We start from the raw sequence: 64376 nt of genomic DNA on the forward strand, positions 1-64376 counted from the left end.
TTTTTTAAAGCCACTTGAAAAGATTCACAAGCCAAAAACCCCAGAGTAAAATGTTCTGAACATTCATCTTTACCAATGTAATAAAACACTGTTGTTGTAGGTTTTGAACTATTTAAAACAATACAAAAGCTATGAAGTTGGCTAAGCCAATGCTTATAACTTAATAAATACTTCAACATTATAATTCATTATAATGCTCACTGCCTGAGAATGGTCCATTGGGGGTCCAGGTCTTTGATCAGAGTCATCTCTATAATTAGAGCTCATTAAACAGGCAGAGAGAGGTTAAAGGAGAGCCTTTGTCTGCTGTTGGCTTGTCTGTGTCTAGATAATACTTTGGTTACATCGCTGTCAGTATGTGCTATTGTCTGCCACAGCTCAAATTGGGCAATTTTCTCATCTGTCAGCCAAATGCTGAAAGTCTTTGGACAGCTCAATTTGGTACATTAACTGCCTCAGACAGCTGATAACGTTTATTCGTAATATAACTTAACATTTAGTGTTGCCAGCAAAAACATTTACTCATTGATTCAATACAAAATTCTTTATTACAAAAAATAGTTGATTTAAATAAAACTTCTCTAATGCTTACATAATCAAGATATACACCACGTTGTGTCTCATAACAAATAAATAACAGTCAAAAAATACAGATACTTTACATATAAAAAGAGTAAAAAGCACACACACACATACAATTTTGCATAATGCACTAATGTCCTTCTGTAAACTTTGAAGCAAATATTTTAGCGATTCTTTTGGTCTCTTCACTCCTCTCTGATGGAGGGATGATCGGTCTCAATCGAGTCATCCTTCGAAATGCATTATCAGGATTTGCAGGCTCCTAAAATGATTGTGAATCACACAATAAGACAGCTTTTAAGATCACTTACACAAAACATAAATAAAGACAGAAATCATATAGTTTTGTAATAAATAAATAATTCTAGATGAGACAAGTAGAGAAGATGGCAAAGTTAAAGAACCCATATTATGCAAAATCCACTTTTAAAAGGTGTTTGGACATAAATGTGTGTTGGCAGTGTGTGAACACAACAACCCTACAATGAAAAAAATCCCCCAACTCCTTTTGTAATTCTCATTAAACCAAAGCAGTCTTATAAGACATGCAGTTTTGATTCTCTTGTTAATGTGCTGTCACGCAAACAAAGCCCCGCCCACAGCTACTGACTGACTGATTAACTTGACTCAAAAGCTTTTCTAAATGTGACCCGTGCTGGCAAATTGAGTCGAAATGGGCACAGTCTAATTTTGAGCTTGAGGCAAAGTATAAATATTGATTTTGTTCACAATTGAGGTTTTCATAAAAATAAACACATAAAGCCTTCATCTAGCCATCTCAATTCTCTAAATAGTCATTAAACATCTAAAATTATCTTTATTTGTATTATTTTGAGAGATGTACCGTCCTCAATGCTTAATCCAAAATAAATCCACATGTGTCTCTGAGATTTTGGTTTAAAATATGCAGGAATCAGAAAATAATGTTAAGCAATAAAACACTGTGCTGACTGACAGATCCGAATCTTCCACAAAAATATAGACATCTACACAGAATTAGTTTTAAAAATATCTGTTTTAAGAAGAATTCACGCAAATAGTACAGTAGATCTTACGCCGGTTTCACACCGCATGCGTGAGCAGCGCGTGAGGAGAGCGTTTGCTGCGCGTGGTCATTGTGCTTTCACACTGGCTGCGTTTGCAGTGCATACTGTGCAGTTTAAATAACAGTATAAAAATCTCAAGTTTAAATTACATTATTTTACATGCATTTATGAGCAAAACCTCTTCAAGACGCTTTTTGAAGGTCAGTGTAATTTATATAACTGTTATTTGTCTAATCCACATTGTTTTCGTGCTGTTCTGGTCCGTGTAATGAAAGATATAGACACAAAACACAATTATAGACATAAAAAGCCCATGGCACAGTATAAAATCTGTTTCTCTGAAGTTTTACGATAAAATAAAGAATTCACTCAGTGATTGACAGCATGAAGCAGTCGATCGTGTTTCCCTTCAACAGTTTAAGCATAAGATTTAAATTTATAGATGAATCTATTTCTCTGAAGATTATTAAGATAGATGAGGACTCATTTGATGGGCAGAAAGTGAATGAACGCAGTCTTCTGGCAACAGTGTGTTAATATTTCAATGCTTTCTTTTAAATTGCTCAAAGTCATGACTGTTTCAAACACACTTGGCGTCATATTCATGATTTTATTGTAAAATTACACTTTTTCACGTCAAATTCACGACCATTTAAACCATAAACAATTCACTATCACTTTAATTGAGCGTGAGCAGCGCAGCAAAAATAGAGCCGACGCCGAAACGATAGCAGCACTGCTGCTTCAGCAACGCTCCTGCCACGCGAGCACACGCTGCTCACGCGTGCAGTGTACATGCTTTAACTTGTTAACATGGGCGCCGAAAAAAACACCCGCCGCTTACGCGCTGCTCACGCATGCGGTGTGAAACCGGCGTTAAAGCTGTCTGTGTCGATGTCAATAAAACAATAAACAATAAATAAAGAGTGTGCTAAAAAATGTGTGCTAAATCTATGAGATTTACCAGTGATTTTAACCTCCTAAGACCTGGATGAACACATATGTGGACATCAAATTTGTTTATGTTTCCACCATAATACTTAATTCTGTGTAACTGGAACCTGTTGTACAAAAACATGGACAAATACACTGCTTCATGTTCTTAGAAAAATATTTGGTTATTATATTTATTGGTTCTTTCTAACCCCAAAATAGCTGGAAGAAATCTGAAACAAAAAGACAAACCAAAGCTCAGGTCTTAGGAGGATAAGGTATGGATGCAGTGATTTTGTTTTTGTACCCTAAAAAAACTTTAACTAAATTTTTCTCAAAATTGACTTTTCTGACTATGTCAACTTTAAACATGTGTAGCTCTGTCATTTATTTTGTCAGATTCCAACAAATCAAACATCGTAAAAAAGTTTTTTTAATGGAGAATGTCAAAATGTTTCTAAATCTTTTAATACATCTTGTAAAAATTGACATAAAATTGGCCCTTTAAGAAATGTCAAAGATACTGGATATAAAAAGACCAATCGCTCATATTATTATGAATACTAAACAATGGTATGCTCAATAAGTCTAGTTAAAAGGACCAATTACGAAGTCTCGTGAGGCGCTTGCCAACCTGTGCAGATACTTTGGTAGCTAAAACGGCTTCCAATAGTGTTTGTAGTGCAATTTGAGCTCAAGAAACAAAATTTCATTTTAAAAATAAAACTGATGATACTCACAGATGAAGGAAACACAGGTGCCATCCTCAAAACTCTCATGGACGCCTCCAGATGGTGGGTCGGCAGGAAAAAATTTGGAATCTCTGCAGGCTTTGAACTGCAAGCAAGTGGTTTAGATAAACACATTTAACCCAGATATCATGCAGTATAAACTTTATTTTTAAGCAGACGAAGCTTGTAAGGATACGGATTTGCTGACCTCTCATCGCTTTTATCATGTGTTTCTGCATCAGACTCTGTGACAGAAAGTACATTAGGTCTTTCATCATCACTTTCTTCAGTCCCACTTTTACTTTGGACATTATCCTCCACCTCACTTATGCTAGAGAGAGAACAGGCTCCATCCAGACCATCTGGAGATTGCTGCTTTTCCCTGTGGTCTGTGACAAGAGCCTCCTCGTTCCTAAATGTTTCAAGATCACTACCAGCTTCAGATCTTTCACACACATCTGAATCAGAGTCAATGTCCTGTAACTGTGCTGTCAGTGATTGTGGGTTAACTTTGTCTCCTTTAGCATGGTAGGCATTGTTTTGAGTGTGATGTTCCACTAACTCCAGACTTTCCAGGGATCCCATTTCTGGGTCAGACAGGAGGCTGGTCCAGGGACTGGTTCGGTCTGTGACTGAGGTGACCTCATTTAGTGTTCGTGGCTGTATTAAGGTTTCCTCAAAGTCTTCCTCCTCATCTTCATCAGATGGGTTATCGTTGGAGCTATGGTGGACCTTCTCATCTTCAGGAGGAACCGATGACTGATTGGTCTCTTTTGGTGTGAGATAGCTGATTGGCGAGATCTCGTTATCCTCCAACCTCACATCTGAGTCTTTATGAGCCTCACAGCTCTCAGACTCTGATAATATCATCTGATCATCTCTAGAGCTTAAATGTTCCTCAACTACAGCAGGTGAATCTGAGCTTATATGAAGATTTGATGTTTCTTCAGTCTGGTGTTCACTTAAACCTGATAAAAACCATAACAACCAATAAAATAGTATTGACACACTGTTCAGCCAGATTAAAACAAACAAGCTTACAACTCACCTTTAATGATGTTATTGACCTCTCCCACCAGCTGACTGGACTTCAGCAGCAGTTGTGTGTTGTCCATCTCTACATCCCTGAGGTCTTCCTGCCTGGAAGTTTCTCTGAGCTCACTCAGCTTCGGGAACGCTGGAGTGGACAACTTACTGCTAAAGTATCTTTGGATGTCATCCAGCTCACTCAGGTTTTTCCTTATAACACAACAAAAACCTCTTAATCTCCATGAATGCAAGTTAGCTATTTAATCTATTTATTTGATAAAATACTACCTTAGGGCAGAGAAAAGTGCTGAACTGGAGGTGTGGGAATTTCCAACAAATGATGAGTTAGGTGCTCGTTCGCTCTCATGCAAAGTTTGATGGAACAACCTCACGTTCTCCATGTGTTCATCATGGCGATCCGTCACACTCGACCTAAGATGGCCATTTTCCATAAGTTTAGTACATTTTTGTGTCCCATGTCTCACCCCCCCCCCAGTATATCAGATATTCAAATTATTACATATTTATTGCTATAAATACCTGTCAGAAATCAGTTTTTCAAGTTGGCCAGGAGGCGTGCTTATCCTCTGCTCCGAGAATCGACTGATGTGGCTTGGGAAACTGCTGTATGTGGCCGTGGTTTGAAAGGATAGAGCACCAAAAAGAGCCTGCAACAGATATTAAACATATTTATAACCTGTGGCAACAGTCGTAATCTTATAATTTAGGTAGAGTCAAAATGATGTACACTAGAGTCTGGGGCGCTGGGCTCCTGTGCCGGCTGTCTCTGTGCCCGGAGTCCATGTACCGCTCGCAGAGGAGAAACAGAGACTTTTAGCTGTCCCTGACACTGCCCGCTGAAATCATTGATGTTGTACCAGCCGCAAACTGATCGAAAACCCGACAGAAGAGGCGACAGGTCTACAGACACAAATCCAATAACCCTCTCCACATCTGAAAGGAAAATAACAGTTTTGAGCAAAGCTATAAAAACTAGATTACATAAAAAGCAGAATGCGGAAAAACTACTTTATTACCTCCTTTATGCCAAACTTTGAAAACCAAGCATTGCTGTGGATCCACAAGTAGTTCTTTTGACAGCCTAACAAAAGAAAATAGGGCAAAACTGACTACTGTATTTTCCGGACTATAAGCCAGACTTTTTTCATAGGCGGGTACTGGAACTAATAGTCAGGTGCGACTTATACGTCAAAATGATTTCATATGAACCAAGAGAAACCATTACCGTCTACAGCCGCTATAATCCGCACTATGCTGCTCCTGTACTCATGTAATTCATTGGATTCAGTGATGCGGAATGACTTCGAGACCTTTTTCAACTTGATTCAGTTTGTGTTGTTAATTTAGCCTATTCAGCCGTTTAGGTATGTTCTGTATGCTATTGTGTATCGTATAAATAACTGTTTATGTTACTTTAACATGTATGGACACCTATTCAGCCTGTTGTTCTGTGTGCTATTGTGTAGTTGAATAAATGCCTGTTCTTCAGCTTGGATTTTGTGAAATCATTTTCTAAATAAACGCGACGTAGTCCAGTAGATATGTTTTTTCTCTTCAAAACGCATTTTTGACTTATACTCCTAAACGACTTATAATCCGGAAAATACGGTACACATCCTTTACACATAAATATATCATATCTATTCTAGATATATACTTAAGTTACATCCCTTTGGATGAAAGGTACTTACAAATGAATAAATGTACAACTTTACATTGTATCTAACTTTACATCTGCCAATAGAGATGAAAGGATCTACCTGCATTCTTGCTGGTGGTCCCACACAGGACAGTCACTGTCTTTGACTAATGCTGTGGTCACTGTGCCAGGGGCATCAGCAGTGGCGTAAGACACACAGCAACTGGGTAACGCTCCACCTCGCTCAGCAAGAGGACAACCTAAAGATGAAAACTGTTTTAAAACTCTCGCATGTCACGTCCACTCAAAAATTTAGGTTATATCACCCAACTTGTACAACTTCAATGACTGCATATTAATTTCATTTAAATAAACTATTCTCTTAATCCCAAGTTGTCTGATAAAGCAAATGCAACGAGAATTATTTTGCATCATCAGAATGGTTATTTTTACCCTTTAGACTCAGGTGCATGGCTCTTTCTACAGCAATGTTGGCCGTGAAGGTCTCTTCACTGTTGACTTCTGTCGATGGTGGAGGCTCAGAGCTCACATCCGAGTTAATCGGCTGTCTGCTGGGTGACTGAGTTCGTCTAGGCAGCACTGTGGTGGGGAGGTCTCCACCCTCTTCATCCTCTCCTGAGCTACTGAGCTCCTCGCCGTGTGATATGGCTTGGGGATCAAGTGGTGCAGAAGCTGCTGTAGCAGTGATATGGACTCTCAATGCAGCCCCACTTAGATTCTCAGCAGAGCGTTTAAACAACGGATAGACGCCTACCACGAGAGAAAAAGATTTGTTAGGTAGAACTCATCAGAAAGAAATATTTTTGCAAAACAATAATGCTTAAAATGTCTACCACTGATTGTTTGTTGGTGCTCCATGGTCGTAGCAAGAGCGGAAAGGTCCACAAAGGCAGAGCCCACCAGACGGTCAGCGTTATGAGGTCGAACTCTCTTTTCCTTCCCAAAAGCCACCCATATCTGAACCTCGAGCTTCTCCTCCCTTAGGTACCAATGCAAAGGCTGAGTCTTTTTGAGAACCACACTCTTGCTCCCCTGAAACGCCGCAGTGGCTTGACCCTCCTCTCGCTCACCCTCCTCCAGAACAGGGTGTCTAAGTTCTGAGCAGAAGGTCTGCTGGTCGTACAGCTTGTATCTGTAGTAGCAGTACGTGGAACGCTGTAATTCGTCATGTCCAGGCAACAGAAGACAATGGATGGGCAACCACGCTCTAGGCATGGAGACAGATAAGTGCAGAGTCTTTGTGTGTTCTTCATCTTCGTTGTCTTCCTCAACTTCGCTGTCCCGGCCCACATCCCAGCCCAGTCCACGGGCCGAACTGATGACTCGCTCTCTGTCTGCATGATGGGCAAAGTTTAAGGAGATTTCAATCCCACCTGCTGAGTTCAGCCTGTGAGATGATGCGTTTTTTTGAGGTGGGGAGAGACTGTACCAGCCAGATATGCCTGTAAATTATATGTGGAGTAAGCAAGCAGCTACCAGTAAAAGTGTATCATAACAGAAATTATCAAATAATTTCCTACATACCGGTTCTTTTACGAATGAGATCTGAAAGCTTTACTTTCACAGTGCCCAGAACAATGTCCTTAGATCTTGTCTTGACCACTACAATAAGGAAAATTTAAAGTAAATTTCATATTCTGAAAACAGCCATCTGATAGCCACTTATGTTTGTACGACTGTACAAAAACTTACTTTTGCGAGTGTCCATGTTGTAAATGGTAAAGATGGCAACTGCATCCTGCATGAGTTCAGCCAGACTGATGGTCTCACCGCTGTCTCTCTGCACCAGCAGGTTACAGCAAAATTCTGCGTGGTGCTCAAACTCCGGGCAGAAACTTTTGGCAGCCACACGTGTGCTCCGCACCTCACTCTCCGGGAGGAAGGACAACTGCACGGTGACGAAGGAGTTGACCCCCACGTCTGAGTAATACTGCAGCGAGCTGTCTGTATCTGCAAGAACTCTGAGAAACAGTACAGAGAGTCTTTTACCGGGATAGTTTGCAAAAAACATCATGACATTTGGTCACATGACACACAAGAATCTATGAGGTTTAATGTTATTGATGTGTAAACATTTTTGGTTTGATTGACACGCTGAACTGAATGTGCTGAAGAAGTCTGAATAACTGTTGACTGTGGGCTAAAAAATATTCAAGGTAGCTTTACTCACATCGCGGCAGCTTGTAGGCCAGCTGCTCTGTGCACCTGCACAGCGAGAATCACGCTGCGAGATGGCACCACCCCACTCTTTAATCCGACACTCCTCATTGGCCGAGACTTGTACTGAATGCTCACTTCGAGCAGCCCTACAGGCAAGTACAGATACAACGAGTATTCATATGTTTAAACTTTAATTTTACCTGATATGCATGCAGTTTTTTAAAGAATTATGTATCCAATCACCAGAAGGCCGAGGCTCCACGTCAGATGATCTCTCGGTTCTGGGTACCAGAGGGAGGGAGAAGAGCTGTGTATCTGTTTGACCCTGTTTCTGCATAGTGACCATGGCACACAGTTTGGACATGGGCAGCAGTCCCCTGGCTACAAGCTGATCTCTAACATTCGGGTAATAATACCTGCAGATGCAAAACATTGTTTTCCCTTTTAAAAAGACTTTTAAAATCTTTCAACAAGATTTTTTTGAATATGTAATACATATAATATGTATGAAAGCTGTGATAAACATGACATTATGACATTAAACATTATCTAGTAACAGTGCATATAATGATCCATAGGGATCAAACCCATGACCTTTGCATTGCTCTGCACAATCCTCTATGCATTGAGCTACAGAAACAAAACAAAAAGCATGTGACGTTTACCTGCACCACACCTCAAACTGCACGCCGCCTCCATTTCTCAGCCCCTGATTGGCCAGTGAGCTAAGCAATATTCTCTGTACTGGAACATCTGGAGGTGCCAGCAGTACATGGGTCTCGATGTGTCCAAAAACAGGATCTGGCACACAGAGGGTGGTCTCGGTACGGTACGTCTTGAGATCCACATCTGTCAGAGACATTTGACAGAACTAAATGAAAAAAAGCCACTAAACCGAGTTATTTGATGTGGTCTGGAGGAAGGAATAGCTTACTGCTTTCAACAATGCTGAGATCTATGTCTTCTCCTGACTCATTTTGTGCAGGGAAAGAGTATTGGATGTAACAGTCGGCTTCTCCCCAAACTGTGGATTGCAGAGGGGTCAAACCTTTAACTCTCTCTACTCGGAGTAAGAAGACGTGCTCATGAAGAATGTCAGCGGTGGCCCTCGCCTGCGAGAATATCAAACACAGAGCATCATGACTAAAGCTGCATTTTTCTAGCATCCTTGTTGTTATATGCAAGGAATAATTGACGATGGGACGATTGAGTTATTTGAAAATAATGCACACCCAAGGTGGTAATTTGCGTCGTGCTTTTACACCACAGGTGTGCATTATTTTCAAATAATTTGAAGGACCGTAGTCAACCGCGTACCACGGTTATTACAGACATTGCTCTGGTGGTTATTTTAAGACATTTGACAGGTCAGGTGTGCTTTTATCATAAAATAATACATACCCGTGGAACATTACTCAACCAATTAGAATACAGCATTCAACAGCCCCATGATATAAAGGGTTTTAAAGGTAAAGGTAACTAGCCTTTGTTTCAGTGTGCGGCCGGTGGTCTAACATGTGAGGAGGGCGAGGCTGTGGTGACACGTGCTCATCATCTCTCATTCGCTGCAACGCTGCAATCTGCTGTGCCAAACCCATCGCTAGACACACCCGGAGGTTACCACGGGTGTTTCCAGTGAACACATCAACCACAGGCATGTAACTATCCACCGCAACCACTGGATACTGAGACTGCAAGAGCAACTCTGAAATCTTTGGGTCTCTAAAAACAAATTCAAATGATTATTTACGTACTGTACTTTTTAATGAGGTCATTTTAAAGGGGACATTTCACAAAACTTTTTTAAGATGTCAAATAAATCTTTGGTTTCCAAGAGTACATATGTGAAGTTCTAGCTTACAATAGATCATTTATTATACCATGTTAATTGCCACTTTGTAGCTGTGAGCAAAAATGTGCCGTTTTTGGTTGTCCTTTTAAGAGTTGATCTCTGCACTAAATGGCAGTAACTTAATTTGATAGTGCAGATTAAGGGCAGTATTATCCCCTTCTGACATCACAAGGGGAGACAAATTTCAATGAGCAATTTTTTCACAAGCTTGCAGAGAATGGTTTACCAAATGTAAGATACTGGGTTGATCTTTTTCACATTTTCTAGGTTGATAGATTCACTGGGGACCCAATTATAGCACTTAAACATGGAAAAAGTCAGATTTTCATGATATGTGCTCTTTATAAGAGATAAAGAGTAAATCTTAAAACTCTTAAATAAGTACATTATTTACATTTCAACAAAAACGGTGACCAATATACTGTGCACAATATACATACAAATATTTACCTCAAACATTTTATTGGACAGATCTGTTGCTGTAACATTTACCTGAATGACATGTAGAACTGGTGGAGAGGTAGCTTTACTAGGCCGAGAAGTTTATCATGATCTGAGCTGCTGGATCTTAACCACACCTCAATGACCATCATGTTGTTCTGCATCCTCTCCAATAGTTTGTTGGTAAGTGTGACTGGAGCCACCTAGAGAACATAAGTGAAACAACATAAAAAATACAGTTACATAAAATAAAACAGTTATGACATAACATTGATGCTATGTTGTCTATGATGTTACTTTCTTTAAAGAAAACATAGCATTAAAAGAATTCATAATTTTAACAGAAACATAACGTAGAAATAAAGAAATTCATTCGAAAAAGACTGGGGGTAAAACCAGCACTTAATTCCAAGGGCCCCAATGGGAGAGAGGGCCCTTGAAAAATCTGGAATATATTTTACCTGGATATTTTCATTTCCTAATTAAATTTCATAATGAATGTCAGATGAAATGTAAAGTTAGTGTATTGGCTGAATAACTGTTTGACTGACTACATTTTGTAAAAGTAAAATCTAAAGTCTCATGGTCCCACCCCTTACTAATGCAGCAAATGGTTTAGTCCATCTGCACGCGCATTTTGTTTATGTTAGTTGAGCGTCTGGTGGAGCGCAAACTTTTGCGGTGCGGTTGAAATGTTTCTCTCAAAGAAAGCTAAATCAAGCCACCAAAAAAGAAAGGAAAGACAGGAGAATGAAATAAGACAAAACGAGGAGAAACGATTTGTGACTGACTTCTTTTCAAAGAAAGGTGAGCACAAACTAGAACAAAAAGTTTATAGTGCTACACTGTTTGAATATCCTCGCAATTGTTATTGTTAAAAATGAACTGACATGATCATTTGAACTTTCAGATGATAATTCGGTTATAGGCTACATGCAATTTGAGGTGAAGGGCTAAATAAATAATAAACTGTATACTAACAATGCTGTTATAACACAGTTATAACAGCCTAATTTGAAACACGTTTAATTTTAAATGAATAAGCTATAATATCAAAAAAATTTATTATGAATGGAGCTTTTGTTAATGTACGAAACTAAAATGGTGTATTTAAGATTTAATTCATGCCTTGAAATAATAACGCATAATACAAATAAATGTTCTAAGTATTGTAAAAATGTTATATCTTGTTCATTCAGCAAAATAAAATATGACTGAATCAAGTCACCTTGTGCTACGACCCTGGAAAAAGTATAAAATTACATAAAGTCACAAGAGCCCACCCCCGACAATATAAAACTCTGGTGTCTAAATATGGTTCAGACATTTCCTGTTTATACCCACACTTATGCTGCGTTTACACCAACCGCGGTAGAGGCGGGAAGCGCCAGTGAAGTCAATGTGAAGACGCGTTGACGCGCGTCTGGAGGTCCAGCGGCGCGGAAGGGACGTTTGGCGGGACACGGAAGAGATGGTCCTCACTGCGGAACACAACATCCAGGGGGTGGGGTTGGATCTAGATCCAACTCCTCCCACTTTATATACTTTGTTCCGCCAAATGAACCAGTATATTTGCGTTGTTGCAGCCCGCAATTAGTTGCAACCTGTGGTCGCCAACGTTTGCTCTTATCAATTTAAGTGTACGTTTGATTAATTGATTAGTTGAGAAAGATTCATAATTTAGAAAGTATCACAGTTAGGTGTAAGGAGAGGTACGGACACGTTCCCGACAGTTTGATATCACTGAAGGGATTTATTTGTACATTATCCCACTTATTACACAGCTATTCCTATACGAGTAAATATAAAAACAAATTTATTTGATATCTTTTATTAGCAAATAAAAAAAGTAAACCATCTACGAGGGAAACCTGTTTCCTAATGGCTGTAGCAAAGACGCGTTAAAACAAGTTCAAAGTCCATACAAGATAAACATTCAATTTATTAATTTCTAAATAACATGCCATAGCCTATATATTTTAATAATTATGCATATTTATACTGTATCCATTAATAGGTCTTAAACTGCATGTGGTAAGATTACTCATAGTAGGCTTACCCGAAATGTTTTACTCCAAAACATTATAGCAAAAAACTTACATTTCACCCTAAAGGCACTACTTTTATTGTAGTCATAAGTAAAGTTAGTTTTTATGTCAAAATAATAACTTAATTTAGTTACGACTTAATGCGGAAATGGTAACGCAGCAACACGTGTATGAGGTGTCTTGTGGTAAAACTGCCGACCAATGGGATCTCTGGATCGGGATCCAGCTCCGCCCCTGATCTAAATCCAACCCCACCCCCTGGATGTCGCGTTCTGCAGTGAGGCGCTACTGACACGGAAGACGCGTTTCCGCCTCATTCGCACGTCTAGCGAAAGGCGCAAATTGAGTGTGTGCGCGGTACCCGCGAAAGGTGCTTTTTGTGCATTTTGCGGTTCATGCGAATTTGCAGCTGACGCCCAAGTTGAAAAATTTGAACTTTGGTGGAATTTCGCGCAGCGTTAACCAATCAGGAGCCTGCTTGCTGCTGTGGTGGCAGCCCCGCCCGGAGTCACTCATTCAACCTGAAGTAGGGATGCTTAACGATTAATCGCGATTAATCGTTAGCAGAATAAAAGTTATTGTTAACATCATATATGTGTGTGAACTGTGTATAATAACTTTGTATAAATAAATGTACACACATGCATGTATATGTTTTAGAAATGTTTACATGTGTATATACATTTGTATATTTATGTATAATTTATATTATATATAAATATAAATACTTAAAATATTCATTTTTTTTCTTAAAATTATACATGAATAGGTCATATTTATATATATATACACATATTTATTATACACAGTTTACACACATATGTGATGTAAACAAAAACTTTTATTCTGCTAACGATTAATCGCGATTAATTGTTAAGCATCCCTAACCTGAAGGAACGATATTGTCCGTAAGCAGTCACTCGGAGCTATACGACACAAGTTCTAATTTCTATAGAGGAGACAGGAATAAAAAGGACCTCGCTTGGAAGAGTGTCAGTGAGAACTTTGGGCAACCTGGTAAGTTGTAATACACACTTCACTTTTGAGTGAACGTGACGTGATGTTTATCGACCCGCGCCGTTTATTTTCCCCCTATAGTAAGGTTACCAAATACAAACTGGTAACTCTCTTGATAAATGCACAATCAACATAAAGTCATCTTGCAAAGACAACCGCATAGCACTTGCACCTCCCACAAGAAGCGGATTTTGCCTCTGACACGCGTCAAATGCTACGTGATTTTGCCGCCTGAAATGCGATTGGTGTAAACGCACAATTACAGGTTCACAAGTAAACCCTCAAACTTTTTCATGAGGCACTAACCTGAACAAAACTGAATGTTGGATGTTTCTGACCCCAGCTGACTGCCGATCGAGCTGCCTCAACAGATCCCAGAAGCTTGCAGTTCAGGTACATGTTAGGCTGAGCGGGTGCGCAGTTAAAATCCCTCCCATCAGGCACCATGAGCAAAGTATGAAGTAAAACGTCCTCTACTTCCTGCTGCAGAGTCCTATGAGGTGAGCTTTGGTATCGGGCATGCGGTGATGTGGAACGTGATCTGCTTTGAGGAATCAGGAGACTCTGGACCTGATTATTTCCTGTATTGGGAGATGGATCTCTCCTGTGGTCCCTTACACACAAACCATTCTGACCATTAGGCCCCTCTGCCAGGTGGGACGGGAAAGCTTTTTGTGGACTTAAAGCTCCCTTTGCAGGCCTTTTTTTGGTGGAAAAGTTCTTGTCTGCTGCCAATTCAAATGTGACCTTAAAAAACAAGCAAAATGGATTTAATAACTAACAGGCATGTGATGGATAACCCCTTTAGACCAATAAATGTCCTAGACTAAGTTTAGTACATGGATTAAGTGTGTGTGTAAATTACTTTCAGTGGGCCAACTTCATGTTTATCATTATTTCCCTCTGGTCTTTGTACAGGCAAGGCAGCAGAGATGCTGAGAGTCTCATTCTGCATAATGGAGCTCATAGGAAACATTGCTGTTCCAATGAGAACAGGCTAAAGAGTCAAACAAGACAAGATCAGTCTTCTAACAAACCAAACTCATGTTAAATCATTCATGATTAAAACCATTTATATATTACAAAAGTACTTACTGTCTTTTGGAAGTTATTCCTGGTGTAGATCTTGAACGAAACTTTCATTTTCCACCATTGTTTAATAGATGACCTACTAAACTGCACTGGAAACAAACTTTGGTGCTGAAACATCACCACTAAAAAAAACAACCAGATTATTTTACTAGTTACTGGTTGGGTTTCCAGCTTTCACTTTTAAGAAATACAAATTAATGTACTCACCACCCTCCACAACTTTACTAGAGACAGCTTTTGTAATCTCTGAAGGCACCAGCCGAGCATCATCACATCCAGTGGAAACCAGTGGGAAGAGGAACTCTACAATATAAGTGCTATAAAAACAGGTGATAGTTACGTGTTAGTTTAGTTATTACATCTTTATACACAGTTTATAAACAATATTTTTTAAACGTTGTACCATTTCTTTGGCGCAAGGGGTCGAGGTGGTCTTCCTTTTCCAGAGAGATTTCTGGTGAAAGTGCTGTTGGCAGGAGCTTTCAACTCACTGACAGTGACCCTCGCGAAACAAACATCTTCAAGCACAGCCATCTTTTCCACACTTAGGCCAAAGAAATCATCCTTTGGTTTTGCTTCTGAACGTTGCATGTCACCAGAATTCACCCTTAAAAAACAATACAGTCACTTTACAAAACAGCCCGCTTAAATGTCAACTGCAGGAATAAGAATAAGTCTGTCCTTTAAATATCATGTGAACACTTTCAGGCATTTGTTACCTTTCACTTTAACAACAGATTCTATTTTCCCTTGTATGTGTGTATTAGTATTTGTATGACTGACCAGGGCTTTTTAACTGGGGTTGTGTGGACTTGCATCTTCTCAGTACCATTCATCTGATGGTTCTCATCCAAACACTCATCTGATATCTGAAATATGGGTGTTTAAATAATCATAAAAGAATAATGCTGTGGAAAATACACACATAATGAGATGTGTTTTTGCATAGGTCTGCATTGTACCGGAGCTTTGTAGAAGAGGGTCTCCAGAAGACTCTGATCATATTGAGGGTCATTGAGTTCACTCTCCATCAGTACACTGCTGTGATCGGATAGAGAATCCGGAGGAGAACCTTCTCCATTCCAGAACTGCAGCGCTGATCCATCGACACTAAATATTAATAGCAGTTTAAATATATATGATAAACTAATACATCTCACTCGAATGTTTCACTAAACATTTACTTTTAAGGAATAGAAAAAAGATTCAATGAGAGTGAAGTTACTAAGACCGTCAGACCCTAATATTCGGATTTGGGGTTTAATAAGGGAAAGAGGTCATACGAGGTTATTATAACAACATAAATGCGAAAATGTTGGTGACCAAATTAAGATAAAAGGAGCCTGGACTACCTTCCCAGCAGCAGATCCACAGCCATGTCGTCTGTGTTGACTCTATGTTGGCTTGGTACTTCAAGGTCCTGGAAAGAAGGCTGGAGTTCTGTTTGAAGGATGTTCTCCAGAAACTGTCCTGATGAGGGCCTCTGCGGCCTTTAGGAGAAACCACATGTTTAACAAAATTAACCGTCTACATTCTGCTGTTTAGATTTCTTAGATATGTGATTAAAATAATTCCTACATAGAATCAGTGTTGTCTCTGAATAGGGGAAGAGGAAGGTCCTTTAGGGGAACATCTGACTCCACATCAGATTTTAGGGCTGAAACCACCATGGCATTTCTGAGCTTGCTGCCACGTTCCAAAAGAACTGGAACATGAAAAGTAAAAAAAGGCAATTAATTTATAAATAAACGACAATTAAACATAAATTCACAACCATTATTATTTTGATTGTCCACATTTTTCTGTATACCTTAACAATACCAAATTACACGATGTTACAAATCCTAAAACGTAATTAAAAGTAAAAACTTTAGTGGGTTGTACCTGACAAGAGGTCAGCGGATGTATGGCTGTTTGTTGGAAGAGGTTGCGCCACAGCAGATTTGGGGTTTCCATATATGGATGCTGGCATGATGTTACCGCTTTCTTGAAAATACAGGTAATCCTTTCCTCTAAAGGATTGGAAAACCACAATAAATAGACTTAGTATAAATTTTGCACTTAAAAGACACACATATATGACTGAAATAAATAGTATCTGTACAAGATAAAGTGATTTTGTTGCATATTGTTTGTACTAAAAATGAATTACAGGAAGCATTACCTTAAAGGAAAACACCACAGTTTTTCAACATTTTACTATGTTCTTACCTCAACTTAGACAAATTAATACATACCTATATTTTTTCAATGCGTACACTTAATCTTTGTACAGCACATCATGAATGTCTTAGCATTTAGCCTAGCCTCATTCATTCCTTAGGATCCAAACAGGGATGAATTTAGAAGCCAACAAACACTTTCATGTTTTCCCTATTTAAAGACATGAGTAGTTACACGAGTAAGTATGGTAGCACAAAATATGGCGATTTTTAAGCAGATAAAAAATAAGAGCTATATTGTATGACTGAAGAGCACCTAGTTTGCAGCAGTTCGACCTCGGGTGCAGTAATATTGAGGGAAGCTTGAGCGAGAGGGGGAGTAGTCAGGAATGATGATGTTACTGCGCGCCGAGGTAGAAGTTCTGCAAACTAAGTGCTCTTCCGCCATACAATATAGTTCTCATTTTTATCCGCCTAAAAAAATTGCCACGTTTTGTTTTGTGCCACCATACTTACTCATGTGGGGAGGGACAATTTGGTATCTCCAATTTGCCTAACTTGCATGTTTTTGGCCTGTGGGAGGAAACCGGAGTAATTTGGTGGCTTTAAATTCATCTGTGTTTGGATCCTAAGGAATGAATGGGGCTAGGCTAAATGCTAACACATTCAAGACGCGCTGTACAAAGATTAAGTGCACGCATTGAAAAAAGATGGGTATGTATTAATTCGTCTAAGTTGAGGTAAGAACATAGCAAAATATTGAAAAACGGTGGTGTTTTCCTTTAAAACAAACAAATATAACAAACCTGGGTGTGAGGCCAGAACTGGTGCCAGCTGTCTCCTTTCTGGTGTTAGTGGGCTGAGGCTGATCCAGAGATGGAGCCACAAGCATGTTCTGATCAGTCATTACTCCAGGAGCCTGAGCATCAAGGCTTATATCAGTGGTAGGTACTGAGCTACTGCTGTCGTATCCGTCTGTCATCGGTTCTAGGGCAAGTGTAGCCTGTAGTACACAATTGCACAAAGTTAAGTCCAGAAAAGTTTTAATACAATTAGATAATTAAATGTAAACTAAATCAATCAATCAATAACAAAAAACACAGGTAGAGAACAGACAGCTTTCAAATGAGCATCTCATCGACCTGAAGTTCTCCAAGTTTTTCTGATGTTGGGGAAACAAGAGTGAAATATCCATTTATGGAGTGAGACAAAGAGAGTCGAGCAATCCCAGGAATTTGAGCTCGAGCTATAGGCAAATGATCAACCTTTGTAAGAACATCCAGCACCAATGAGCCCATATCTGTGAACAAATTTCAATATATACATATATTTACAAACATATTTAGATACGCATATGTGTATAGAAGAAAAAAATGAGCTCTCTCATATGCAGCAAGATCACACATCTTTGGAAGCACCTTTACCTGTCAAATAAGATGTCAGCTGCTTTGGTCCACATCGAACCGGAAAGCGGGCCGTAGATTTAACCCCCCTCTGCTCAACGTGTCCATCTTTGGGCTTGAAGAAGGTACCGTTAGATGATTCTCCCCACCATCTCAGTCGAACAAGAGTCACGGGAGGAGGTTTGATGATGGTCCACAACACTTTACTTACTGTTACCCTCAGGAAACATCTCAGCTGACCCTCCACTAGAGGAGGAATACTAGTGGACGGAGACACATCACTAAGAGCTAAGAGAGTTAAGTGTTATTTAAAGACATCACAAGCTTTCTCTGCGCTAAGATTAAGAGGTTTGAAACAGCTTTTGGAAAACGAAACGACCGCCGTATAACTTCCAAAACAACTTCACTTACCTTTTCTTCTGTTGCTTACCCCCTTTGAGGGTTTCGCCGTTTTATTCTTCATCCCTTACATCGATAGTTTTCTTAATAAATTGAATCAAAGCTTTCATACTTTGTTGACAGTTGCGTTAACAAACATAATACCGCTGAGCAACGGTCGACCAATCAGATGCAAGAGGCGTCTTCCTCTCTTTTTCGACAAACGCTCAAAGAGGATTCTAGCGCCTCTGGTGGAGTCATGAATCATTACAAGGGACGAACGCATATGATATTTATAATTATAGATATTTTTTTTACAAGTAAATTCTCATACCGTTGACATTAGACAAGTTTCAAATGGTGCTTGTGATATTATTGTCACCTCCATGTAATGAAATGTTCAATAAAAATATCAAAAGTCACCTCACTGGCACATCTAGTGAGTAGTGAACAGTTTTCACTGGAGTGCCAAGGGAGAAATGGGGTACAGGTGCCTTGCTTAAGGGCAACATACTGGCATGAGACTCAAACTGGCAACTTGCAGATTACAAGCCCAACTCTCTAACCACTAGGCTATGACTGCAAAGTAGGGAAGCATTCATAGACACTCACTTCCCAAAAATATTAACTATAATTTTTACTATTATATTAATAAAGTAGTAATTTTAATCAAAACAGGCACAAATGCCAAGTACACAGTAATAAACATTAACATTCTAAATTAACATTGTAATGTTTTTATTTCATTTAGAGAGTAATAAAGTCCACAAGTCAAAATAAAGTGCAATGCAAAGTGCATTGCTCCAACTGGTTGCGTCATTGCTTTTTTAAGATTGAAAGTCCAGAAACAAAAGCTTATAGGTCAAATTTTGTTGCCCCAAAACTGGACCCTGGACCACAATACCAGTCTCAAGTAGCACGGGCACATTTGGAGCAAAAGCCAAAATACATATTATGGATTATCAACTTTTCTTTTATGTCCAAAATCATTAGGATATTATGTATTATGTCATACTAGTTTTTTTAAACTAGGCCCAGTTTAAGTAAATGGTTTCTTACAGAGAAACATAGGTTTATGTAATATACTTCTTAAAAGACAGACACAGAATGTCAGAAACCCCTCTGACCCATGCTCTTTAAAAAGCTTTTCAGAATAATACACTACTCTAAGAATACATTTCTGTTCAAGACATTCAAACATATAAGAACAGACCAAATGAATTACAAGCAAAAAATATTTATTCTTAAATCAGAATCACAAAGTTATGGAAAACAATACCAAAATGACACTACATTTACAAGCTCACTGTCCCTTTCCAGCAATCTTCTTTGAACACTCCAAAAGAGCATTATGGATGTCTTTAGCACATGAAATCTGTGATTTGATCATACTAAGATACTGCGAGTAAGACAAAGATTCAGTTTGTACTGTGTCTGGTTTGGTGGCTGTAGGTACAAGATTGGGAGAATGCTTTGTGCTGTCGATGCTCTGTGAGAGACACTCATGGGAAAGACGCTAAAGGAAAAAAACAAAAATTTGTTAACCAGTACTGTATTGACAAAATCAAGTCATCTTAAATAAAACAACTTTTAATAAAATAAATACAAATACTTTAAATTTTAAACAAAGCAGGGGCTGATGATGAATCTAACAAACATCTCATTTTTGGTAAAGTATGTTTCACCTATAGCTTTTTTGATACATCAGTCATTTTGTGATGCTGTGGCGCTTTATCAAGAATTAATCCACCACCAGCTTTTAACATATACCAGCTTTTTACATAACATGTCAGACCCATGACATTCGCACTGTTAACAACACAATGTTTCACCAATTGAGCTACATGAACACTACTTAAACAAAACAAGGTGACAATATCATTTAATTATATTTCCAAAATAATACACGACTATTACTCTTCTTACCAGACAGAGCTCCAACTGATCACAGAGAGCATAAAACTCCTCTAAACTTTTGTCGAACCGCTGTACAGCTGCCTCATTACCCTTCCTAAAACAAAGATTCATCATATTTGTGTTATCCCATGAATGAACAGTGATTTAACAGTGAATTAATTACACAAAAGCTGATGTAAATACACTGCTTACAAAATAAAATTCATAGAACAGTACTGAATGATTCTCTTATTCACAGACTATGGTATTTACACGGTAATAGTACTAGGGTACATATCCAAAAATAGAGGTTTTAACTCCAGGTTTGATTAGTTGAAAAAGACTACTTATTTACAAGTAAGCAGTACACATTTCCGTTTTATCTGAAAATGTTTTTGCCCTACAGCTATTTAAATAGTGTTTGAACTTACTCTGTTGTGCGTTGGTTGTCAATTGCAGTATTGTACGAAAAATTTTGTGAAGCAATAGTCATGACATTCTGAAAACATACAATTGTAAATGTTAGTTTCCACTTAATATGCGCTAAATCGTGCCTATTATGATTTTTGCTCTGGGGTTCATTGAACAAACCTGTAAACTCTCCTTGAGCTGTGGTATTAGCATTTTGAATCTGTGAACGGGATCAAAGTCTTGTTGTTGACTGAGCTGCTGCTGTTGTTGTTGTTGTTGTTGTTGCTGCTGCTGTAAAATAGCGGCTTGCTGAACGGTCATTTGAGGATTGTTGGTACCCAGCTGCTGCTGTTGTTGCTGCGACGCCATTTTTGATGTGAAAGAAAAATAAACGCGACAACTTCCGCTAAAGGTTAAGTCGGTTCTGGCTAGAGGAAATAAAGCTACGACCAAATCTCGCGATATGTTGGGTTTGGGTTTTGGGGTAGGATTAAAATGAAAAACAGCGGTTCTGGATAGATAGATAGATAGATAGGATACTATCGTCGTGAAATGTTGGGTTTAGGGTTAGGAAGGGGCATGATTAGGATGACAACAGCGCTCATCCGGCGAGATTTCACGAGATTTTGGCCATGGCTGTATTCCTTCTAGCCACAACCGCTAACGCCGTTGATAGGATGGGTCATTCCTCTAGGGGTCGCTTTACAGCCTTAAATGCTAAGCACCACAGGGTTTACTGAAACGTAAAATCTTTTTAATATGATACTTCTTCTAGTTATTGTTATTTGACGAATCATATTTAGTGATTAGTCTATCAGCGCTTAGAAAAGTAACAGGTGCCACGTGACAACGCTATGCGTACCAAATACTATAATTAGTATAATACAAATTAAATAAAGAAGAATATAAAAATGCTAGAATAAGTGTCTCATGAAGACAGACCAAGGTCATAGTCTTTGCAGAGTTGCCAGTGCTTCTACTGCTTTTGGTTGACATAATTTATTCTGCAGATGCTAAATGGATCTTGCACATTATTTATTGTAAGCCTTTGACAGCAATGTCAGCATTGGGGCCAATGCCAAATGCCAGTATTAAATCTCGCATCTAAAACTGCTGCATTTGCTTGTGCCCTTATTGACTTCACTAATCCAAAGTTGTAGCAAGGTTGTAAATTTATGTGCTGGTGGGCACAAGTGTGGGTATATGATCCAAGGTGATTTAACCATTTAATATATAAAAATTAGAATTTTTTTACTGCATTCCTTGAAAGCTTATAAAAATCTTGGGATCTTTTATTTCTTGACCCCCCTCCCCAAACACTTTCCAATAAAAATATCGTTTTTATGCTGGGTCAATGTTGTTAAACATTGTGCATTTTACAATGGGTTTGTTTCTAATACTAAAAGCCAAATGTGATAAAATAACAAAATTCGATAAATCTTTCAACCGTATTTTTTTATTAAACATATACAGGGAATACACAATAAATACATAAAAGTAGTACCATAAAGTTTGACCCGAAGAATGTGATTTAAAAACGCCTGGAGAGGAAGTTGTTTTGATAACCCGGATGTACACAAAACCACGTGACTCATCGTTGCACGTGTGGGTAACCCAGGGATTACAGCGTGTTGCGATATGTCATGAATTAATTTACGTGTGTTGGATGCGATTTATTAATGCGAGTTTAGTGTTTTTTTTAAACCAACCATTCAGTTTGATCTGACAACGTAGCTTGTAACTAACGTAAAGGAAACTTTAAACGCTCAATATTTGCAAGCATGTTTGCTGAAGAGGAATGGACTGATTCTCCATCAGCAGATGGGTCACATCAGCCTGTTGACAAAAAAGTGTCTTCTACTCCTGGCAAGGTATGCAGCCTATAGCATTTTGAAATATATCAGGAACTAAAATAATTTTTTTAGCAAAGTGGTTAACTTATGAAGTTCTTCCTGTGTCATTTTAATCCCAACAGGATAAGGTGGTGGGTAAACGAAGTCTTTTAAGAACTTTGCAGACGCTGGGATCAGTTCCAGACTGGGAGAGTGAAAAAACTTTTGGCGATAGCGATGAGGAGACAGGGAAGTCACCTGCACCCAACAAACCAAAAAAGAAAAGGTGCAAAAAACGCAGGAGATCTTCTAAGGTTGATAATGTTGAGGGTGAGCACAAGGACCAGCAGGATTCATCTGAAACACCTGCAAAGAAGAAGAAGAAGAAGAAGAAGCAACCAATGAAGAAGACAAGTGAGAAAATTAGCGTAATAGTTAGTTTATATATCCACCTAATTGTCAGTGACTTTATATCCGGTCTTATGTGTTCACAGGTTTAAAGATCTCGCAAGATTCCAGTAAGGATGAGAATAACAAAGGCGCTTCAACGGATAAAGAAGGAAGTCAAACGGAGCAAATACTCAGCAGAAAACAGTGGAGGAACAAGATGAAGAACAAGAGACGGTGCAAAAACAAATATCAACCGAAAACAACCGATATTGATAATGCCAAAGCAAAGAAAGAACCATTGGAACCACCAAAAGAACTTTCGGCAACCCAGAAAGTGCAGAAAGATAAGTCATCTAAAATAAAAAAGAAGTCTCGTGTACAGAATGATATTACTGTCAAGAACAATGTTAAAAATGGTAAAGACTTTGTTAAATCAAATATGAGAACTGATCATATTCAGTCTAAAACTCAGGCAGTAAGTGACTTTGTCAGCAACAATAAAATCTCACATGAATTGGGAAATAAAGAAAAAACACATAAAATGACCAAGCAAATGCAAATACGGGCAGAGAAATTGAGACACATTTTAAAGTTGCATCATACTGATGACAGTAAAACAGACAAACATAAGAAAGAAGAGCAGGAAAACAATATAGCGAATACAAAGGGTGATGCTGAACAGACGCCTCCTGACCGTTCAAGTGCCTTAAGGTCAAAGATGGAGAAACGGTTAGAAGCCGCTCGATTTCGCCACATCAACGAGCTGCTTTACACTTCGACCAGTGGTGAGGCCAAACGCATGTTTCAACAGGACCCTGATGCTATTGGGATTTACCACAGGGGTTACACTGCACAGGTGCAACACTGGCCTGAAAACCCTTTGGATTCTATCATTTCATATATACGTCAAAGGTGAGACAACTTGCATCTTGTTAATTTCCAACTCGGGAATAATTACAATGCACTTTTTTAAAGACTAAAAACCTCTTCAAATTCCAGTTTTCAGTTTTGCGTTTATAAACGGCACTGTTTGAATTTCTGATCTCTGTTTTTCAGACCAGCTTCTTTAGTCGTTGCAGACTTTGGATGCGGGGACTGTAAGGTTGCAAAGAGTTTGAAGAATAAAGTTCACTCTTTTGATTTGGCTCCAGCTTGTGAGCTTGCCACAGCATGTGACATGTCAAAAGTGAGTATTTATAGTTATTATTTGGGATATATATCATTTGAACTGTATTAATTTGATAAACTCACTGTTTATTGCTTTCGCAGGTGCCACTCAGAGATTCCACAGTGGATATTGCCGTTTTCTGCCTTTCTCTTATGGGAACAAACCTTGGTGACTTTTTGAAAGAAGCTAATAGAGTTTTGGTGATGGGGTAAATATGTTTTCATTGAGTTTAATAATTGCCAGGACAAAGTTAATAAAAAAGCAAAAACTATTGTGTGCGAAAACGGTGCACAATGTATGATTTTTGCGAAATTTTAAAGGGGTCACATGATGTAAATTTTTTAATACCCGACCCACCCAACTCGCAGGTTATCCACGGACCGTGCGTGTTTTATTTTAGGGAGGGCTTAGAAGGAGTGCCCGATGGCCCGCGGCAAGTGTAAACGATGCTCGGGACAATCGACAGAAGGACTGTAACTTGCACGCACAGGCCAGTACATTGTCACAAAAGATTATCATCTGTACGTGTTTCAGGCCTTGCCAATCTAAATATTTATGCAAAGCAGACACGAAACAGATCTTAATGCGCTGCTCACGCGCTGTCTGAGAAGTCTGAAGCGCATGTCCGGCAAGCCACGTCTCAAGGCTTCAGACAGCAAGCGAAATACTAGCGTCACGTTTCTTTACGCTTGAACGGATAAATACAACAAACTCATTTCAAAATGATCCTAGTAAATATTGGGTCTCATTCGCTAAGCATGCGTATGTACAAATTTGTGCGTGAGATGTGCGTGCAAATGTTTTCACGAACAAATCGTGATTCAACAAAAACCTTCGTTTTAAAATTTCTTCTAAATGTATGCAAAAATTCAAGAAAACTTAAAACCACTCGTACACAATAATCACGTACACTATAATCAAATACTAGGCTATAATTATTATAATTATAATATGTATAATAATGTTGATAATTATAAAATTTACATGATTATATTTGATATTTTAATATTTTACAAAATACATGATCTATATCACATACATGTAAATTAGGCGGAACGTTTTTGTTTGAAGTTCAAGTGTGCGTATAAATACGAAAAACGTACGCAATTATTAGCGAATGAGACCCATTGTCTGTTGTGTAAATTCAGAAAGAAAACGCATCTTTGAATCTGTGCATTACATGTAGATCTTAAAGGGACAGCACACCAAATAAATTCCATGTCTGCAAAACAAAACATTGATTACTAATAGAAATTGCACCGAAAAAAAAAACATTTACAAAAGAATCGAATTGCCAAATTTGTCGCAATACCCAGCCCTAATGGTGGTGTTATTCAAATATTACCACATGGTGTCGTAGATACATGTGTTTGAATGAGGCATTTTAGTATAGCATTCACTTTTAGACAGAATATCTCTTTGGGTTTGAGACTTTAATCTTTGCCACTTTACGGCTCTTTTATAAGCATGAATGGCTTTTAACAATCCAAAGACAAAGGAAAACATGAAATTGCATCAAATGACACCTTTAAGATTGTTGCCTTTTAAATTATAATGCACACTTTTTTGGCTTCCCCTAGCTGTGACATCAACTGTCGTGAATGTCAAACTATACAAAACACATTGTAGCCGTACTTTGGTCCCAATTCCATTTCATCCTTTATAATCTTTTGAGATTCCTAAACTTGGTCTCGGATGCCAAAAATGTACACTGTGTGCACCTGGTTTGAGATAAACCCTTGACTATTGTATCTTCTCTTTTACAGGGGTGTTCTTAAAATTGCAGAAGTAGCCAGTAGATTTGAAGATGTGCGTTTCTTTACTGGTGCAATGTCAAGTCTGGGCTTTAAGTTAGTCAGTAAGGTAAAGTGCTTTTTTCAGTTACTTCATGTATGTAAGGTTGTGCTTTAATTTGTGCATTTTGGGAATCAGGATGCATTAGGCTGGAAAAGTAATGCAAATTTTTGAACTATCAAATACCTGAAAACAAGCAATGTTTGAATGCCTCAACCAAGTTCCGAACTTTTAATTAGATTCATATTTATTTTTTTAAAGGGATAGTTCACCCAAAAATGAAAATTCTGTCATCATGTGTTCACTCTCATACCCGCATAAACTTCTTTGTTCTGATGAACACAAAGGAAGATATTTTGAGAAATGTTTGTAACCAAACCTTTAATGAGCCCTATTCACTTCCATAGTAGGATAAAAGAATACTATGGAAGTGAATGGGGCTCATTAAAGGTTTGGTTACAAACATTTTTCAAAATATCTTCATCAGAACAAAGAAGTTTGTGCGGGTTTGTAACAACATGAGAGTGAGTAAATGTTGACAGAATTTTCATTTTTGGGTGAACTATCCCTTTAAATTTTGTGTTTAATCTGTATAGGTGCTTGTGTTATATGTAAGGGATAATGTAGAGGCAGCCGGTAGTTATCGGGAAATAAGCCCCGACAGTGTGATCAGGACCCGACGCGAAGCGGAGGCTACTTATGTGGCTACTTGCCACATAAGAAAAAAAACTGGACATGAATATGAATATGAAAGGCATATTTGTTTTAAATTAACATTTTTATCCTTCCGCGAAACTTTGCACAGATGCATAAAATGATCGTAATACCTTATTAAGATCCTCTGCTTCTACTTGTCTGTCTCCATTTTTTCTCTTTTAGCCAGTCTTTGAGAAGTTTTAATGCCCATTCTGTATTTTTTTGTGTGTTGCCTTCGTAGCTGTCATGCTCTATTTTGTCAAGTTCAGTCTCAGTAAGCTCTCTGTGTCTTGTCGTTGTTCGTTCTTCTATCCACTGTTTAAATGTTTTGTTTTTTCCGTACATGTTAAAATTAATCTCAAAATGTTGTGGTTGTCCAGTGTTTGTCACAAGATGGCGCCAAACAGTAATCTTTATTGGCGCGGAGCAATTTTAATCGTACAAGTAGTACCGGCTATGCGTTATTACTTTGGAGCAGTTATTATTTGAAAAGAATGAACCTGCAAATGTCTCCACTGAACAATCAGAATCAAGCATTCCAGAGAGCCGTGTAATAAAGCAATATAATGAAGCAGCAGCATTTGCACCACATGATGTGCATTGTTCTGTGAAATTGCCTCTATTTTGAATACTGTGTGACCATGCAGAGAAATGATTCAACTTGAGGTCTCCTGTAAGGTTGTTTAATATTTAGCAACAGACAATGTATGCTAATGAAGCTTAAATATTTTTGCATAAATGAGAGCTGTTGTTTTTACCACCTACTTATGTTTTTCCTTAGGACACAGAAAACACCCACTTCTACTCTTTTGAGTTCATTAAAACTGGAAATGCACCAGAGAATGTGAAGAAACCTGGACTACAGCTTAAGCCATGTCTGTACAAGAAACGCTAAATCTGCATATCCAAGTCAAAATTTTGTTTAATTTGTCGTTATGTTGGACTTTGTATGAAAGAAGAACGTTGCATTTGTAAGCAACCTATACAAAATATTGTAATTTTATAAACAAGAATTTAAGGTGGTAAATGGAAATCTACCCATTGATAAATATGTTAAGTTAAAACCTTTTATGGTTCAACTAAATGTTTACCAGATAAACACGCTGACCCAGTGCTTGTTTGTCAAGTATTTTATTGTCTTGTTAAAGATTGAACGATATGTTTCCCTGAAATATAATATCTAGAGCAGTGGTCTTCAACATGGTTCAACATGCCAAAGCCTATATTTTAATATTTAAAAAATACACTTTTTATATATATCAAGTAAAATAAAATCAACAGGTACATCAACATTGCTCACAAAAAGGTTGGAGACCCCTGATTTGGAGAACAAACAGCAAGTAGGAGGCAAAGCAAACATTTAAGAGATATACTGCATGATCACTAGAGGGCACTACAGCATTATACATTTTACGCTGTCAGTGAGTGTGCTGAAGGCTCAGTTTGGATAGAAACATAATGAAAGATAACATATGACTATAATATAGTTAAAAAGATTGCTACTACTTAAAAAAAAAACTTTCATTAATGCTTTGAGTAAAACTAAGCTACTTAAAAGTGGGACTGTGCCTGGAAAAAATAACTAGAAAAACACATGTAAACAAATTTCATTGTATATACTGTATATATACAGTGGTATCCCAAAGTCTAAAACAACAAGTAAGAACTGAAATACTTCAAAAACTCTTAACCTCACTTAAGAAGAGTCTGAAAAAAATGCTCTTTACAATACACTTTTTTTGCATATGAGCTCTTCAATTCTTCAAATATTAATTAAGCTGATGTGGATCATATGTTATCACATATGATTTTAGTTTGTTTCAAATAGCATTGCATGTACTCACTTGTCGCAGGAAAACCTGACCTTTATGTACAAATAAAAAACCCCACTGCAGAATCTTAAATCTTTCCTGGTTTAAATGCATGTCATATCACAGATTTTTAAGGCCTTAGCCCTTTGGCCTCAATGCATATATACCCAACACAGGCCTCACACAGTGCTTTTAACATCAAGAACAATAGAATAGCGCACAAGCTCGGCGTAATCCGGCCCGGTCCCGCACGGCAGCACCGTCTTCTCAGGAGGCCGAGGATCTTGCATTAGGGCTGACAGAGACTCGCGCTCTCTCCTGTTTTTCTTTTGCAATAAAGCACAAAACAAAAAGAGTGATTCACAGTGAACAAACATTTAACTATTTTAATGCTAGAACAATTGTTAGTAGTAGGCCTACCTTGTTCGGCGGTTGACTTCTCCCAAATGATTTACTGAAAAGAAAAGAAATGCATTGGATAAGCCTTTTTTTTTGGGTCATTTATAGCTGTTAGAAACTTAAGTCATCATCTCCACCACCGAGACAGGAAAAGTTGTTTGTAGTGTGTCGCACGAGTAACTGAACTGTGTGGTCAATGTGGTGTTCTTGCCAGCCTGCACAAGCCACCGCATATCCTGTTTATGAACACTACGCATGTCATCGGTCTAGGTAAGATACCTCGCATCCTGTTTGCCTCCACTCACCTGTATTGCAAAATTAAATCTGAGCGTTTTGAGAAAATGAATATGCTCACCAGAGAACAAACAAAACGATAGTCAGGATGAGGGTGATCGCAGCGGCCGATGAGAAGCAGATGGTGACGAATATCACTGTGAAAAATAAAACAAAGAGTTTGTGAAGCTTCAAGACAATCCTTTTGAAATATTGTAGGACCGACAGCTGGGATACTCACAGTGTTGAGTGTCTTCGCTAGTCACGTCCACGCGGATGGAGACTGTAGCCTTGTGGTGGTGGTACGAGACGTGGCAGATGTACAGGCCCGTATCCAGTTCAGAAACTGGCTCTGTAAAAACCAATGCCATGCCAACAGTGTGTGCCGCAGAACCATCTTCCCTGGGATAACAAAGAGGGATGTCTTTAAATAAATAATAGTGCTAAATATGCACACACACACAAAAAAAACATTTGCTGTAAATGGTCAATCAAATATTGGTTTAGAGTAATCCATTTGGCAGATCTGTTTATCCAAAGCTACTTACGGTGCATAACAAGGTATACCTATTATCAGTATATGTGTTATCTGGGTTAAAATCCACAACATTTTGCACAAAAAAAATATTTGTTGGTTCAACTTAAAAAAGTAAGTTACCTGGTTGCCTTTAAATTTTGAGTTAATTCAACTTTAAAATATTAGTTGACTTAAAAAACTTGGGTAAAAATTGTGTGAACGTATATTTTTTACGTTTAATAACCAAACATTTAAAGCCAACCAGGTTACTTACTTTTTTAAGTTGAACCAACTTTTTCAGTGTAATGAATAAATACTTTTTCACAAATCTTATACATTTTCTGTTTGACTAGGGTTGAGTAAATCTGTTATTTTTTTTTAAAGTGTGCTTTGGTCCGTACTGTCATGAAAAAGTGTTTGCTGCATTATTGATTGGTGCTAAATCTTACATTTAATCAGTGAGAAATCATAATAGATTTTTTATTATTTGCATGCATAATTTGATGACTCAGCTTACCTGTAACACTGAGTCCTGTATGACGGTGCATTCCCATGAGCTTTCAGAAGTATCTTCTGATATGAGAGGTTTTCATGCAATGTCACCCTATGCTCGTGTTGCCCCGAAGCTCTACGATAAAGCGTGGTTTTATTCGAAACCTCAACAGATGAGATAGCTGTGTGAAAGATAGAGCAGATTGCATTCACCAAATAAAATCAGCCCACCAGTATGTTCAAGTAATAGCATGTTAATATTGAGAAAAATACAGCTGTGCTTACAATATTTCGGAATGTGTATTGTTTGCCTTTCGTCTTTGCCGTGCTCTTTCTGGATCAGACATATCAAATCTTTTCCCTCATGCTGACTGAGCTGAAATTCGTAAGTGGAATTAACTTGCACATTAATTCCATTGTTCTTGAACTGAACAGATGACTGAATTATGGTGTCTTCATCGGGAAGAATCCAGGAGATGTTGGGTTTTACTCCAATGCCAGTGTACTCACACACAGCATGCCATAGATGGTTGAATATGTCTTCTTCCACAAACAATTGACTTTCAGACGGCCCTAACAGCAAAGGTTTACATTGGTTAAACAATAATGTACTGTATACATTAAGCTGTATGTGTAAGCTCCTTACAGTGGAAGTGAATGGTGACCATGGCTGTCAAGCAAGATTTCCAGGACAAGATAACTAAGTTGTAATAAGGCTTCAGATGATGTATAGATTTGTATGCACAACTTTGGTCATGTGTTCATGCACTGTAAAAAATACTTTGCTGCCTTAAAAAATTTTGTTAGATCAACTCAGATTTACAAGTCATGTTAACAGAGATGAGTTGTCATAACTTATAAAATATAGTTGAGAAAAGTCTACTTAATTTTATAAGTTATAACACTTATCTCACCTGTAGTTATAACAACTCATCTCTAGTCAAGATGAATAATAGTAAGTTGAAATGACTTGTAAATCCGAGTTGATTCAACAAAAGTTTTTAAGGCAGCAAAGTATTTTTTACAGTGTGGTGTTTTTGTTCATGAGCCACTGGTCCCCATCGACTTTGATTGCTCACCTTCAAGTCATTGGTGCTCCAAAACATTGGTTACAAACATTGCAAAACAAATGAATTTATAAAGGTTTGGAACTGCTTGATGGTACATGATGACAGAACTTAAATTTTTGGGTTAACTATCCCTTTAATGCAGTCTAAGTTGATGGGGACCAAGGGCTCATGGACAAAAACACTATGAAAACATGATCAAAGTTGTACAAACAAAGCTATATATCCTATTCTACATAATCTTAAGCCAAACTTCAGGTGAAATGTAAGAAATGCCCTGGAAATCTTGCTTGACAGCCATGCACTGTAAAAAATACTTTGCTGACTTAACTTTTTTTGTTGAATCAACTCAGATTTACAAGTCATGTCAACAGAGATGAGTTGTCACAACTTATAAAATATAGTTGAGAAAAGTCAACTTAAATTTATAAGTTATAACAACTCACCTGTAGTGTAATAGTAAGCTGAAATGACTTGTAAATCCGAGTTGATTCAACAAAAAATTTTAAGGCAGCAAAGTATTTTTTACAGTGTGGTCAACATTCACTTTCATTGTCAGCAGATAAAATTCCCTTTAAGAAAAGCAAAAAACAGACTTTTACTTTAAAAGACCACACAATAAACACATCACGACATGGGAGTGAATATGAAAAGTTTTCATTTTTGGGTGAACTATCCCATTAAAATAGGTCTATGTCAGTCAGTGCAAGTGTGCCTAATACAAAATCTTAAAGGTCCCGTTCTTGCTCATCCCATTTTTCAAACTTTAGTTAGTGTGTGATGTTGCTGTTAGAGCATAAAAATACCTGCAAAATGATAAAGCTTAAAGTCCACTGCCAGGCGATATATTTTCTTTAACAAAATTCCCCTTTCAAAGCCTACAGCAAAGGGCCGGTTTGGACTACAACCCTCTACTTCCCGTTTTAATGACGTCAATATAGGAGTTTTTGACTAAACTCCGCCCACAGGAATACTCAAACGTCTCTGCTAAGCTAAGCTGCTATCGAATCACAACACGCTAAACAAACTACACAATCAGAACTCGTTACGTATTTCTGAAGGAAGGACTTCATAAAACAAGGAAGACATCAGTCCGTTTCGAGGACAGTGAAAACAGCGGTATACAGATTAAATTGTGTGAAAAATGCTGCGTTTTTTTACACGAAACATGAACACATATTATTTTGCGCACTGTAAACACAATCAAAGCTTCAAAAACACAGAAAGAACGGGACCTTTAAATACAAGTAGTAACACAACCAATCCTACCTAATGATGGAAGGCCAATGCTCTTGTTCTCTGGTTTCTCGAACCCACTGTGCTCAACCACACAGGTAACGGTGCATCCAGCATACATGTAAATAGGGACGTGTGCCACACTCCCGGCGATCACAGTATGACTCTGCTGAGACTCAGTCTGACTCATAACAGTCACACCAGGTCGGATGTCAATATCACAGTGCTCTGTAACCCAGCTGATAGTTGCTGTAGCCTTCTGAGTCTCCACCAAACAAACCAGATGCATATATGCAATGTCGTTCTCCCATTCAATATTGGACTGCAATGTTATTATTGGTGCCTCTGTAAAAAAGAGAAATTTAAATTAAGAGAAAATTAAATTGTTTGGCTCCAGGAAGCTGTGCCGTTACTCATGTATACCGATGGTTGTCCTTTTTACTTCTAATAATAATAATGGTACAAAAAATGTTACTGATTATTAGCTGTACATTTGTGCATTCCTAAATATATAACATGGCCAAACATACTGTATTTGGATTTATTTAGATGACTATGGCATAATAATGGTTTTCCAAGTAAGATGCTGAAGTGCACTCTAGGTTTGCTGACTATCAAAACTTGCATATTGAAACTGTATTGTTTATAACGGTGTAGCTGTCACTGGCTTACCACAAACTGGAAGAGCAATCTGTCGTGTCTCTTTTCCTGTAAGAAGCGGATGTTCGACTATACACTCAACTGTGTATTCACTGGTCACGCATATGGGCAGAGTCAACACACTACTGACAGAATGTGATCCATTAAAGGAAGTGACATCAGAGCGAACCGTAGCATTCAGCTTTGGTGGAAGGGCCCAGGACACGTTTGCAGCAGGTGCGGCGTTTAAGGCCAAACATTCAATGGAAATATTGTCTGAATTCTCCTTAAGATTCCAACTAATGTTTGGGGGAAAGGACACTGAAAGACAAAAACAGATTAAATTGACCATCTGCAGTTATACTACAGTTTTGGCAAGAGAGGCTGTTGCTTTTCCAATGAAAACAACTCATAAAACAACAGCTCACAATCTAGAGAATTGTGTGCTTCCAACTTTGTTGTAAACAGAGATCTTTTTTGGGTCTTGCTCCTGTGCAAGCAAGATACATAAAGAAATTATTTATTGTGGAGGATTTCGGAAAGTCTCAATGAAATTGAAATGAAAAACTATATATATTTTTTTTAAATATTGGGGTATTATTAACAAATGACTTATCTGTGAGCTTCATTATTTTAAAAAAAATTGTGTGTGCTCATAATCTTTAATCAAAAATCCAAATCTCCTGTCCTCCTCAAAACGATCTCTCTTCTCTTCCGGTCATAAGTATGGCAGGTGGGCACATAGATATCATATAGAAGACTAGATGCCCTATTGGCCGCTGGGGACTGAGAAATACGGCGGCCATCTTAAACCGGTCGTTCTCCTAGTTTCGTTGCATGGCAGCAGATAAGATGTCAGAGCACTGTGGAGCATTTTCCTGTTCTAATCGGCGGACGATCGCAAATAGAGCCCGTAGGATTATTTTCACAAGTACTTTTTAACATCGCGGTACTATTGGTTGTATTTTGTGAATAGAATATTACCAGAAAATTGAGAAAGAGCCAGCTTATTGATTTTACTGTACTGAAATCGTAGCCAGCTAACGTTCGCTAGGCTATGTTTACTGCACCAGCCGCTGTTCACCCTGCAAGGAGAGTGGGGTAAAGTAAAGTAATAATTACAAGAGTTTATCTGTTGTGAGTATTGTGTAAAGCGCTATATAAATGTGTATTATTATTATTATTATTATTATAAGGTGCTGTGAGCTGCGTGATCCGCCGAGCTTTAAAAAGCTGAGATGTCAACAGGAACAGAGGATGTTTTCCTTCGTAGGGAGGACATTGAGTAGACTCGGTTTGGAATCGACAACTATCAGTCTGACTCGTTGTCACTGGTTGTGTCTGTGTTTTTAAAGATAAGGCTCCACCATGTTGCCAAACTCACCTCTCTTGAACTACAGAAAGGGAGCACGGGAAAGAATCTCTGGAAAACAGTCCTCTTTCAGGGGTGTGTGTGTGTGTGTGTGTGTGTGTGTGCGTGCGTGCGTGCGTGCGTGCGTGCGTGCGTGCGCGTGTGTGTGTGGGGGGGGTTACAAATCATTTTAAATTGTTTCTTCACCATATTAAAAAGTCTTATTTTATTGCAACTATCTGTTTCTGCATCTTTGTCATATTTATAGTTTGTGATTTATAAAATATCTTATGTCCTACACCACATATTTTGATTTTGGACTCACTTTATATCTTATATCAGAATATTTTATTACTGTTTAGTGAATATTCATTCATTCCTACTATGAACATTAAGTGGCGCTGTCCACATTAGTGTTGGTAACACTAAGATTCTAAACCTAAATATTGACAAACTATATATTGTTGGGAAGCTCAAATAGTATAATTTTCATATTTCATTACCATTTGGGGAAAATTATGACACAATGAGAGTCAGTTTCTAAAAATGTTACGGGCCCACAGGTAGGCCAAATTTGTTTTTGCATATAACACTAAAACCCTACTCTAAACCTAAAAAATCATGGCAAGCTATATATCACCGGAAAGCTCTCAGAATGTAGTTTTAATATTTCAAAATCTTTTTGCATGAATAATATTGCGGTGACAGTAATTTATTAGTTTGTGAGTATACAAGAGTACAAGAGTATGTGGCAAAATCTAGTGGCAGTTGTTGGTAAAACCATTAAAATTGTGACCCAAACATCATGTGATTTGGATCACAACTACTTGAGACATATTGCTTCATGTTAACATTATTTATTGTGTGAAACATTAACTTTTATGTAATTTTATTTATAAATTAATATGTTACTGCATAATTTGATATATTAAAATAAAGGTAAACGGCTATAAAAATATTTATATTTAATATTTTTACGTTCTAACTCATTTGTGAAAAACCCTAAATTGTCTTCTTTAAAACAAGACCAAGATTAGGTTTCTAGCCCAAAGAATCCCAGAGAAATATTCATTTAAAGATGTACATCACATTGTCACCCCCACTCAAACGGGATTTGCGGCACATAAGGGGTTAAAATACGCCGAACCATGTGTCCTATATCATAGCTCCATGAATGACCTTTGCAGCAAAAAAAACCGCGTGAAAATCTGTTCGGTATTCACTGAGATATGATTAATTAAATGCGCTGATAGCTCAATCCACCAGTCATACAGATTACACTGAGTGGAGCGGGTGACCGATCTAAGATGGCGGCCCCATATCTCACCGCGCCAGTAGGCAGTAGCGGTCGATAGGGCGTCTACCTATATGATGTCTATGGGTGGGCAGGGTCCGGGAGAAGATCGCAGCAATAGACCAATTTAGAGTAGACGTCACAGTTACGTCACTGCAAGCTGCGCGCGCAATGCGGTTGCAGAAAAACAGTGGAAATGAATTAGACACGAGTGAAAAGAGCAAGATAACTCACTGGAAACTGTCCTGTTGTGCTGTTAAGTGTCAGAATAAGAATGCCAAAAAAGATGGCTTTCATTTTTATAGAATACCATCGTCGAAGACATCATTTGAAGATAAACGTAGGTGTTTATGATTACATTAAGCCCTTAAACGGACAGAATGGAGCGAGGAAATCATCTGGAAATCTTTGAATAATTATAATAGAAAATAAGTAGAGATGTCCGGTGTTCTGTCGAAGTCTGTTCCCCACATGTGTTTCTTATAGCGTTTTATCATGTTATAATTATAATTTATTAAGAAAGAAATAATAAAAAACAGGAAAATTATGAAATATTTAATAAACGCTATTATATATAATATATGATAGTATTGCTTTTACATGTACTTTAGCGATTCAGACTGTAAAAATATTTGATTTAGCAAAAAAGAACAATACATATACATTACATACATGCATATCAGTAGCCAAGCCATTTAAACTTTTTATCTATCTAAAAAAATAAACGTAATGTGATTAAAACGCTATAAGAAACATTGCACTGAAGGGAAACATAAAGGAATCAGACTTCGACAGAACACCGGATCCATAAAAATCACGGTTTAATGCTAAAACACTTCACAACCCTACTGCGGAGCAGTCACTTTCTGCAACCAGTTTGGCTCCGCCCACAAAAAACGTCATCTCTGTTTGCAAACACGAAATTGGTCTATTAGCAACACGACCCAACTTCAAACGATCCAATCAGATCTCGATGGACAAATTCAAATCCAGCCCTGCCTTATTTCATCTCAAAAGCCGTTTCATTCGGATATACGTCACCACGGGGAAAATAAGGCAATCGCTACTTCCGTTTCATGGCGACTTTAAAGTCTCCTTGAAACGGAAGTAGCAATTGTCTTATTGACTTATTTTATTTTAATGTATAGAAAAAAAGGCTTCTGAAATAAAAGAGGTAGGGCTGGAATTCGTTCATCGATTATGATTGGATCATCAGTGATTATCACTGCAATCTTTTCCTGGACCCCGCCCACCTTCCATACATATGGCCATAAGTAAAAAAGATTGTTTTGAGGAGGGGAGGAGATTTGCGTTTTTGATGAAAGATTATGAGGCCACATTAATTTTTAAAGATAATTAAGCTCACAGATAAGTCATTTTTAGAAGAAAAGTTTTTCATAAGTTTTTTCATCTACATAAAAATGCTCATGATAGGTAAATAAATGAATGCGGTTGTTGTACTTGGATTTCCGCATACTTTTGGCCATAGTGTAGTGCTTGGTGAAGTTTCAGTGAGGTTATTAAATATTAGGGAAATATTTTTATTCAGTACCTGGCATTATGACTTTTGAATTCACTTCAAGTGTAAACTGCAAGGATGCTGAATGTGTACGGTATGAGGCCTGACAAAGATACTGTCCTGCGTGCTGCAGCTCTAGAGGTCCGTCGATAATCAGATCACTTCCAACCACACGCACATCCTCTGGCATTGGTTGATCTTCCCTTGAACAAGCAGAAAAAAAGTGCAGAGCATGCATTAAAACATTTACAGTATCTTTATTATGTATTCAACATATTGCAATCCAATATTTTAAGATAGCCATAACATTGTTTATTTTTTTAATAGCGACTACACTCATAAAGGTGCTTCACAATGCCATAGAAGAACCATTGTAGCTGTAAGGTTCCATAAAGAACCATGCACCTTTTTCCGAAAAGGTTCTTTGTAAGGAAAATGATTCATTGATTATAAAAAGGCACAAAGGAAATGGTTCCTCTTTGGCATCGCTATTGAAAACCTTTAAAAGACCTTTATTTTTAAAAGTGTATGATATTAAATCAGTGCTTATTCATATTTTATGGCTGTTCATATATTTAAACGTTTTAAAGGATGATATAATGAATCTTACTTGATACAGTTGATTTTATAACTTGGAAAATTGCCCAAAACATCCATTTTGATTTTAATGTCTGTGTCCTCGATCTGAAATGCCAGTGAAGTTTGATTTTCATCCTTTATAGCGAGACTGTGGTCTTTCAGCTTAAGCGAGGAGAGATCTTACAACAGCAAAAGAATTCAAATGAGAAAGCTTGTATAGGCTTATGCTTTCTATTAAATTAAATTTGGGTTTGTACTCACAGTAAGTTGGCAGGGTAACAGTCTTTGTGCTTGAAAAAGGAAGAAGCATGTATTCAAAAATGCAAGTGATGTTTTGGCCCCCATACAGGTCTGATGGGAAGCGGTATGAACTTGTAACTGTATCTGGTTTTGAGGTGTTTTTCTGTGAAAGTGTCATGTTCTTAGATTCAGGCAGTATCCATGTGATATTTGGATGTGGTCGTCCCCCTGATGCTGTGCAGTTGACTTCTTGGAAATCTTCTCCGCCTTCTTGGACCAGGACAGTCTCCATGGTCATTAAAGGTGGAACTGTTAAAATGGAGAAGTTTGCCAATGAGGACAAAACATGATACAAATGTTTTAATTTCCTTTCAAAAACTTTACGGATGTTTCATTTGTTAAATAGGTAAAAACAAGGCATCATGATTTCAATATTCCAATTTGAACTGGTACAAACAATTGTAACTCTTGGATTGTTGTTTCGGTTAGGTGTGTGGTCTAGTTTCAGATTCACAATGTGATATGTGTGGTCAGAGAGCTGTTGCAAACATAAAAGTGCCACAGAACACTTGCAACACCCATAGACCACCTTATGCAGGAAGATAATATTCAACTTCACTTCAGTTTGGTGTTATGTTGCATTATGAATAAATGTAGCATATATGCACGACAAGGTGGGTCTAGGGGGGAATTGACCCCCCCAGATTTTCCCTCTGCCCCCCAAAATGTCCAGCCAACCATAGAGACAGAGCGCAACACATCATAAACTGAAAACCACGCCCACCGGGGGGAAACAATCCATCCGTACCATTGACTTTGTTTTGAGAGAGTCCACCTCCTTGTCATTTCAGGCTTATAACAAACAGCAGAATAATGCCCAAAAGCTGCTGTGTGACAGTATGTACAGCTAACAAGCCAGAAAAATTTTTTTTTAAGCTGTCGACCCCCCAAAAAAAGCGTTTAAAGACACAAAAGTGGAAACAGGCAACTTTTCATAGTACTCACATTAGTAGAACAGCGCCCACTAGAGGGAAACGTAGTCGGCGACCCACTTTTTTCTCCTTAAAAAAAGGCTGGGTTTTACAGCTCGACAGCTTATAAAAACTTATTTTTGGGTTTTTTGCCTTGTTAGCTGTACATATTGTCACACAGCAGCTTTTAGGCATTATTCATTTTTTGTTATAAGCCAGAAATGACAAGGAGGCGGCCTCTCGCAATACAAAGTCAATGGAGACGGTTTAATTGTTTTCCCCCCAGTGGGCGTGGTTTTCAAATTAGCATAACTGCGAGGTCTCTATGATAAAATTAAGTATCTCTTTACACAAATAGCATCCCTTGTTGGCAAACGCTATTTACATGATCTCCCTCCCACCGGTGTCTGCGACAATGTCGGCGATATTGATAAGGCACAGAATATGAATTATGTATTTTCTGTTACATAATATATTTTTACATTGAGTGTTATTGCTGCCCACCCAAAATTCATGAATGCCCCCTCAGTCCAGCAAGCCTAGTACCGGGCCTGATGCACGACAAGAAATGACTACTTTTCCTTGTATAAGAATAACTCACCAAATGTTGCCACCTCTATGTTGGCTTCCTTAGGTTCAGTAAAGCCTTGATGTTCGACGACACAGGTAACCGTACTCTCATTATTCATAATTAAGGGGAAGCGAAGTACACTGATTGAACTGCTTGTGCCGTTGGGGTGAACAGCATTAATCGTGGTTACAGTGAAGATGTCATCTCTTGGAAGGGCACCAGAGATCTTCCATCTAATAAAAGCCTCTGGCTTGGCATTGGAGGCAGCGCAAGTGACAGCTTGGTGGAGCGTCCCGTTCACAACTTCTTCCTTTACAGTGATGTCAACATCAGGCCGGGCTTAAAGAGAGAACAGAGAAGTTGCGTTTGGGAGAACTGGTCCTAAAATAAACTGGCAGGTACATCCCTATTCATACTCACCAATGACACTGAGGAACATGGTGTCCTTGGTTTCATCTTCTGCAGAGTTGAAGACGCACGTATATTCTCCTTCAACGTCAAGACTCTCTATGCTCATTTTCACAGTGAGGTTGGTAATTGATGCTGGTACGCCAAAGTTTTCTTTGTTTAATGCATTGTTACCGATGTAGCCCGCCATTTTCCTCGCATGGTTTGAGGAATCCAGACGGTTCCAGGAGGAGAACATAACTGTATATTGCCCAGTGTACATACAATGTAGGTAGACCTCTTCCCCCAAAATCCCTGTTACAGTTTTGTCGAGAACCAAGTCACTGGGCGAATCTAAAAAACAGCAAGGCAGCTTGATGTAATCCAAAGGTACTCAAAAGATGTATAAAAAGATTTAAAGACATAATCCATTACAGAAATGATTATGACTCCAACTGATTTTGTTTATATGCTGTCCCTGGCTAACCCCACATATATCAAGTGCATCTGTGGGTGACAACACTTGGCACGTCTAATACACTTCATTTCATCATTTGTCGTAGGGGTATTTAAAATTGCACTTATGAAATCAATGCTGAAAGTCATTGTGTAAAAGAAAAAAAAACACAAAATCCTTGCTTTGAAAAATAGTTCAATTAAAACTCTAAATTAGGAATAATTGCTTGTTTTAGAATTTTTAAGGAGGAACTGACCGGACATACAATGTGTGACATCATATGTAATGTGCCAAAAGTCTGCGATGGGAATTGATTTGCTTCACATTCACAAGAGGAAGCAGATGTTTTTGGTTTTTTAGTCACGTGACACCAGACTTTCCATAACAGGCCTTTTACACACGTGTCGCGTGTTGCTGTAAACCGCACGGGTACTGTACCTGATTCACTGTCATATTTAACCCATTTACATTTGACACAATACTGTGCTGTTAAAAGCATCATCACTTTATTGTTTTAATGACATTTAATGCACGTTTTCAAAAAGTGGTACAAGTCTGGATCATGTGAATAACTGTCAACACATAAAACTAAAAGGGGCATTCCCATTAACATCCTTAAAAAATTTAATTGTATTCTGTGTTGACCTCTTCCCAGATAGCAATTTTGTTCCGGCCCAGCTCCGGCCCACACAACCAGTTTTTCCTCGGCCCACATACAACGAAGAATGACGGCCCTACAGTGGCCCAGTTCTGAATTACGGACAAAGGCCACACATGGGCCACAACTGGCCCATGTCTCTGACAGAAAATAGCCCATAATTGGCCCAAACCTGGGCCAGAACAGGTTATAACATCGGTACCAGTTCTCAGCCATAGGTCAACCATATTAAAACCAGCATTTAACCAGAACTTCCAAAACTGAGCCATAACTCAGCCTAATCTTGCCCAAATTATATTAATAAATAAATCACACGAAAAATTACTTTCAAATGGTTTGCCTTTTTTATTAATCAATAGCACACAAGTCAATAACACTACAACATTGTATGTGTTAAAACTCTTCTAGTATAAACTGCCAGCAATAAACAAAAATACTAGTTTGTTCAAATACATTATTGGCATGAATCTACCAACAACTTAAATTACAAAGCAATTTCATCCTTAGTAAACAAACAAAAGTTTAGAACAAACTGATAATAAAAAAACCTTTGTGACAGTTACATTTGTGTGTTAAACGTAGCTTGCCCAAATTGCCAGCTATACACAAATACAGAAGTTCATTGAAATTAATATATAAGCATGAATAGAAATTTAAATGAATTACCATGGGTAAATACAAGTTTAAACCAAACTGAACTTAAAAGTTAGTTAATTAGAAACTTCATGTGTATGTGAAACCAACTCTACAGCCAGCCAGCCAGCAAAGATACAAGGTCCAGTTAAAGTATTAGCATGAATCTAACTTAGGTAATTTCAAATAAAACGAAAAATTAAAACAATACAATTCATAAAAATGAAACAAACAATCAAACACTAATAATAATCTATGTGTATGAGAAAGTGTTCCTATTCAGGATTGTCCTCAACAAGAAGTACTGCTTTCCAGCCTATCTTTTCTTCTCAGCTCCTCTTTCCATAGATGTAAACATTACAGCAGCCCACTGTTATATAAAAGAAAACAGATGCAAATCAATAATTGTTATGAAGCAAAAGCCATATAATAAAGTAATTAAAAGCATAATGGTATACTTTAAAACAAACAGTTAGATAAACAATTAGAAGATGAACCTTTTAGGATGAACTGCTTCTGTTTTCTTCCTCAAGTTGCTTTGGATGAAAATGGCTGCGTTGAATGTCTAAATAAAATGAAACATAGCTTAGACCTTAAAGATGTACTTTTCATTTAGATACAAAGCAAATGAGCAAATGAGATATGTTCTAAGCATGTATTTAAAATATATTATATTAGGACTATCCCCATTATTATTTACCAAGAAAATTAAGTCAAATCAATATAAATGAAAGAGAGAAGAACCATATACTGCACGTCTAAGGTCTTCACAATTGCTGTCATACTTTATCCACCTATGAGAAATTCAGCTTTGCAGAAATAATTCTAAAGATTTGTCAAGTATTGATTTTGGAAGCAATTAAATTAATATTAAATTAAATGGTGGCCCTGATGTACTGTCACTAACCTGAATGTCACCTCCTCCTGTCCTGTCAGCATCCTTGTCCCACCTCTTTACCTGAAGCAAACACAGCAGATGATTAACAGAAAATAATTTCACAGTATTCTATATATTCAAAATATTTGTATTTTTACCATTTTCCTTTGTATTCAACAATGCAATTCGGGTAACTTAATTAATGTTAGGCTATGGTCAGTTCTTACTCACCTAATGAATGAAACCACTGTCCAGCCCTCTGTATTTATCAGCTTTCACTGAAATCACAATGTGACTATTTAGCCATATAGAGCAATCTTTTGATATATAAACACAAAGATGCAAACATGAGCCTCAATATTTAATTTACCTTAATGTGTCTATTGGAATATACACCCCATCATCCTTCTCTTGTCCCACTCCAGAGTCTTCTTGTCTTGATGAACACAGACACACTTTCATCAAAAAAGGAAATTAAACGTTACAGAAATACATTTTTAAATATGTTTTTTATATAAATTTTCTAACATCAGGAAGACCAGATAACCAAATTCGATTACTTCATTATAATATCATCACAGTTATTCTTAACCTGATAGAAAACAGCTAATTAAATATCAATATAACGTTAATTGTCATACATTACGTTACACACGAATCACGTAAACGTTTGCAATCCTTTATACGTTTGTTAGACATTTAAACAAAAACATTTTTATGATTGTAAAAGTTTAAATATTTAAGTTCAGGTACTTACTATCTTTCATCCTGCTGCCTTTGAAATCTCTGTGTCCGTTATGATTGATTGACGCGGTGTAACTGCTACTCCGACGGTAACCCCGCCTATTGGTTAATTTGATTGGCCGCCGCTCGGCTTCCGTTATCAGGAAAGCTCGTCTTCTGTTATGTGATTGGCCAGTGGCACTCGCCTTTTTTGATTTGATTGGCCATCTCAATCATTTTTGACAAGGTGTTCAACGTAATGCTGAGTTGTAGGAACTGGAGAAACGGATGACGTTAAAATACCGCGAGAGTGATTTGAAATCAGAATGCTGTCCATGATCTTTCGAGTCGCTCTTGCAGTACTTTGATGTCATCCGCGTGTAGGTTCTTGTTGCACTTCATAAATAAACTGCGCATCCTTAACGTAACGCGAAGGTTAACAATACATTTTGTTTATTTCTGCAGTATCTAACATTTGATTGTACACAATGATAGTTTTACTTAGTCATTGAAGTCAGAAATCTTCAGCACAGTAACATTTATTTCTGCAGTATCTAACATCTGATTGTACACAATGATAGTTTAGTCATTGAAGTCAGAAATCTTCAGCAGGAATAAACTCCTGCTACAATGAAAATCGCGCAAAAGCAAGTTTAAATAGAAACGATCCATGGTGCTTCTCAAAGCAACGTTATAGAAACTTTTAAATTCAGAAAGAAAAACTTTTGGAAGTTCAGGGTCATTTGAACAAAATAATCTTGACCCATGATCTGCAGGCAAGTTTATGTGATTGAAATGTAGACAAACATTATTGTCCAAATATATTAGTTTCTTTTAATACAAAACTAACATTTTACTTAATAAAGGTTAAATTAACATTAAGATTAAGATAGCCTGAAAATCCTTCAATTCTTCTAATTATTTATTATAAATCAGTATTTTAAATGTGGCTTACAATCACTAGACTGATCTGGGCCAGAATCACTAGACTGATCTGGGCCACATACCTCCCAATCACAACTGGCCCAAATTTGATCTGCCATCATGGATCCAGTGCCATCATTGCCACACCTGGCCCATACTTGGCTGACATGTTGCATGCCGTTGCCGGCAGCACGCCAGCAGTGCCATCATGAGGCCACATTCGGGCCGAGTCCGTCTGCTATCTGGGTTGCTGAACAATTCAAACCTACATTGTCTACATTTTTCCATAAGGATTTAATTTCTTCAGCTCTATCGAGTATACAAGCCAGGAATTAGTTGTTTCCATGCCTCTGGATTTATTGGTTTCAGGATAATAGGTTTTATCCTGGGATTTGTAGGTAAAATCTTTTCCTAAATGATGTCCAGTGCCTAAAGCAAGTGCAAATACCTAAGCAGAATGCATTAGAGGACTTCCTTTTTATTGCATGTCATTGCATTATTATTGGATGATATCATCAATGAAATAAATCAATTAAAATGCACTGTGTTAGAAGAAAATGACAAACGTATTCCAATACAAATATGTGGCCAGTTTAAGCAAAGAAAAGCAATAATTAATGTGCATAAGGATATATGAAGTGAACAAAATATCTTTAACTCCTAGCAAAACCTTTAAGAATTGTTTAAAAATAAATATTGTAGGCTTTCACTAATGACACAGACTAAGAAAAAATGAATTGAATTTATGTTTTTAAGAGCTTACTGGAAAAAAAAGACTCTCAATGAATTATTGTTACATTGTTTCACTGCTGTAGGTTTTAATGTATTTGACAATAAACTTAGATTAATCATCCAAAAATTCATTATTATTCAGCTTTGTACTACTATAAGCATCCCAAAAGATACACAATAATCTGACAGAAGCTGCTAAAATCAAGCCAAAAACCATGAAACCTGATAGACCTACCTTGCATGTGTCCAAGATTCAGAAACATCCCTAAAATAAAAAATATTGGCAGCTTCATATTGAAGTCATTAAACAAAGCAACTGGAGCAAAACTACCTGAAGGTAAGTGCATGCCAATGTGTGTGTGTGTGTGTGTGTGTGTGTGTGTGTGTGTGTGTGTGTGTGTGTGTGTGTGTGTTGTGTGTGTATGTATGTGTGTGTCTGTCAGACAGGGGCCAGAGACAGCTGTCATACAAGTGTGTAAATGTGTGTGTCTGCACATCACCCCAACACCAAAAATAGTCAAGCTTTGAATAACCCACAAACTGCTCATTCCACTAAATTCTTATTATGTTTTTTCAAAATGAAACACATGCACATTTATTTCCACTTCATTTTGTCACTTTACTTTGGTTAAACATCTTTTGATGTACTTTTATGTGTAACAGCCTGTAGTGCTGTTTCAGTAATGACTGAAATAAAACAACCTCAAACTGAAAAATGCATGACACAAATGTGACATTTCTCTGGATTTTGTTAAGGCAGGAGTCAAAGTTATGGGACAGCAGTGGAGAAATATCGTTGATATCTAAGATAGGCCTATGTCTGATTTATACAGATAAATTATACTGTGAGATATAACAATGTGCAAAGAAACAAAATTTAAATGTCTGAAAACTCTGTTATGCTGTTAAATTTTCAGTTAACAATCTTAGTCAAGCATCCACTTTCAATACGTCTCATTTGAGTTGTTCGGCACTCGGATGACTACACAAACATTGTTGACTCAGCAGCTGATGGCGTACAGAGATGATGTCTGAGGTTTCAACGGCATTTTCACTCATTCAACCTTTAATGAGAAACAAGTTTCAGTCCACGGCAGACACTTCGTTTGAGGTTTCTCAGTTTCCTACTTCAAATGCGGCAGGCGTTTGCTGCTCGTTCTCCTGAGATGTAAATGTGTGAATGTTACTCACTATGAGTTAGCACTGTGACAAAAAGTTTCTGAAACAGAAACAAATGAAGTTGTCATTATTTTGTCTCAGACGGGCACAGACACACGTTCACACTGAGCACACAGATTTACACCGCATTATGACGGTTAGAAAGGTAAACAGGAAGACAAGAGCCAATGCACCAACCTCAGCATTGGGTTCCTGTCTGTCTGTGTTAAGATCTCCTTTAAAGGCAGTAAGTGAAGCTCGTGCAAAATAGGCTTTTTGTTGTCATCACATCACACATTCAACATCTTGACAGTTTAAATAGATGTTCGAAATGTCAGTTGTCGATGTTGATATTGTTGCATTGTCTTGAAAATATATTTATAAGATTGATATCAGTTAAAAACATTTTTTTAAGATTATTCTACATGATTATGTTTATTGATGCACAGTCTGCATATACTAAAGAACTTAAACATCGAATCGTTTATTAAACTATTTGATTTGACCTTTAAAAATGACTTTTGGTATAACCTATTATATGATCAGATTGATGTTGGTATATTGAATAATCTTATAAAACCACTTGATTGAGATGTCACGACCTGACAAAACTTTGTACAATGTAAATCATACAGGAACACACATCATGTGTAGTTCGCACGTGACACACACTGATCAAATAAAAAGTCAAAGTTCATCGCTATTGTTTAAAGCCCTTTGTTAAAAGCAACAAACATTTTGATTATGACAAGATTATAACAGGGTAACTCAATGTTAATCATATTTAAACAAAGGTGGACCTCCTGCCATTCATAACAGATTGTAAATGATTTTAGGATACAACCACGCTCTCTGTCACTGCTGTCCATACACTGTCAAAAAAAGTAAAAAAAAAGGTCCCTAGCTGTCACTTGGGTGGTACTGTACCCTTCCAAAAAGTACATCTTAGCCGGTCATATTAGTACCTCAGACGTACATTGATACCAGAGAGTGCATCATTAGTACCTTAAAGGTACACACTTGTACCAAATATATACATATCTCTACCTAAATGGTACATATTGACCTTATTTAAGGGCACTGGCCCAGTGACAGCTTCTTTATGATTGTTTCTGAGAGCGTACAAGCAAACTTTACATGTGCCAACAAGCACTGATGTCCTACTGTAAACAAGGGCTGTCCACGTTTTTCTGCCAAATAATATGAGCAGAGGATCTTCCTTACACAAAAACTTATGAGAGCTGTGAAACTTGTTTTGGTCTTGGGACTGTGCCTGCAGTTAACAGAGCAAGAATAAACCTGTGACCATTGAGCTCAAAGAATTATGTACCAAAAAAATATAAAGAAAAACTTATTTCAGCAAGATGAGACGTATTTGAACTACCAGATACACAAAACATGCAGTTAACTTAATAATATAACATTTGTGTATATGGCTGACATTTTTATCCAAAGTGATGGTGCATTCAAAGTATAAATTTTTTAGTATACAAATGTCAAAGTATGCATATGTCTTTTCCATGAGAAGCAAATGCACAACCTTTGCACAGTGCACTGTAAAAAAAAAACTTTGCTGCCTTAACATTTTTTGTTTAATCAACTTGGATTTACAAGTCATTTTAACTTAACCTACTATTATTTATCTGACAAGAGATGAGTTGTTATAACTTATGAAATAAAGTTGAAATAAGTCAAGTTCATTCTATTAGTTGCATGTGTCATGTTCAAATAAATGAAGATACAACACAAGTTGTGTTAAAAACAGTGATGGGAGTAACGCGTTACAAAGTAATTCCGTTACACATTTAATGTGTTGTACCTAAACTAACACACCTTTTGTGTTATAATTCATTGTGCCGCCCACCACGGTCCTGCGACATTAGATCAGAAATGTTATGTCTGCAAGTGTTCATTTTTCACAAAATAGAGTAACGCGAGTAATGAACTCAGTAATTGAAACTACAATTTCAGTAATTGTAACTGCTTTACTTGATTTAAAAAAAATGCTCATTACCGCTAAAAGTAGTGGAATTACAGCAACAGAATTACTTTGTAACGTGTTACTCCCATCACTGTTTTTAACACAACTTGTGTTTTCCCTTTCATTTATTTTAACATGAAATAACGTGTTAAATGGCATGACACGCACAATGTGTAAAAAATTAACACATAATTTTTTACAGTGTACAGTCACGTAAATTTGTGAATCTTTTCCGTGACACTGACACGGTTTTCCGCCTTTTTGCGTGAACATGTAGCATAACATGTAGCCTGGCTCCGCCCTCCTACATGCTTCCGCTTAATTTTTATTTCGCTTCAGTACTACGTCTGGGACTGCTCTGTAGAGTTTCGTTTTCTCGTGCAAAAATCTGCAGGTCCAATCAGCGAACAGATGGGGGTGGCTAAGAATGATGACGTTGAGGTCGTGCATCAGTTTGAGTTGTAGTTCAGTAATGGCAGTGGAGAAAGACGTGAGAAAAGCTATTCGGTCCGCAGTTGCAAAACTGCCGAATATACAGAAGTTAAACCGGAGCAAGAACAATGTTTGGTAAGTTTTGTTGGTCTGATCATTCGGACTTGTTTCCAGCCGGTTTCGGCGCATGATATACGTCATGACCACACGTTAGCAATTGGTTATGTCAGATCCTGAGTGACTCAGGGCAGGTCCAATAGTTTTAAACTTCAACAGAGGACCCTCCTTAAAGGAAGTAACGCTTTGCAATGGAGAATGGCCAGACTCTCTGTACAAATGAAATGAATGTACGAGAGTCTGGTTGGACCAGGCTAGCATAACATGTAAATTTACATAAAATTACATCCTTACCCAAACCTAACTCTAAGCCCAGGCGACAATGGTTTAAAAATCATAAAATATTTAAAAAATCATGAAAAAATGTATAAACCAATGTGATACAGGGTTGAAGTTGTAGCAACTCATCTCTTGTCAAGATAAATAATAATAAGTTGAAACGACTTGTTTATCTTAGTTGAGTAAACTTAAAAGTCCCTATTTATTAATGTGTACATATTGAGATACTTTTCCTGTTTGGCTGAGGCAAGCATTCAGAGATATCGATGGCATTAATTGTAGTAATTCATGTGCCTAAAGCATCTGTATAGATCTGTATAGATGATACTATATACTGTATGTTTATTATGCAGAGTTCACTTATTGTATAGGCTTTTGTTTATATACCCATATTGAATTTAAGTGTTTTGCAAGTAAATGAGGTTATGAAGATTGTCTGCCCAGCAGGATGCTATTAACTACACGGCAAGTAATTACAATTACATCTCTCCTTTCAAGCAAGCATTTTCCCATTATTTCTTTAAGCTGACACAACAGAAAATTCACACTCGGCCTGTGACAGAGACCATAAAGTTCAATAGGCTTGTGTGGGCGCAGGACATGGGAGGGGGAATCAATAAATTTCTTAAAGCTGAATCAAGCTGAATCATATAGAAACGCTCAACAAACTGTGTAAAAACCCAGCTATCACTATATGAGCCCTGGGGAATGCGTTTAAAACATAGTCAGCATTCCACCTGACCGGCTAACCAGATTTCATGCCATTTAATGAGGCCATTAAAATTTTATGGTTTACTGTTTTTAGCACTACATGCTAATCATTTGCAAAATATGTCTTTTATAATGAGCACTTCATCAAACGAGTGTCATCTTTAGAAGGAAATTTAAAGAGAATAGAAGAAATAATCTCACGAAAGCATAAGAAATGTCATCGATCATTCAGAGCTATACATACAGCCTATTACTGCCATCTACAGGCAAACATTAAAATTGACATATGTCCATTAGGGAGACTATAAACTGGTACAAAAACCGACATGAGCAGTATTTCAACTAAATGTATTTTAAATACGTATTCAATTACTTTAGTGTATTTTGTTATTTGTATTTTGCAGGTGTGGAAAAAATAAAATGTAGTTTTTTAACAAAATATTTTGAGGGAGTGAATTTAGAATATGTCAAATACTTAAATGCTTAAGAAAAATCACTATATGCTTATCACCTAAATGAACCAAATCCAGTCCTCGGGACCCCCCTCCCAGCATGTTTTAGATGTCTCCTTATATGAAACACCTGATTCCACTCATCAGGCTCCTTAGCCTGATGATTGGAATCAAGTGTTTCATATAAGGAGACATCTAAAACATGCTGGGAGAGGGGTCCCGAGGACTGGATTTGGGAACCACTCTATGGCAATGCCCAGGTTAGATGCACGAAAATCACGTGACACCCTGTAGACCGGGCTCCCTCCAAGAAGTGAATGAGTTTTTGAACACGAAGAAGTGGCGCTGCTCTTCTTAAAAACGGCATTAAGGTAAAGTGTTTTGTGAAAAATATACAGTCTACACACACATATTGCACAAATATCAGGTCCTGTAGAGATTTAGTGAAATACCCATGCTTTTTATTTTGCTACTTCGCCATTTTGAATGAACACATATCTCATGTTTGTGTTATTGCCTCTATTTGCGTTATTGACCTTTCGGTAATAAAAAGACTTAAGATTATTGTGGGAGTATTGTATTTTCAAAATACGGATTACTTGTATTTTATTTAAGTACATTTTTCACATCATTATTTTGTATTTTATTTTGTTACATTTCATGAGCCAGTATAGGGATTGTGGAGTTGACGTCACGCCGTGTGGCATTATGAGTAATCCGCCATATTTGCAGGATCGCCTCCTATCCCGCTGTATTAGAGTTAGTGTGTTGGAGGTTGTTTTTGTATTTTCTGTCGAGATTTTAATAAACTTCGATATGTTTGGTCCGTACTGCTCGATCAAGAACTGCCACAGCCCCTCACACGATCGTTCAGGGAGGAAACTGAACAACGGAATACGTTTTTTCAGCTTTTATTTGGGGGAAGCCGGTGGAGGAGCTGACGAAAAGACGCCGGATCGCGTGGTTTGCCTGCCGCAATCAGGAGAAAAACTTTTTACTTTTCAAAAAAAATCCCTGCATCAGCGAGTATGTTTGCTGCATTTTCAGTCATTCAGTAATTTGTGATTAATAAAAGCAGAACCACTTAAATTGTCTTGTTTTTATGCTAACACTGTCAAACTAACTTGTAAATGTAAATTATGTAACGTTATTTATTCATTTCTGATCAACCTCACCACATGAGTTATAAAAATTAATCTTTAGACAATTTTTACGATTATAACAAATATTTTTTATTAAATGCAACTGCTCAAACCCACTGCTTGTGACTCTTTAAAATGACATAAAGTTTGCTAAATATTTAGCATTTTGTTTGTTTTAATAACTTGGCCAAGAACAGAAGTGCCATCTTATGAACATGTGTTGATTCATTGCACAGAATACAACGGATATACTTTTTAATAGAATCATTAAGATACGTAGGTATTAATACATTGTAAGTAAATGGCATATTTCTTTTAGCTGGTTTGTCAACCGTCATAAAACTCCGAAAGAAGAATGTCATCTTACTATGAGCCTGTAGGGATTTATAGCTCTTAAACTCCTGCAAAGTGCATGCACTCAATCCAAAAACAAGGTAATAATAACAGATATATGAGCAGAGGTAGTGCGTCTGGATCCGTAATCCAGTCATGGGCTGCTAAATCATATGGATCTGTTGTTTATTTGTCCAAATGATGTTTTTTGGCAGTAGCACTTAGTTTCTCCCGATAGGGTCCCTTCTCTTTTTCTTTCAAACTCCTCAATTTCGTCGGTTCTTCTTCAAGTTTACCTAGTTTTAGCTTAACACACCCACAATTAAATGGCATAGCGGTCGGCGGTGCCTCTAAACATGGCGCCCACGTCCCATAATGCAACACTGCGGTGACGTACATTAACATTCCCTATTTGTAGTTGTATGTATTTGTGCCCAGCTCTGTACAAAAACTACACAACGACATTCATTTATTCATAGCAGCCATAACGGTAGCACACTGCTACTTCTAATGTATGATATATATACACAGTTCAACCAATACTTTATCCAGAATTAAAAAACATTGCCTGTATTAAATTATTTTATATTGCAAATGCAGTCAGAGGCACAAAATCTTCAAGCTTCTGTTGTCCCATGAGAGCTGTGTCTGTGCTGATCTAATAGATTTAAAGTGTTGCTCATGTAAAATGGTCTATCACAGGGTAACAGTCGGATAATTAGCATTATTGATTTGGCTCTTAAAGTGAATGCATAAATGTTTTAATGCAGATTTTATAGTTTCACATTTAAGCTTTTGATGATGGGGAAATTGCTTTATTTTTAAGGTTGGTCTTTTGTTATCTGAACTCTTATTGTAATGTTTAGATGTGTGGTCCATTTGTCATAAAGCACATGTGTAGGAGTAGCCAACAATACATTTTTTATGTAAAAAATCATTAGGATATTAAGTAAAGACCTTGTTTCATAAAGATATTTTGTACATTTCCTACCGTAAATATATTTAAAATGTATTTATAATTAATAATATGTGTTGCTAAGGACTTCATTTGCACAACTTTAAAGACAATTTTTCAGATTTTATTGCAACCTCAGATTTCAGATTTTCGTATCTGGGCCAAATATTGTCCTATTCAACATGCATACATCAATGGAAAGCTTATTATTACTTCTTAGTACACCCAACTTAAAGGGGACAGAGAATGAAAAAACATTTTTACCTTGTCTTTGTTGAATAATGGTAGTCTTCCCGCATTTACGAACATACAAAAAGTGCTAAACATGATTAAAATAATTGGCTACATTTTTTGAGTGGCAGCAAAGTCAGCCAATCAGTAATGAGATTGCAAGTTAGCCAGTAGGGGGAACCAAATAGGTGCAAAACCACTTGTTTAAAATCCCCCACCCTAATAGAGCTATCTGAGAGAGGATTTAAGGAAGCTTCTAAGGCATTACAGACCCAAACAAAAAATTTTTTGTCTACATGTCACATCACAGAACAAGGATAAATACCCCGTTCAATCATTCTATGTCACCTTTAAAAACAATGTACCCATTTACCTAGGTTTTGTGGTTTTTGGTCCTGTAGAACATAGAAAGGCATTGGGGATTCAAACATCATAAGTGTAAGGAAATTAAGCCACTAGCAATTTTGGGCCTATCACACCCATGTTCCTACTTATAAAAATGATCTTTGGGGGCCCCAAAAGTGCCCAGGCCCTTGAATTGTCCTACCTTTCCCTCTCTAGTGACACCCCTGCATATAATAATCACAAGAGTCTTTTTGCAAATGCTTACTGTTAAAATACCCAAGTAAAAGTATAAATCACCAGCGTTCTGGGCTGCTGTAGCAAATTACTGCCAATGGCCAGATCAATATCGTTAATAGGCCAAAGTTAATTACAAGTAATTTGTCATGTACTGTTAACACTAAATGTAAAACAGTTACGCTTCAAGACTCACAGCCTTTTTTCTTTATATCAAGAATATGAACCTGTTCCTGTTACTAATAACCACCTGTTCTCTATAATAACAACAGATATTTAGTAGTTAAATTGCAAACTGTATTTTTTTACTGTATATTAGTAACAGCAACACTGGGGGTTAGGCTAGATTCCTATACAGTTGTAAAGTTTGAATCAACGTGCAATGAAACTGATGCTATAATTTGTAGTTTTTCTCTGAACGACCTTCCCTCTTTGCAATTTTGAGATGCAAAACCCGGCTATAATTCAGTCAAAGAAACCTCACCATACACCCACTCTCACAAATGTAATTATTTAAAGCAAACGTTACACATTACTCGAGTTGGGTTGATATGCTCCGTGAATTATATTATTTTCCACAAGGCCATTCTGACTGACTAAATATATTGGCTGTTTTTTAAATTATACCAGAAAAAAAACATGCATGATAGATTAAAATCTGCAACAGGGCTTTCCAAACATCCAAAACTAGAAATGGGTTTACTTTTATCTACATTTTGTACACTGTTGGATAAAATGGTCTGTACTGCAACTAATAAAACCAGAAACACAAAGCGTTATAAGAACAAACTGACCGCTTTATGAATTTACTGGATCTACACACGTAAAAAAACACGATATTGTCAGGGGTTGTGTGCCTAAGATGCTGTCGTAGTTTGGAATGCAAATGTTATCAGGGCTTGGAGAAAATCGCTTTTTGTTACTTTCGTTCAAAGCTTAGGCCACCACCACCAGACTTGTTGTTTTAGAAGTTTTAATGTCCATCCATATTTATTTTTCAATCTATTTTATTAAGACACAAACAGAAAATACAGGAAATATGTAAAAAAAATCAGGACTAAATGTCTTCTTTTGGCATTGTTTGACCTCTCTTGGCACTGAACACATCTTGAGCGTTTTTGAGCAGAATGAAGTAAAAAGACGAATTTCTTTAAAATTAGAAATTAGGATTTAATTTAATTTATGTTTAAGAGATCCTGCAGTTTCCTGCTATTGCTCAAGTGGAAGGAGAGTTTACCCTAAAAACTTGACACATCAGTTTACATTTTTATACAGTTTTAATACTCTGGATGTATTCTATTAAAGAGACTGAGAAACAATTATATATGATCACTATAACATTGCAAAAACAACAAATCTAATTGTGGCATGGTGGCCTAAGACTTTCGCACAGTACTGTATATAAAAAAACATGAGATTAGACAGGGTCTATTCCCTGTTTGGGAATCACCATTTAAAACTGCAAAAACGGGCTACAACATTATTTTTGGTTCATATAGTGTTGTCTCTTTAGCAATTGAAATTACATGGAAACATTTTTTAGAAAATCCATCAAATTAAAAACATGCCACAGTGGAAATGTTTGCCATCGCTATTCATTTAAATATAAGTCTCTTCTTCCAAACTAACTCTATAAACTTTTAAAAGGTAGTTAATATTCACACACACAGACCTCTAACACCTAAGCTGTGATTGCCAAAACAAATACACAGATTTTTGACCCGTAGCCCAAACGATAAATGGGTGTACTGTAGGTTCATAAGGTCATTCATTAAAACATGTGAGCTTTACCTCCTGCGCAGTTAGTGACTCACTCCAGCAGCTGTTTTATGACGTTCAACAGCTAAAGCTAAAACTAAAAGACTTCATTATACTCAATTTTAGAGTCAGACATTTCGCAGCTTATAGTTTGTAGGGCTAGAATTTGGGGTCAGTAAAAAGAGTCCGACTGGAGCCAGACGGTTTTATTGCATGCAGGCGTTATACAAGCAGAGAAATGAAATTGCATTGTCACGGTTTCCAGGGCCCTTATTCGTGATGAAGGAGTGACATAATTGTACCGGCCCTCTAGGTAGCGCGGCCAGTGGTGAATTTAATAACGTGACTGAGCGCCCGGGCGAGACAGAAGCCACTGAGCTGTCAGAGGACCCTTTGTTATCCAGACACAAGAGGTGCCACTGTTCAGACCGAACTAATTGAAGCTTTATATTACTTTATAATTTACAACCAGCAACAAAAAACCTTTTTGTTATTATTTAAAGTCTGTCTATTTCCTAATGGAAGTTTTGTTTATTTACATAAAGAATTCAAATGTCATTTATAGGTCAGCTTATATCCCCAAACCTAGCAAACTTGCACCAGACAAATAAAACCCGAGGCCAACAGACTATTTTGAAATTAAATTGTATCTGCTTTCGCTGTAAACAGTTGGGCCTTTATATCCTTTCTAAAAACAATACGCTTGAATAACAAAAAATGTCCTTTATCTATACCGTGTCCTTGAATGATTTAATGGATGATATTTATCCGGAATTTATTTAATTCAAAGGAAAATTCTTTTACGTTTGGCAGCAGTACACAAACAGTACGACATTGTTTCCCCTCAATGTGGTATTGATTAGAAACTGCAACAGCGGCCCAGAGAAGAAATGACTGGAGAAAACAGAAACGCAGAGGTTACTTGATTACTTCCTCGCTCGCTTGTTCGACTACAGGAATGCTTAAACTTTTCCGTCTCTATTTCCTCCACAGTTCATCTTTCTTCCTGTGGAATTTTAGTTGTGACAGAGCATTCGGGGTCAACGTGGTGGACTTATTTATTGCATGTTTAAATAGTGTAAACGTGATTAAAGTGGAATACTATTGACCGCTACAGTCTGAATTTGCATTCTTAACATGTCTCCCCCCTCCTCACTAGGTTTCTTGGCAATGCGACGCAAAATCTTAACTATGTCTCGGTTGCTCTGACAGGGAGAGTCTATTCAGCTTCCTCTCGCACAGCAGGCCAAAAACAGAGCCTGACTTCTGACCGTCGCAGTGTGAATGCCGCACAGCCCAATGTTAGGTCCCTATAATTAGGACTTCAAGCTGTTTGACTTTAATGGCTTTTAAAGGCTAAATTTTCCTTTCACATTCAATCATAAGCAATTTATTAGACTGTTTAACTTCATCCCTGATATTGTAGAGCTGTATTTTGTGGTATATCAGTTAAATAATAGAGAAACGAAGTCATCTTCATCACTGGCACTTTGACATGATGGCACTTTTTCTGCACATGCTCTTTCAGATTTGTCCCCACAGGATTGTTAAGTAGGTACACGCAGTGTTCTTCAACCCCACACAATGCCGGTAGATTCTCGTCTGTTTGCAGTCCATCTGTCCTTCATTGTAAATGAGCGAACAGGTGAAACAAACAAATCAAGATGCCTTGACAGCACAATGTGTTCTTCTAACTAAAGCTAATGACTGTGTACACATTTACATAGCGTCTCACACGTTACATTTACCTGACAGACTTTAGCTTTAAAGAAAACAACATACAGTGTTCCCGTAGCTCAACTTGTAGGGGATTCAGTTAGCAGCATTAAAGTCATGGGTTCGATCCCCACACTATCATAAAAAAGGTCAAATTAAATACTCCCTAGCTGTCACTGGAACAGCACTGCTTCAAAAAGTACACCTTTGTACTTAAAGAATTCATATTAGTAACTCAGAGGTACATAATGTTACTAAAGACTGCATATAAGTACCTAAAAGGTACCATATTGGTACCAAAACTATACGTATCTGTACCTTAATGGTACATATTGGGACCTAAAGGGTACTGCCCCAGTGACATATTATGGCGCTTTTCCATTGCATAGTACCCCACGGTTTAGTTTAGTTTGGGTCGGGTAAGCTCACCTCACTTTGGCGTGGTTAGCTTTTCCATCGAGTTTAGTATCACTTCGTAGTGGGAGGGATTATAGGCGTGTCGTTATATTTACGCTGCCTACTGCTGTGACATCATACACGTGCAGGGTTGTTGTACATTCCCATACATTCATTTATTTCTCAGTCTGCCACAAAATTAAAATTGGCCACCACAAATAGATGTTTGCTCATCGCGTTTATCCCTACCTCTGTCTCACATGACAGTTTCTGTTCAAACACCCGACCCGTGGCGTCAGTCGACGGCGCTCCGCTGAGCCTCATTCAAGTTGCATGTAAGCATATATAATGCGGACGTGCACGTCGCGAATGTGCCGCCACAAACTGCAAGTCTGGAAAAAACTGTTATGGTGTCCCGGATTCTCAACCTGTGGATGTTTTTAATCGCTAAAAGGGTGTTTGGAAACTTATAGCAGAACACAGATAACAACATGTTTGCTTGAGACAACGCAAGCTAGCAGTAAGCTAAAGCTAATATTTACATTATAGCGATGACGTGACACTTCTCTCAGACCAATCAGTGATCTACAGTGTTTTTGCGTCACGTTTGGTATCAGCTCGGGTCGCTTGGAACCCCAACCGAGGGGGTACGAAAAAAAGTATCGGGTACTACGTACTGCACCCAATGGAAAAGCTCCCAAAAGTAAGCTGACCCGACCCAAACTAAACTAAACCGTGGGGTGTTATGCAATGGAAAAGCGCCAATAGGGACATTTTTTGACACACATTCTGTTAAATGTACGGATTGAATGCATCACGTTGAATAAAAGTGTCTGACAAACGCACAAATGTAATGCAATGTGAATATAATAAAATGGCCAAAACCATTCCTTCTCTTAAACTTTACTGATCCTTTTTAGGAATTTTGCATGGTTATATTGTTCAGAAAAGATTTAAATTCATGCCGGATTATGTCTGCATTAGGACTATGCTGTGGGGACTTTCATACTCATTTTTTAGAGAAATTGTTGCCCACCCAAATTGTTCACAGGGCTTTACATGCCACGATCCCAATTAGAGCCAAGGTCATAAGAGAAGCTTTGAATCACACATGTGCACATTACTAAAACCACAAATTATTCAACTGTATTTTTTCAGTAATGGTTCACAACAGATCACAGGACTATGGTTGGAGATTGTTGAAGATATTGTATTATATATATAAAAAAAATGTGTGTGCAGCATTGGAAAATATGAGTGAAACACTCTAATTGTTTTTGTTGTGACCCTCTGTGGAGATTAAACGCAAACAGGATTTTGTTACATTTAACTTCATTGAGTTTCTGCACAGAACACGGCTTATTTAAAAAGCAATTAGCGTCCCATGCTTAATTTAAACATGCCATATCACATCTAAATGTCTGTGGAAATGTTTAGATTCAATCTTGACAAAAATCTGAGATTTATGCAGGTGCAACAGTATACACTGTTTAAACGACTTTACATTTTAATTATTGAAAGGATGTAAAAATGCAACAGTGTATAGCCTTTTCCTTTAAGTTATCATCCAGCTAACAATAAAAGGTTTAATAAAAGATCAGCAGAATGTCCCCTAAATGGACATTTCCTGAGCATCTTTATGTAAAATCATTTTAACATTAAAAGGACACTTTCATGGGGACATTGTCCAAGCTAGCAGTAAAAGGTCAGCAGAATGTCCCTTGAATGAACGTTTCCTGGACATCACGTATAGCGTAATTTAAACGTTAAATGGAGGTTTACATGGGGACATCGTCCCAGCTAACAATAAAAGGACAGCAGAACGTCCCATGAATGAACGTTCCCTGAATCTCTTCATGTAAGGTAATTTAAACGTTAAAAGGACACTTTCATGGGGACATCGTCCAAGCTAACAATAAAAGGACAACAGAACGTCCCATGAATGAACGTTCCCTGAACGTCTTCATGTAGGGTCATTTAAACATTAAAAGCACACTTTCATGGGGACATCATCCAAGCTAACAATAAGAGGTCAGCAGGACATCCCCATAATAGACATTTCCTGTATGTCTTCATGAAGGAAATCATTCCAGCTAACAATTAAAGGACAGCAGAATGTCCCCTAAATGGACATTCCCTGGATGTCTTCATGTAGGTTCATTTAACATTAAAAGGAAATTAACTCTGGGACATCATCCCAACTAACAATAAAAACATAAAACCCAATAGACATAAAAACATAAAAAACATAAAACATAATAGACGTTCCCTGGATGTCTTCATGTAGGACATCCTCCCAGCTAACAATAAAAGGACAGCACACCATCCCAGGAATGAACGTTCTCTAAACATCTTCATGTAGGGTCATTTAAATGTTACGTGGATGTTTACATGGGGACATCATCCCAGCTAAAATGTCCCATGAATGAATGTTCCCTAAATGTCTTCATGTAAGGTAGTGGTTCTCAACTCCAGTCCTCGGGACCCACTGCTCTGCACATTTTGGATGTCTCTCATATCTGACACACTCAGTTCAGTTCATGAAATCTATCCTTACGAGCTGATGATCTGAATCAGGTGTGTTAAATAAGGGAGACATGCACAATATGCAGAGCAGGGAGAACCACTGATGTAAGGTAATTTAAATGTTAAAAGGACACTTTCATGGGCACATCATCCAAGCTAACAATAAAAGGTTAGCAGAACGTCCCCTGAATGAACAGTTTCTGGATGACTTCATGTAGGGTCATTTAAACGTTAAAAGAAGGTTTACATGGGACATCATCCAATTTAACAAAAAAAAAGGTTAGCAGGACGTCCCCATAATAGAAATTCCCTGGATGTCTTAGGACATCGTCCCAGCTAACAATAAAAGGACAGCAGACCGTCCCGTGAATGAAAGTTCCCTGAACGTCTTCATGTAGGGTCATTTAAATGTTACGTGGATGTTTACATGGGTACATCATCTCAGCTAAAATGTCCCATGAATGAACGCTCTATAATTGTCTTCATGTAAGGTAATTTAAACGTTAAAAGGACACTTTCATGGGAACATCGTCCCAGCTAACAATAAAAGGCCAGCAGAATGTCCCCTAAATGGACATCCCTGGATGTCTTCATGTAGGGTCATTTAAACGTTGAAAGGAAGTTAACATGGGGACATCGTCCCAACTAACAATAAAAGAACAGCAGACCGTCCCGTGAATGAATGTTCCCCTAAACATCTTCATGTAGGGTCATTTAAATGTTACGTGGATGTTTACATGGGGACATCATCCCAGCTAAAATGTCCCATGAATGAACGCTCTATAATTGTCTTCATGTAAGGTAATTTAAACGTTAAAAGGACACTTTCATGGGAACATCGTCCCAGCTAACAATAAAAGGCCAGCAGAATGTCCCCTAAATGGACATCCCTGGATGTCTTCATGTAGGGTCATTTAAACGTTGAAAGGAAGTTAACATGGGGACATCGTCCCAACTAACAATAAAAGAACAGCAGACCGTCCCGTGAATGAAAGTTCCCTGAACGTCTTCATGTAGGGTCATTTAAATGTTACGTGGATGTTTACATGGGTACATCATCCCAGCTAAAATGTCCCATGAATGAACGCTCTATAATTGTCTTCATGTAAGGTAATTTAAACGTTAAAAGGACACTTTCATGGGAACATCGTCCCAGCTAACAATAAAAGGCCAGCAGAATGTCCCCTAAATGGACATCCCTGGATGTCTTCATGTAGGGTCATTTAAACGTTGAAAGGAAGTTAACATGGGGACATCGTCCCAACTAACAATAAAAGAACAGCAGACCGTCCCGTGAATGAAAGTTCCCTGAACGTCTTCATGTAGGGTCATTTAAATGTTACGTGGATGTTTACATGGGTACATCATCCCAGCTAAAATGTCCCATGAATGAACGCTCTATAATTGTCTTCATGTAAGGTAATTTAAACGTTAAAAGGACACTTTCATGGGAACATCGTCCCAGCTAACAATAAAAGGCCAGCAGAATGTCCCCTAAATGGACATCCCTGGATGTCTTCATGTAGGGTCATTTAAACGTTGAAAGGAAGTTAACATGGGGACATCGTCCCAACTAACAATAAAAGAACAGCAGACCGTCCCGTGAATGAAAGTTCCCTGAACGTCTTCATGTAGGGTCATTTAAATGTTACGTGGATGTTTACATGGGTACATCATCCCAGCTAAAATGTCCCATGAATGAACGCTCTATAATTGTCTTCATGTAAGGTAATTTAAACGTTAAAAGGACACTTTCATGGGAACATCGTCCCAGCTAACAATAAAAGGCCAGCAGAATGTCCCCTAAATGGACATCCCTGGATGTCTTCATGTAGGGTCATTTAAACGTTGAAAGGAAGTTAACATGGGGACATCGTCCCAACTAACAATAAAAGAACAGCAGACCGTCCCGTGAATGAAAGTTCCCTGAACGTCTTCATGTAGGGTCATTTAAATGTTACGTGGATGTTTACATGGGGACATCATCCCAGCTAAAATGTCCCATGAATGAACGCTCCCTGAATGTCTTTATGTAGGATCATTTAAACATTAAAAGGAGGTTTACATGGGTACATTGTACAATTTAACTAAAAAAAGGTCAGCAGGATGTCCCTATAATAGACATTGCCTGGATGTTTTCATGTAGGACATCATTCCAGCTAACAATTAAAGCGCAGCAGAACATCCCATCAATGAACATTGCCTGGATGTCTTTATGTAAGGTAATTTAAACGTTAAATGGACATTTACATGGGGAGATCCAATGTTCATGGTTGTTTAGTGAAACATTCACTATACACAGCCTTTTAATAGATCGCACTTGTAGTTGTAAATTTTACTAGACCTTTTATAAAGATTATTAATACAAATAGTAAAGTGTTATTTGTATCGTTCTTATTGTGTGCGAGCATTTTCCTGGTCCCTGTTTCTCACTTAGTTTAAAGAAAGTGTAAACAACAAACAGTAGTTTATTTGGTAAATATAGGGGTGTGATTGAGCACCCTTTCTTGTCCTGCTCAATGACTTCCCCCTTTCACACAATGCAGAAAGTCAAGTTGACAACATTTTTTGCTGATGTCAGAGAAACCTCCTCAACCCACCAACATTCCTGAATTTTCCATTTGGTGTTTCTATGGGTCAGTACTGTGCTAGCAACACAAAGGTCATTGGTTTGATTTCCAGTGAACACGCACACACTGATAAAATGTGTAGCTTGAATGCACTGAAAGTCACTTTGGATAAAATGTTAATAACCCGAAGTGGTGAGGGAACACTTATCCATTTTTTTTCTATTTAAAATCATTTAACAAAAACAAAAAGGGACACAGGACGCCAATTTGTGTTTTAACTATGTCATACACTTTCACTCACTCAAGTACTTCATTATTTTCAAATCCACAAGCTTAAACAATTTGTGTGATCTGCTGTGTCAGCCATGGCCTTTGATGTGAGCTGCCCATTCTTGGGTTGTGTTCATTAGCCAACAGTGGTGTGATCTTGCACGTCCTTTCTAGAAGAACGAAAACAAGGGCATCCTGCTCAATAACCTTCAAATCCATGCTACTGAAAACCCGCAAAGGCCTTCATTTCTGACCATAGAAAATATAAACGAGTCTCACATAGTTAAACACTGATCTGATTTGACATGAGATTATATTAGTACACAAATTAAACTGATTAACTCAGAAAAACTGAAGATTTATAGATAAGTAAATTAGTTTTAGATTCAATAAGTTAAAGGGGAGCTAAAGCTGAAATCAAAGCAGAAGGTAACTGAAGCCCACCAGCAGTGAGTTATTTATACACAAACTGAACAAACCGACTGGTGAAAGCAGTGATGGATGAGATTAGGGCCATTGCGGTTAGACAGCATGACAGCACAAAAGCCATCATGTTGTAAAGGAGATACTGAAGCCACTTGAGTGTTGAAAGAACGACAACTGGTCAGACATGAGGGGGCTGAGGGTCTGTAACAAAGACTTTGCTGATCGACCTCACTGATGGATTTGGAACTTGAGATACTTAAATACTGTCATTATTTACTTATGTTGATTTAAATAAGTGTATTTCTTTGGAACTCTAAGCAGAAGATTTGAGGAATGTGCATTGCTCTTTATAATGCATGTTTTAATTAATGGTGACTAAAGCTTTCCAACTTGAAAAAATTATTCAAGTGCAACATAAAAAAATGATCTGCATGCTTTGTGGGCAATATTTCAACTCATCATTCAACTCAACATTCAAGTCATAACAGCTTTGTGTGAGAAATCAAATATTTTTTTTAAATATTAAGTCAACTCGAAAACCAGTTTATGAAAGAATCATTCAAACAAGTTTACTTAAGTGGATGAACTTCACACAAAACAACAATTTGTTCACAAGTCTAAATGAATATATCGAAAAACGTCTTGCACTTACATTTTTAAGTTTAATTAACTATGATTTTCAAGTCATTTCAACTATCTTAAGAAGTTATGAGTTGCTGTAACTTGATAAATCAAGTTTAATTTGCTTTAGTTATGTCAACTTTATTTTATAAGTTATAGCGACTCATCAGTCAATACAGTTAAAATGACTTATAAATACAAGTTGATTAAACTCATAAATTGCATTAAGTTCTTCAAAGGACTTCAAGAAGACTTACAACTTTTTTATACTTTTATAGTGCCTTTGCACTCATTTATTTTAATTGCATAAAAGAGACCAGTACAATTTTTCTTTAAAGGGGACATTTCACAAGACTTCTTAAAGATGTAAAATAAATCTTTGGTGTCCCCAATATGTACATATTTGAAGTTTTAGCTCAAAATACCATATAGATAATTTATTATAGCATGTTAAAATTGCCACTTTGTAGTTGTGAAGGCTTAGTGCAGTATCTACGCAAACACTGAAACTGAGAAAAATGGCTTTAAAGTTTTTTACACCAGCCAGTCAAACATGTTACTGCAATTTTGGCACACACATTTCTCTGAAATGGGACAAAATTTAACCAGGAGACTTTGTCACAAGACACAA

At 37.6% G+C, this 64376-nt stretch overlaps 4 protein-coding genes and 1 long non-coding RNA gene across 8 annotated transcripts; 1 reads left to right on the forward strand and 4 right to left on the reverse strand.

The window, feature by feature from the left end:
• Positions 1 to 529: 529 nt before the first annotated feature.
• Positions 530 to 18750, reverse strand: c2cd3 (C2 domain containing 3 centriole elongation regulator). Its single transcript, XM_065281506.1, has 33 exons — positions 18589 to 18750; positions 18199 to 18465; positions 17917 to 18074; positions 17581 to 17777; positions 16497 to 16624; positions 16191 to 16317; positions 15965 to 16102; positions 15575 to 15722; positions 15396 to 15481; positions 15016 to 15219; positions 14820 to 14929; positions 14616 to 14734; positions 14386 to 14517; positions 13827 to 14267; positions 10507 to 10658; positions 9647 to 9884; positions 9097 to 9274; positions 8828 to 9011; positions 8406 to 8578; positions 8173 to 8308; positions 7695 to 7963; positions 7527 to 7604; positions 6836 to 7444; positions 6435 to 6752; positions 6103 to 6241; positions 5359 to 5423; positions 5070 to 5275; positions 4862 to 4989; positions 4610 to 4753; positions 4341 to 4531; positions 3501 to 4260; positions 3302 to 3398; positions 530 to 844 (listed from the first exon to the last, which is right to left on the reverse strand). The coding sequence occupies exons 1-33, from the start codon at positions 18638 to 18640 to the stop codon at positions 713 to 715; spliced, it is 6504 nt and encodes a 2167-aa protein (XP_065137578.1). The 5' UTR covers positions 18641 to 18750; the 3' UTR covers positions 530 to 712.
• A 1026-nt stretch (positions 18751 to 19776) lies between these two features.
• med29 (mediator complex subunit 29) lies at positions 19777 to 21256 on the reverse strand. Its single transcript, XM_065280163.2, has 4 exons — positions 21043 to 21256; positions 20883 to 20950; positions 20482 to 20566; positions 19777 to 20071 (listed from the first exon to the last, which is right to left on the reverse strand). Exons 1-4 carry the CDS (start codon positions 21229 to 21231, stop codon positions 19859 to 19861), a joined length of 555 nt encoding a protein of 184 aa, XP_065136235.1. The 5' UTR covers positions 21232 to 21256; the 3' UTR covers positions 19777 to 19858.
• Positions 21257 to 22435: 1179 nt separating this feature from the next.
• rrp8 (ribosomal RNA processing 8) lies at positions 22436 to 27802 on the forward strand. The gene is made up of 7 exons (XM_065281509.2): positions 22436 to 22733; positions 22838 to 23108; positions 23189 to 23996; positions 24141 to 24270; positions 24354 to 24460; positions 26019 to 26115; positions 27524 to 27802. Exons 1-7 carry the CDS (start codon positions 22644 to 22646, stop codon positions 27635 to 27637), a joined length of 1617 nt encoding a protein of 538 aa, XP_065137581.1. The 5' UTR covers positions 22436 to 22643; the 3' UTR covers positions 27638 to 27802.
• A 181-nt stretch (positions 27803 to 27983) lies between these two features.
• On the reverse strand, positions 27984 to 45479 carry LOC135771309 (uncharacterized). Its single transcript, XM_065281508.1, has 14 exons — positions 45328 to 45479; positions 40122 to 40442; positions 39732 to 40040; positions 38181 to 38468; positions 37951 to 38098; positions 37374 to 37543; positions 33210 to 33497; positions 32571 to 32882; positions 30520 to 30807; positions 30260 to 30416; positions 29467 to 29627; positions 29308 to 29383; positions 28974 to 29007; positions 27984 to 28879 (listed from the first exon to the last, which is right to left on the reverse strand). The coding sequence occupies exons 1-14, from the start codon at positions 45437 to 45439 to the stop codon at positions 28733 to 28735; spliced, it is 2811 nt and encodes a 936-aa protein (XP_065137580.1). The 5' UTR covers positions 45440 to 45479; the 3' UTR covers positions 27984 to 28732.
• Positions 41535 to 44604, reverse strand: LOC135770478 (uncharacterized). Of its 4 annotated transcripts, none has more exons than XR_012337164.1 (6): positions 43471 to 44604; positions 43084 to 43149; positions 42945 to 42991; positions 42744 to 42794; positions 42334 to 42401; positions 41535 to 42206 (listed from the first exon to the last, which is right to left on the reverse strand). It is a non-coding gene; the product is annotated as an uncharacterized lncRNA (long non-coding RNA). The 4 variants fall into 4 exon arrangements; XR_012337163.1 differs by having other exon boundaries at positions 42945 to 43008; XR_010542641.2 differs by having other exon boundaries at positions 43084 to 43168.
• Positions 45480 to 64376: the final 18897 nt, after the last annotated feature.

This window comes from Paramisgurnus dabryanus, chromosome 8, assembly GCF_030506205.2.
Source record: "Paramisgurnus dabryanus chromosome 8, PD_genome_1.1, whole genome shotgun sequence".
Taxonomy (NCBI): Eukaryota; Metazoa; Chordata; class Actinopteri; order Cypriniformes; family Cobitidae; genus Paramisgurnus; species Paramisgurnus dabryanus.

Coding starts and splice junctions, on each gene's coding strand:
- med29 (XM_065280163.2), bottom strand. CDS start 21,231: ATGGCGTCGCAGCAACAACAGCAGCAGCTGGGTACCAACAATCCTCAA. Junction 20,951..21,042: donor AGCTCAAGGAGAGTTTACAG/GTTTGTTCAATG, acceptor GTATGTTTTCAG/AATGTCATGACTATTGCTTC. Junction 20,072..20,481: donor ATCAGTTGGAGCTCTGTCTG/GTAAGAAGAGTA, acceptor TTTTTCCTTTAG/CGTCTTTCCCATGAGTGTCT.
- LOC135771309 (XM_065281508.1), bottom strand. CDS start 45,439: ATGCACTTACCTTCAGGTAGTTTTGCTCCAGTTGCTTTGTTTAATGAC. Junction 38,099..38,180: donor TGTTACCCTGCCAACTTACT/GTGAGTACAAAC, acceptor TGCTGTTGTAAG/ATCTCTCCTCGCTTAAGCTG. Junction 29,008..29,307: donor ATCGTTTTGTTTGTTCTCTG/GTGAGCATATTC, acceptor TTTTCTTTTCAG/TAAATCATTTGGGAGAAGTC.
- rrp8 (XM_065281509.2), top strand. CDS start 22,644: ATGTTTGCTGAAGAGGAATGGACTGATTCTCCATCAGCAGATGGGTCA. Junction 23,997..24,140: donor ATTTCATATATACGTCAAAG/GTGAGACAACTT, acceptor TCTGTTTTTCAG/ACCAGCTTCTTTAGTCGTTG. Junction 26,116..27,523: donor GCTTTAAGTTAGTCAGTAAG/GTAAAGTGCTTT, acceptor GTTTTTCCTTAG/GACACAGAAAACACCCACTT.
- c2cd3 (XM_065281506.1), bottom strand. CDS start 18,640: ATGAAGAATAAAACGGCGAAACCCTCAAAGGGGGTAAGCAACAGAAGA. Junction 17,778..17,916: donor AAAAACTTGGAGAACTTCAG/GTCGATGAGATG, acceptor TGTGTACTACAG/GCTACACTTGCCCTAGAACC. Junction 10,659..13,826: donor CAACATTCAGTTTTGTTCAG/GTTAGTGCCTCA, acceptor TATGTTCTCTAG/GTGGCTCCAGTCACACTTAC.